The 72089-nt window shown below is 33.4% G+C and overlaps 2 protein-coding genes, 1 long non-coding RNA gene and 1 other non-coding gene across 11 annotated transcripts; 2 read left to right on the top strand and 2 right to left on the bottom strand.

Annotated features, from left to right (window-relative positions):
* Window positions 1–1220: 1220 nt before the first annotated feature.
* Window positions 1221–2069, bottom strand: LOC104879864 (uncharacterized). The gene has a single exon (XM_010654269.1). It carries the CDS (start codon window positions 2067–2069, stop codon window positions 1221–1223), a length of 849 nt encoding a protein of 282 aa, XP_010652571.1.
* Window positions 2070–20002: 17933 nt separating this feature from the next.
* LOC132254038 (uncharacterized) lies at window positions 20003–20857 on the top strand. The gene is made up of 3 exons (XR_009465959.1): window positions 20003–20223; window positions 20307–20427; window positions 20611–20857. It is a non-coding gene; the product is annotated as an uncharacterized LOC132254038 (long non-coding RNA).
* A 23974-nt stretch (window positions 20858–44831) lies between these two features.
* Window positions 44832–44915, top strand: TRNAM-CAU (transfer RNA methionine (anticodon CAU)). Its single transcript is given in 2 exon segments — window positions 44832–44869; window positions 44880–44915. It is a non-coding gene; the product is annotated as a tRNA-Met (tRNA).
* A 392-nt stretch (window positions 44916–45307) lies between these two features.
* On the bottom strand, window positions 45308–60775 carry LOC100855158 (uncharacterized). 8 transcript variants are annotated; one of them, XR_786253.3, is made up of 13 exons: window positions 60563–60734; window positions 57877–57996; window positions 57737–57797; window positions 57211–57281; window positions 52942–53006; window positions 52638–52682; window positions 52474–52554; window positions 51753–51820; window positions 47433–47484; window positions 46052–46212; window positions 45802–45864; window positions 45554–45637; window positions 45308–45468 (listed from the first exon to the last, which is right to left on the bottom strand). XR_786253.3 is itself a non-coding variant. In XM_010654183.3 (12 exons), the coding sequence occupies exons 2-12, from the start codon at window positions 57983–57985 to the stop codon at window positions 45616–45618; spliced, it is 798 nt and encodes a 265-aa protein (XP_010652485.1). In that variant the 5' UTR covers window positions 57986–57996; window positions 60563–60775; the 3' UTR covers window positions 45308–45615. The 8 variants fall into 8 exon arrangements, 5 of the variants coding, with proteins under 5 accessions (XP_010652485.1, XP_010652486.1, XP_010652489.1 ...); XR_002030542.2 differs by having other exon boundaries at window positions 45798–45864; window positions 60563–60733; XR_009466031.1 differs by having other exon boundaries at window positions 47433–47481; window positions 60563–60733.
* Between the last annotated feature and the right edge of the window lie 11314 nt (window positions 60776–72089).

Below are 72089 nucleotides of genomic sequence, written 5' to 3'. Positions count from 1 at the left end.
GATATGAATGACATAAGAGAAGAAAATATTAAAAAAAATGTATTAAAAACCAAAAAAAACTATGTTAGAGACAATGTATGGAGTAAAATCAAGGTATAGATGATGACAATGTCCAAAGGAAACATGATTTCAATGATAAGTCAATGATTCTCACGGAGTTTTTGAAAATTTCACACAAGTGTGCAAACTAGACAAGAAGGTGAAGTGCGTTGCAACTACTTTCTTCTTTTGAAATAATTTGGCACAATCATGCGAAAATTCGCAAGTACATGCGAATTGGTGAAGAGAGCTTTATCTTATTGATGCAAAAATTCACATCCTGATGCGAAATGGTCTAGGGGCATCAAATTGTTGTAGTCATCCACATCAGTTTCGCACAGTCATGCGAAATTTTCGCATGATCATGCAAATTGGGACAAAGACTTATTTTTCACATTTGCAAAGCTATGAAAACTCCCCTGTTTTTTGGCATGATTCCCCTATTTTTGCATGAACGTGCAAAATGGTGATGGACCATTAAAACTCCTTTTTCCTTGCTTCATGCATTCCATCCATCTGAAAAGTCCTTCAAAACACAAATCAAAGAATTGAGATGGATTTATTTAATGGATACTAAAAAAAATCAAAATCAAAAAATCAAAATTCAAATGAAACTAAAGAATTGAGAAATCATTGGGCTAGCTAGCCATTGACATGACTAAGCCCATTAACTTTTGCATCAATACTCAATTTGGATATGACTTGCAAACAATGAATGAACCAACTCCTTGGTACTTAAGCTTTCCCGGAAAAATATGTGGCTTGAAATAGCCTTCTTTGAACTTGTTCTTTTGAATAAGTTGGTCATGTCATTCCTTGAGCTTCTTTTTCATGGTCTTTGGATTATTGTGCACACCATGCTTCATGGATTTCACTTTCTTGAAGTTGAAAGACCATTTCATTAACTTCAAAGGTTGAATTTCTTCATTGATCCTCCAAACTTCAATCCGTTCATTGGAAATTACTTCACCAAGTTTTGAAAAATTATCTTCAACATTTTCTTTCACTAGCTCTTCCATAGGCAATTCAATCAAATAAGCCTCCTTAAGTTCCTCTTCCTCTTTGGTACCATGCTTCTTACATGAAGGGAAAATGTTCAACTCAATTGTCATGTTACCAAAGGTAAGTTGCATCACCCCATTTCGACAATTAATCAATGCATTTGTTGTGGCAAGGAAAGGTCAGCCAAGTATAATAGGAACATGGTTGAGTCCACTAGTTCCTTGATGTGTATCAAGCACCACAAAATCAACCAGATAATAGAAGTTATCGATTTGGATCAACACATCTTCAGTAATTCCTCTTGGAAACTTAACCGATCTATCCACCAATGAAAGTGTGATGGAAGTAGACTTTAGTTTTCCAAGCCCCAATTGCTTATATACCGAGTAAGGAAGAAGATTCACACTTGCCCCCAAGTCTAAAAGTGCTCTTTTCACAAAAGTGTTTCCAATCTTCACCGAGATAGTTAGACATCCCGAATCCTTATACTTGATTGGGGTTTTGCATTGGATGATTGCACTAATTTGTTCCATCAAGAAAGCTTTCTTTTTCAAATGAATCCCTCTCTTTATGGTACACAAATCCTTAAGAAACTTGGCATAGGCTGGAACTTGTCTAATCATGTCAAGGAGTGCTATATTGACTTTGACTTGCTTGAGAACTTCAAAAATTTTTGGAGCATTATTTACCACTTTCTTGGATTGAAGAGCCATGGGAAAAGGTGGAGCTAAGAGCATATCTTTCTTCTTAACCTCTTCTTTAACAATCTCATCTTCCTTTGATCTATCATCCTCATTCACCTCTTTCCCTTTTTCTTGTTCTTTCACATTTTCCTTTTGTTCCCCATCTTTATTCTCTCTTGGTTTTGGCATAGGTTGATCAACTTGCTTACCACCTCTTAAGGTAATGATTGCTTTGACTTCATCCTCCTTAGTAGAACTTTCACTTGTCTCTCCAATTTCATGGGCTCCACTTGGATTTTGTTGGGGTTGTGAAGAGAATTTTCCTTTTTCTTGCACCGTATGCATGCTTGTGAGTTTAGAAATAGCAAGCTACATATTATCAATCTTTTGTGTGAGATTAGTTTGCAAGCTATCAAATTTATGATTGAAAGATTTCGCCACATGATCTATTCTTTGATTTATTTGAGTATGGATATTCTTTTGATCACCAATAAAATCACCCAAAATTTTACTCAAGTTTACAATAGCTTGCTCAACCAAAGGAACTTGTTGTGGAAAGTCTTCCATGAATTGTTGGCTTTGTGAGTATTGGCTTGAAGAAAATTGCTCTTGTCCACAATTCCATGACATTTTCGGATGATTCTCAACAAGTGTTTCCCCCATAGTTGGTATTGTAGGACAATCACTCACTTCATGTTCTATAGATTGACAACTAGAACATTGCTCCATGTAAATTGGATTATCATATATTGCATTCACCTCATGAAATCCCTTAGCTTCAAGTTCCTCTAGCCTTTTTGTCAAAACTATCATTTTAGCTTGTAGATCAACATTTTCATTCAACATATACATTCCTCCTTTTGAATTGCTTTGAGACTTGGACCTATGTAAATCCCTTTCATGTGGCTCATCCCAAGACCTTGATATTTCAGCCACATAATTTAAAAATTCAAAGGCTTCATCGGGACTTTTGCTCATAAAGTCACCTCCACACATGGTTTCTAGCAATTGCTTCATAGTTGGCGACATGCCCTCATAGAAGTAACTCACCAACATCCATGTGTCAAAACCATGATGAGGACAAGCATTGACTACTTCCATATATCTTTCCCAACAAGCATAAAATTTTTCATCGTCCAATGCCACAAAGTTGGCAATTTTACCTTTTCAAGCCACTTGTGCGATGTGTGGGAAAAAAATTTCTTTAAGAAGGTTGTTTGTAGTTCCAACCATGACCTTATGCTTTGGGGCCTCAATGAGTTGAACCATAACTTAGCCTTATCCTTCAATGTGAATGGAAAAAGCTTTAATTTCATAAACTCAATGGATGTGTTTCCCTCATGAAATGTATGACAAACTTAATATAAATTTTTATTCGTATTATTTTTCCTTCAAATTTTACTCATTTTGTAGGACTTTACAAAATTTGTGTGCACAAATTTATGGCACGCCTAATGGGATATCTTTACCTCTCATCTCTTTCACTAAAAAAAATTATCACTAATAAGACAATGGTATCCAAAAAAATTCAAGGTACGCATGTCAACAAGGCAATGATAAGATTGTCATTTCTCAATCAACACACAACATCCCTATAGGCCCAATGACTCATAGAAAAGCAAAATCAACTACTGCACTTTCATTAAAACAAGCAAGCAAGCATACTTGTTTTCTAAAACCAATAAGAACGCATGATGAGTACCAACAATTCATCACCTTGGCCTCTTTAGGAGCAAAGGGTCAAAATCCTCATAGTAAGGAAAACACTTTTCAACACTAAAAGACTTTGAGGATAAGTCCCCTTACTTTATTACCAATACCAACTCTAGCACCAACTCATATTTTGGATCACCAACTCAGATGTCAAAGAAGGACATCTCCTCCGATCATTCCAACTCTTTTACTTCTTCCTTCTTAAACAGACACTACATTCGTAAAAAAAATAATTAGCTAAGATGGCTTATGTTATCACCAAATTCACCAAGATCGCGGAGGATAAAAATCTTTAAATAACCCCCTGCATGAACAAGGTCAAGGCACAAGCACAAAATATGGATAAGTGAAGTCAATGACTCAATCACCCTCCAAAAGTTACATTTCTTGATGATACACCACATGTGTCTAAGATGATGCAGCTCAAGAGGCAAATGGTGAAATCCACTTTGGTGGTGTCACTATCTATCCAACAACTTTAAGACATGATAACTAACACCATTAGATCTCAATATGGTGGACTTTCACAAATACACTCATGTACTCTAAGCCTTACACTGAGAGGATTGATAACCTATGTATGCTTGTAGGGTATCAACCTCTAAAGCTTCAATCATTTGATAGAAAGGGAAATCAAAAGCAAAATGTTGCCTATTTTGTCAAAACTTGCAATAATGCAAGAACAAAGGGTGACTTGTTAATCAAACAATTTGTTTGTTCCCTTCGAAGGAATCCTTTTGATTAGTACACAAACCTTGCGCCCAAGTGCATTGATAATTAGGACCAAATAAAGTCTGAATTCCTTAATCACTTCTATAGTACCCAATGAATTGTAAGAATGATTGAGCTTACCCATACCAAGCAATGGAAAGACGAGTCACTCATTGACTACATCAATCACTAGCATTCCATAAGCCTTGATTGCAAGGATAAATTATTCGAGATATCAAGTATGTGCATATAGGGAATGCATTAGTTCAACTATACATCTTCTAAGAGATACAACCCCACACCTTCAAAGAGTTGGCTACTTGAGCTTAGGACATGGAACTCAAAATAGCAAAACATGGGGCAAATAAAGACCTTATCATTGACCAATGAAAGAAAAGAGATGATGGGAAGAAAGGTAATAATACATTAAAGAAACCCATCGAAGAGTCAATGACATTGAATACAACTCCTATAAAAAAAATCAACACAAGATAAAAAGAAAAAGGTGAGACAAACTAGACCAACCTACGAAAAAGAGAGGAGATGTTTCATCTTGAAGGAACTGAAAAAGAAGTATCATTTTCTTGACTCTAATGTGCCTATCATGTTAGAAGACCTCCAAAAAAAAGTCATTGAATTACCCAAGAGTAAGCACCTAGAAGAAGTGGGTCATGATCCAAAGTACTACCATTACCATCGAATTTTAAGTCAATTAGTGAAGAAATGTTTCATCTTAAAAGAACTCATGATGAATCTTGCAAAACAAGGAAAGACTCATTCAAATCTCGATGACCTAGTAGAGTCAAATCATGCTACTATCACATTTGGGTCATTTGATCCCTTTTAGTTACATGGTCCACCTAAGATATCAAGGGCATGTATTAGGACTATTTGATACAAATGAACTAAGCTAAGGCAAATACAAGTTCCATACCAAGGCTACCTTCTTTACCCTAACTCTAACAATTAATCAATATTAGATAGTAAAGAAGGTTGAACATTGGTGACTCGAAGAAAACCTTGCAAAAAAAAAAAAAAAAATCCCTTATCCACAACCTAACTTTCCTAAGAGAGAATGATGTGAGCAAAATACCTATCAACATCCTAAGAAGAAAGGAAAAAAAGGAACCGCAAAAGAAAACAAATGATTATACAAATTGATGACCTCTTGTTACAAAAACTCATCACTCACTCCTATCACCTAAGGGGAATACTTCCCTCCAGAGTTCTTCAATAAAGATATGACAACTGCAACTCACATGGTCTCTTGTTTGAAACTCAATAAGAGGATAAGTTAAATGAAGATGAAAAATGGACTTTTGTTACAAATCCAAGTAAAATAGGGGGGGGGGGGGGGGAAGGGGTAGTAGCAAGCCTGTAGTGTTTACCTTTTGTTTTCAATCGCCATGAAATGCCACAACTTCTTGACAAGATGTGTGTTAAGATAGAGTCCTTAAAAGCATGACAAGATGTAACAGATTTGGAATTCATTATTCATTTAATAATATTTCATTTTTACTTTTATCTATCATTATTCTATACATTATATTTTATGAGCATTCTCACCTAGTATCTCTTGCATTATATATAACTTGGGTGCATTACAAGTTGCACACAAGATCCAATTCATGAGTTCTTTGCAAGTAGAGGATTTGATCACAATTGGTTCATGGACTTAGACAATCCATTTGAGACTGTAGTGGTAACCTTTTAATTGAAGGAATGGATGGTCTTGGCTATCGGGATGAGATTCATATGGTGAGTGAACTAGTGTGTATGGTTACACATTGGATATGACCTACAGTGAGTCATGACTGTTGAGATTGAGCCCCTAAAAGCATGACATGATGTGACATAGTTAGACTTAATTGTCCTCTTACAATCCTTTTGGAGTATTGACATTGATTTGAGCATTCAGTTCATGTCTCTTACATTATACATGACTTGTATGCATTAGGAGTTGCATAGAAGATACAAGTCATTGGTTTCTTGTAATTAGATAAGTTGTCCACAGTTAGTTCATGGATTTAGGCAATCCAATCTAAACTGTAGTGTACCATTTACTAATTTAAGGGATGACTTATCATGGCAATTAGGATAGGTTTCCTATGGTAAGTACACTAGTGTATGTGATGCACACTAGACAGGACTTGTGGTGAATCATGAAGTAAGGTTATCAATTTTCATGATTCATCAAGCTACTATTTTGCATGAACTCTTAACCTTGAAAGGATATTAAGCTTATGTCAAAATCAACAAGAGGCTTTGACATATGGGTGAGACCCTAAAGTGGTCATATATCCCTATGATTGGGTAACTATTGGTAGAGGTTGGTGGCAATAGGTATTCTTAATAAAGGCTCCATGATATCACAAGGGATTAAGACAGTGTGTCCCCTTGGGTGATCCAAAGGACATGTGATCATGAAATCTTTGGCCATAATAATTCCTTTAGTGGAATTTGATATTTGCTCCTTGGAGCTAGAGTATGTTGGTTGATCACATAATAAGTGAGATTTGTAACTTAAGGATTTGAAAGGAAATCTTGATAGGTGATAGCACTACCATGTTAGATTACAAACACCAGTTCATGAGGAGTCTGCATGTAGTAAATAGTAGGTCACGGACCTGAACTTCATCTTGTTGTTATTTACATAGGGTACTGGAGTGCAATTGATTCTCTTCAGTGGAATGTCAAATCAACTTCAGAATTGGATTCTAAGGCGGCCAATACTTCTATGGGTCCTAGTGGTCCCCACTCTAAGTTCATATAGCATGATGACACAGTTTATAAGGATTAGATTAGCTTTAAGTTCATTCTTGTACATAAAAGCATTTTAGTAATTTTGCAAGGTCGCATAATGGATAATGAATAAGGTCTCTAAATTGGGTTAATTGATTAATTAGATGGCCCTATGTGGTTAATTAATTAATTAAGACTCGTTTTAGGCTAGATTAAGTGACCCAAGCCTTGATGGGCTCAAGTCTCTTAATTCCAATGGGAAACCCTATAAATACCCTCTTATGAGTTAGAGTTTCCTAATGACTTTCAGATAGTCATCTTCCCCTTCTAGAAAGAGAGAGAAAGAAAGAGAGAGAACCAAAACTTCCATTCTTCCATTATTCACACTTTGGAGTACAAAGATCATGGTTTAAGTGATCGGATGAAAGATCTTATGTGTACAAGACCTTCATATTTTTCAAGCATGTTCTTCATTTGATGGATTTTGATATGGGAACATCTAGATCATAGGTATGATTTTCAAATCTCTAGATCTTATTCTAAAATGGTTTTAAAACTATTTTTATTCTGTTGCGATAGATTTAGAGATGTCTAGGGATAGATGTATGCACTCTACGAGTCCAAGGCTTGGGAACAGTGTAATCCAGGTTTTCCAACAACTAGTATTAGAGCCCTATGATAGGTTTTAGCATGTTAGATTTGTTCCAAGGTGTACTAACACTATTTGCAGGGTTATTTTATTCATCCCATAACCCCTATGGATGAATGAATGAAATGTTTTTATTGATTCAATTAAATGAATGAATATGAATGAATATGATCTATGTTTTTTTATTCTCTAGATTAGGTTCTACACCACATAAGGGGTATAGGATTTTTATTTGGTTGTAAAAATCTTTTCTTTTCAATAGATGGGTTGTAAACTCCATAAGAAGAGCATAGGAATTTTTATTATTGTAAAAATTTAGTTTTTTATATTCATATATGGTGACCCAAGAAAAAAAAATCTTGAAGTTTCTTTTTGAGATCCTATGGTGATTAAAGAAAAAAAATTCTTAGAAGTTCTTGTTTCGAGATCTATGGCAACATAATAATGTCAATTTTAACTCAAAATTGGGACTATCTCCCATGGTTTTCTTAGAGCAAGCCTCATATGGTTTTGAAGCTTAGGAAGTCAAGAATCCAATGCTTCAAATGAATTATAATTTGGAGTTGAAACAAGGGAGATATGGTCAATTGATGCATGGCTACGCAAAAAACATGTTACGAGATTGCATATGGGTCCAATTCTTTTTTGTTGTTTGGGCTGAATTTTAGGCCTCTTCTTGGGCTCATTTTTTTTTTTTTAATGGCAATTGGGTCTTTTAGGGTTTTTCAATTTTTACTAACCCGAATCTTTGATTACAGAGCTATTTTGGTAATTTGGATTTTATCCATTTTTAATTACCAAATATGCAACAGGATCCCTAAAGGCGATAGGAAATATTCTTTTTTATTATTCTCTTATTTTTATTATATGTTATCTTAATTAATTGCATATGTGGCCTTAAGATATTTTGGTATTCTTAATTGGAAATAAATTTTCATGCATTTTTCAAAATTTGAAAACTTATTTATGTTGGAATGTGCATGGTTAGGAAATTTTATTTTAAGAAAAGATAAGTTGGAGAAGGATTAAGAGATTTATTTTCTTTTTAAAATGAATTCTTAGAGATTTAAATTTTATTTAAAATCTTCTTAAATCTTTGAGATCTCTAAGAATAAAATCTTTATTTTAAGAAAAAAAAAAACTCTTGTTTTTCCAAATCTTTATAAAATAATATTTTTCCAATTTAGCATAAGATTCCAATTTAAAGAAAAAAAGTTCATTTTGGAAATTTATAAAAAATAATTTATAATTAAGAAAGCTACCAAAAATAAGTGTTAAAACCTATTAAAAAAAAAAGTATTTTGGTATTCTTAGTAAATTTTTATGAGAAGATTTTTCTAAGATTATTTATTTAAACTAGTTATTGCTAATAAGAATAATATTCTTTTTGGAATTGTCCTCTTGGTTTTGGGATAGATGGTTCTTCAGGCTCCCTTCCCTCTCGAGGAGAAAACCGTTCTATTAGGATATGGATAGTTCAAGGATAAGGAATAAAGGGCAATTCTTTTAGCATAGGAGTCTCGATTTAAAATATAAATGATGTATTTGAAAAATCTCATGATAGAGAATTTATGATAAGAAAGATTGTCAAAATATTTTTGGAAAATTTTAGTAATTTAATGGAGATATAAAATATTTTTAAAATACTTTCCAAAATGAATTGTTTAATTTCTTTTTAAGGAAATAAACATTTTTGGGAGTTTTTTCATAGAGAATATTTTATTCATTAAGGAATTATTAAAAGGTTTTGTTTTTGGTAGTATTTAATGGGATAAATTATTATGAAGTTTCCATAGAAATATTTATTAAGTGGGAAAGGTGTAGGGATAAGGAAAGTAAATTTAGAAGGAATTTTGAATATGAAAAGTAAAAGTTCCATTATTGAATAAAATGCACTCAAGATTTTCAAAACCTTATTACACTAAAGTTTCCAATTCGGAAAATAAATATTTTGGAAATATTCATTAGAGATAATTTACCCTTAAAAGATTATTACCAAAAGGCTTAGTAATTTAATAGAAATAAATTTCTTTAAAACATTTCCTTAATAAAATATTTATTAATTGGAATTGTGTATAAAGGGAGAATTTTCTAAAATTAGGTTTTAAAATTTTGAGAGTGGATATTTTATCAAAATTCTTTTTGAAATTACTCTCATGGAAATTTTAAATTTTTCATGTTCATATTCTCCTATTACACTAGGTATCCAATTAGGAAATAAATGTTTGTGAAATAATAATTTTGTTATCAAGGAAATTACTAATGATTGTAAAATGCTCTTATTTATCTCAAAAGATTAAGTAGGAAAGGGCTTTAGGCAAACCCACGACCTCCATTTTCAAGCCCACGACCTCCATTGTCAAGCCCATCTTGATTTAGGTTCATCACCACTTCATTGGCAGGTTGGGCCCTAAGAATCAAGGGATATGGTCTCTCCATTAAGACGAAACTAGACATGTCAATAGTGGAACAACCACCCTACTGGTGGGGTTCCTTACTTGGTGACATTGGTAGTTCAAGGACAATGTTTATACACTTATCATTGGATATGAAATGGTCGAATCGCCCATCGTAACACCACTTGCATAGTCCTTGGGCCAAATAAAAGGTATGTTGATCTTGTTTTTATAAATCTTTCATGGTTAAGGAAGGGAGTGTTGGGATTGAGCCCCTAAAAGTAAGACATGATGTAACAAAGTTAGACTTAACTATCCCCTTATTTATCCCTTTGGTGTATTGACATTTATTTGAGCATTTAGTCCATGTCTTTTATATTGTACATGACTTAGGTGCATTAGGAGTTGCACAAAAGATACAAGTCATGGGTTCCTTGTAAGTAAATAAATTGTCCACAGTTGGTTCATGAATTTGGGCAATCTAATAGAGACTGTAGTGCACCACCTCTTATTTAGAAGGATAGGTTGTCTTGGCTGTCGAGATGGATTTCCCATGGTGAGTACACCAACGTATGTGATGCAAACTGGATAGAACCTATGATGAATCATGATACAAGGCTATCAATTTTCATGATTCACCAAGCTACCATACTGCATGGACTCTATACCTTGAGAGGATATTGAGTCAATTCCAAAATCAACAGAAGGCTTTGATCTATGAGTGAGACCCTAAAGTAGTCATATATTCCTATGGATTGGGTCACTGTTGATGGAGGCTAGTGGCAACAGGTATTCTCAATATAGGCACCATGATATCTCATGGGATTAAGACAGCGTGTCCCCTTGGGTGATCCAAAGGACATGTGATCGTGAAATCTATGGCCATAGTAATTCCTTTAGTGGAATTTGACATATGCTCCTTGGAGCTACAGTATGTCAGTTGATCACATAATAAGTGGGATCTGTAACTCAAGGATTTAAAAGGTAATCTTGATAAGTGATAACACTACCTTGTTAGATTTCAAACACCAGTTCATTAGGAGTCTACATGCAATGGATAGTAGATCACAAACCTTATCCCTTGGTGTCTCGTTGTAATATACATAAGGTATTGGAGTACAATTGACTCTCCATAGTGAGATGTTGAGTCAATTTCAGAATTTGATTCTGAGACAGCTAGTACTCCTATGAGTCCTAATGGTCCCCGCTTTTAGCTTATATTCCTTTATGGCATGGTTTATGAGGGTTGAATGGGTTTTTTAGTTCACTTTTGTTCATAAGTGCATTTTGGTAATTACATAATGTTACATAAGGATAAGTGAGTGGTATGTCTAGACTGGGTTAATTGACTAATTAGGGCCTCATATGGTTAATTAATCAATTAGCAACCTTTTTAGGTTAGATTAAGTGACCTAAGCCCATGGTAGGCTTAAGTCACCTAAGCCCATGATAGGCTTAAGTCACTTAAGCTAAGTAGGAAGCCTATAAATACCCCTTTAGAGGTTAGAGTTTCTATGTCTTATCATTCTTCTTTTTTAGTCCAAAGAGAAAACCTTAGCCTCCACCTTTGAGATCTCCATCATCTCAGTGCCTAGACAAGAGGAAGAGTCATCCTACAGAAGATCTTGGGTGTATGAGAGCGCACTAGAATCACACAAAATGCACGCATGAGAACTGCACGGGATGCACATAGGCCACATGCATGGGAATTGCATGCAATGTGCATGAGAATTGCATAGGACATGCATGTTGCTAGCAACATGAAGAGCGATTATTTAGTTTTTCTAAGATGTTCTTCACCACAAGGAATTGATCTAAGAACATCCAGATCCAAGTATGAGCATTTTTTCTCTAAATCTTTATTTTATAGTGGTTTTTGAAGCCTTTATTGTCTGTTGTGTTAGATCTAGAGAGCCCTAAGGATATATTCATGCACCTTATGAGATCCAGGACATGGGAATGAAGTAATCCAGGGTTCCTAACAGGGAGATCAATCTGAGAGGATCTCTAACTAGTAATAAGGTAATGAACTGCCCACTATAGGCTTGATTCTTATGATACTAGAATGTCTTGCAAAAGGACATGTAGTTTGAGAGCACTACATTTTTGCTAACTTAATTACCAATTGCCTTGAATGTTCAATTATGTCATATGCTTGGTTATATTCTTTGACATAGATATGATGTTGGTTTTATTATCACTCTCTTTCTCACAATAGACCAAGCCTAACTAATCAATTAGAGTAATTTTATTCTAGATATAGTAACTAATTTCATAAAAGCTAGTTTAGGTAGAGCTAGCTATTCCTTATGAACTAACATAGAAAAAGGAAAAAGTGGTATATCAAGGCGGTATTGGATAGATTAGAAGACCAAGTATCTAATACTTGGATATTTGGATAATGTGTTGCAATAGAAACACATGTCTATTACTAGAGACTTTGATATTCTCTTTCTAGTTTGTAATGATTATTTGGTGATAAGGATAGGTCAGCTTTGACAAGCTACTCTTAAGACTTTTATGAACACCAATATTCATATGATCTTAGAGACCTTATCATATTCCTTCAAGGTGGCTAAGGGGATTCTCAAAGATTATAGGGTGTTCATATGGAAGTCAAAGGTTCTTCTACCAAGAAGAAAAACAAGAACACCAAATAAGGAAAGTTCAAGATAATCAATAAGAGAGCAAGCTCAGGGGCAAGTGATTCCTTTGTGACCTTTTAGAACACTAGAAAAGGAATGACTAGTTTACTTAAAGAAAAAAGGAAAGTATACATCATTTTCTCGTTGTTGAATATTTAGTGGTGGATTTCACCATTTATGGTGGATAGATTCCAAGCCTAATGTTTATAAGTCCTTATAGGATATTCAACAAGTGAGAAGGTTAAATGATGGGATTATATTTACCTTAACTTCAAATGCAAGGTTAGTTTTGTCGGATAGTGGGAGGTAATATCTTCTTCTTGTATATGTATTCCATTATCACGTTGCCAAGTGATAAAAATATATAGTCAGATATCAAGATTGAACCTAGCACTAATTAAATATTTGGTATCTAGACCTAGGTCATATTAATTTAAATAGGATCCAAATACCGGTAAAGTCTGGACTCTTTGATTCTAAAAAATCTTCCAGTCAACGAATATTGTATAAATGGTAAAATGACCAAGAAGACTAGGGCCAAAAAATGTTTGGAGTTAGTGCATATTGACATGTTGGAACTTTTAGTATCTATATATGGGGAGGGTATGGGTATTTTGTCACTTTTAGTAATGATTACTCTAGGTTTGGATATGTACATAGGAAATCTGATGCCTTGGATACATTCATTGAATTTAAGGTAGGATCGGATAACCTATTGGGTACATACCAAGTCACTTTGATTATATTAAGGTGATATGTCTAATTAGTTTGATTCTTTCCGTTGGAGCATGAGATTATTTCCCAATTAGGGTCTCCATTGCAAAATGGAGAGGTAGAAAGAATATATCAAACTTGGATGGACATAGTGAGATTATGGATAGGTTTCTCATCTTTTCCCAGATTCTTTTGGAGATATGTCTTATAGAACATGCAATACCTCTTTTTCTTAATATGTATATCAGTTTATGAGATATCCAAAAGGATTTCAAGGGTTATTACCTTTATATTCAGGATCCTCAAAAAGTGTTTGTTGATATAAATGTCAGGCTGCTTATGAATACTATATGATAAGGAATTAAACAAAGAATGATATAAATTGGAGGAAATATTAGAAGATAGCCTCTTTTTTGCACAAGATACAATGGATCCAGAAGGTAAGAAACATATCATTCCTATGATTACTCGTACATCAATACCTCATTATAGTGGGAGGTTTATATTCCATATATGATGATGAAGCAGTGAGTAGTATCTGTGCACACTTAAGATAATGAACTATGAAAAGGTAGTTAGAATCTTTGTATTCTAACATAGTTTAAGTTCCTATAGAAGCACCTAAAGGAATAAAACCTATAAGTGTGATTCGCTTTTGACTTCCCAGCCAGGTCTTTTAATCAAAAACATTTATAAAACCTATGACCTTATACTGGCGTAGCAAAGCTACTATAGTATAGCAGTTCTAGGGTCGAACTCAGGGATGGGTTTTCACTCTACCAGTGATATACTCATGATTATGAATTGAATTTAATGATTTCCTTTATCAAAAACTTAGAGTTTAAAAGAAAATAAAATTGTTTTGAAAGTGGTGATTTAAACTAAACTCACATAGAACTAAGTAAAAAGTGGAAGAAAGAAAGTCTCCCGGAGCTAAAGGTTGCTAGGTTCAAGTACCAGATGCAAAGTGGAAAATTCCGGATTTTTCTCCTCGCATTGGGGATTTAACCTATAGTTATTTCCCGAACCGGTATAGGTTTGACAATGAAGTTTTAATCCATAAAAAGTCACTAGAGATGGTAGTCAAGGTCCATTAATGGCTTAAGACACTATGGACTATCACCTTGAATCACTTTCCAATGGCTCGTATATGATAACTAATGGACTGATATGGATCTAGCAATAAGCATCCACAGAGACCTTAAGCTTACCATGTATTGGCCAGTCAAAGTGATTCGAAGGGATTTAAGGCAAAACCTTGGCTTTAAAAACCATTTATGGACTCCAACTACCTGAATTTAATGCACGGAAATTTTCCACCTTTTAATCTGGACTTTTCACCTAGCTTCCTTTAATCCAAGAAACTATTGTTTAGCCTCTCATCCTCTGGGAAAACATCCTCAGAGGGTGTTTGGCTTGCAAGAAAATAGAAAATAGAAGAGAGAAAATAAACAAAAGAGATCTCTGTATAACAAAGTTACATAAGTTGGTCTCCTGGAGAAAGCTCCCCGACGAAGATACATTTTCAGTGATTACAAGAGAATTTATATAAGAAGGTAATTTTACCCTTCCTTGGATACTTCCTAGCTAAGGAATTACATGAGTGGTTGAATACAAGGAGAAAATGGAAATTTAGACACAAAAATATCAGAAGAAAAAGAGTCGGCAAAAATATCCAATTTTCGCACGCTGGAGTTCCCATTTCGCACCTTGATTTGAGGTGTGCGAAATTCTCGCACAGTGGACTGAGGAATTCGCACCTTGCACAGTGGTGTGCGAAATTGTCCCTCAGCTTGATGCAGTTGTCTTCCGAAGGCCATATCTTTCTCATTTCAGCTCCAAATCGTACATGGTTTGAACCTTTGGATTCTTGACTTTCTGAGCTTTGAAATGGTATGTAGAACGTAAAAAATGGACTTCGGAAAGTGCTCCAAAAGTGCACTAAAAGACTGAAGCTGTGTCCCCTGTTTTCATCCCCTGTTTTCTTCTTCTCCATTGTTTCTCCCTTGTAAACTTTGAACGATTAAGGCAAAGGATTATGAGGCTCCATAGCTTGATTTCTTCAAAAATAAAAGCTTCCAAAAGCTTTGCCATGAACTATAAATAGCTCTCCCTCATTCTTAAATTGCTTTGGTGGGCATAAAGCTATCAAAAAGCACCAAAACTTAACACAATTGTTAGAAACGATTTCAAGGGCTCCTAACATGCTAATTGGGTTAAAAGGTAATAGTTACTACTCAATGGTGTTTAAAAGAGCTAATTACAAGCTACAAAATAGCATGTTTTGAGTAGTAATCAAAGTGTAAGTTGGTCTAAATGAGGAACACATGAGTAGATGGAAAGCTTGAGTTTTATGTGGCTAAGACTGTAGCTAAAGGTTATAGTTTGAAACATTGTTTCAACTATGAAAAAACTTTTCAATAGTGGTCATACTCAAATCCATCAAATTACTCCTATCTATTGCAACGTGTCTCATTTATGCAATATAGCAACCAAACATTTTTATAGAAAAGGGCCTTGTCATTACAAAAAGGCATAGGGAAGCATGGTGATGCTTTAAGATCTTGTAGGTAGATGATAATCTACTCATTAGATGTGATGTAAGGATATTGCAATCAGTCAAGATCTAGTTGCTTACTTAGTTCTAGATAAAAATCTTAAGGCACAATATATTCTTGGGGTTAAGGTATTTTAAGATTGCAAGAATAGGAAATTGTGTCCTGTCACATACACTGATGAGCATTTAATCAAGTACATGATGTGAAACTCCAAGAAGGGTTTTTTATTCTTTGGGTTTGGAGTTGCATTTCTCAATATCAATGTCCTTAGACATCTGTGGAGAAAGATCGCATTAAAGCGATATCTTATGTCTCTACAATGAATAGCCTTAAGTATGCGATGCTATGTGCTAGACTAGATATTTGCTTTGTTGTAGGAATAATGAGTGGATATTCGTCCAGTTCCTAATTAAAGCTTTGGGCGGATGTCAAACATATACTCAAGTATCTTTAGAGAATGAAGGATTATATGACTGTGGGTCTTTACGATGATTTGGTACTCCCTTTGTATCGGGAAATTGGAATTTCAATCTGATAAGGACTATCACAGGTTTACATTTGGGTTTGTGTACACTCTAAGTGGTTTTTGTTACTTCTATAGCAACAAAGGAAGCCTTTTACCCTATGGGTAGTTCTCTTGGCTATATCGTCTAAGATCCTGTTACGTAATAACAGTAAGACGATGACATAGTCTAAAGAGCTGAAGTACCACTAGAAGAGGGAGTCCTACCTTATTATGAGATAGAATAGAGAGGTGATATGGTTGTGGAGCAAATTGTTTCTACGATACCGAGTCTATTTTTTGTGCTAGTGGGAGTTTGTTGGGATTGAGTCCCTAAAAGAATGACATGATGTAACAAAGTTAGACTAAACTATCTCATGTCTATCCTTGTGGTGTATTGAATTCATTTGAGCATTCAACTCATATCTCTTACATTGTGTATGGCTTGTGTGCATTAGGAGTTACATAGAAGATACAAGTCATGGGTTCCTTGTAAGTGGATAAGTTGTCCACAATCGATTCATGATTTGGGCAATCTAGTAGAGACTGTAGTGCATCATCTCCTAATTGGGGGAATGACTTATCTTGGTAGTCAAGATGGGTTTCTTATGGTGAGTACACTAATGTATGTGATGCACACTGGACATGACCTATAGTGGATCATGACGCAAGGCTATCAATTGTCATGATTCACCAAGCTACTATACTGCATGAACTCTTAACCTTAAAAGGATATTGAGTTTGTGCCAAAATCAACAAAAGGCTTTAACTTATAGGTGAGACCCTAAGGTGGTCATATATCCCTATAGATTGGGTCACTGTTGATGGAGGTTGGTGGCAATAGAGATTCTCAATAAAGGCACCAAGATATCTCAAGGGATTGAGACAGTGTCTCCTTAGGTGATCTAAAAGACTTGTGATCATAAAATCTATTACCATAGCAATTCCTTTACTGGAATTTGACATATGCTCCTTGGAGCTAAAGTATGTTAGTTGATCACATAATAAGTGGGATCTATAACTCAAGGATCTGAGAGGTAATCTTGATAGGTAATAGCACTACCTTGTTAGATTATGGACACTAGTTTATGGGGAGTCTACATGCAGTGGATAATAAGTCATGGACCCAAACTTCGTCTCATTGTTATTTACATAGGGTACTAGAGTGCAATGGATTCTCTTTAGTGAAATGTTGAATCAACTTCAGAATTAGATTCTAAGGACTCCTATGGGTGTCAGTGGTCCTCGCTCTGAGCTCATATACCATGATGACATGATATATGAGGGTTGGATTGGCTCTAAGTCCATTCTTATTCATAAGGGTGTTTTGGTAATTTTGTAAGGTTGTACAAGGAATAATGAACAAAGTCTCTAGATTGGAGTAATTGATTAATTAGATGACCTTATGTAGTTAATTAATCAATTAGGACCCATTTTGGGCTAGATTAAGTGACTCAGGCCTTGATGGCCTCCTATCACTTAAGCTCAATGGGCAACTTTATAAATACCCCTTTTATGAGTTAAGGTTTCCTAATGACTTTTAGTTAGTCGCCTTCAACCTCTAAAAAGAGAGAGAGAGAGCCAAAGTTTCCTCCCTTCCATTGCCCACACTTTGGAGTGTCAAGTTCATGATTCAAGTCATCAGGTAGAAGATCTTAGGTATACGAGACCTTCAGATTTTTTAAGCATATTCTTCATCAGATGAATTTTATCTAGGAACATGCCTTCTTATGTTTAGTACTTGGTTCATGTCCATCCTTATCTAAGATCATATGGTCATTGAAAGATGACTTACCTACTGATACCACTACTACAAAAATAGTTTATGGTGTCACTATTTACGGTGTCACTTTTAAAATAATGACACCATAGGGTTTATAATTAATAAAGGTGACACATCATATAAAAATCTTCAATTGAGGTAGTTAGATGATATTAATTTTATATTTATAGTGTCATTTTTTGGGAAGTGACATCATATAAAATAAATTTTTTTAAGTATTATAACTTAATGAGCCCACTTTTAGAATTAATAATGATGGATACTATATAAAAATCCCATTGTTTCCATATCTCACCCACAATCCAAAAAATCTCAATATATAAATCCTATATATAAAATCATGATCTTCTTCAACCTTTTCTCTCACCCATCCATAGTCAACACGCTCAAAACCGACATTCTTCACTTTGTGGACTCCCAGGTAACCCAAAATCTCTTGGATCTATCATTTTTTTTTCTTTTATTAATGCCATTATGTTAATTGTTTCAACATCTTTGTATTATGGTTTTTGTGAATTGTGTTTTCTTGAGTTGTAGGGAAGAAAAATTTAGGTTTAATCTTCTAGCATGGAAGAAAAAACTATAGATTAATTGATTTTTTTAATCTAAACCAAACACATGATCAAGTCTTTAAAAAAAAGTGAAAAACAGGAAAAAATGAATGATTTTTAATATGTATTTGTGTGAGAATGACAGGTACAGAATTTTTTTAAGATATACTATCACATAATCTTCATCCTTTCTAAAAAACGAGAGAGGAAAAAAAAAGAATGATTTTTCTGTTTGTATCTAAGTGGGAATGAGATATAGAATTTCGTTGAGAGTATCCAACCCTAAAAGGACCAATCCGAGAAGGCATTTGTGGTATTGACGGGAGATGATAAGATGGAAATCATAACCATACCCATTCTCTCTCTGTGTCTTTCTATCCTCTTCAATTAATTCATGGGCATAGAAATTTTATTTAGTTTTTATATTTAGTTTATTTATAGTTTATTAAGTTTCTAAAATCCAATTAGTTAGATATTTTATTTGATTTTGTTTTTATATTTAAGTATTTGAGTTTTGGAAAGTTTTTATATTTTGTTAATAGAAATAGAAATTTTTATATTTTTTATTATTAGGAATTTCTATTTTGTTAAATTGTAAGTATCTATCTCAATAAGAGATTATTAATATTCAAATGAAAGTGATGAAAGAGAGTAAATATTTTAATGTTCAATTATATTTTAATGTTATTTTTTTTACATAAGGGTTTATTTATGTTTTCAATTTTGAAGTTCCCTTTCCAAGTCCAGCAACAAAAGTAGTGTCCAACCTTAAAATGGGCATGTGTGGTATTGACGGGAGATGATAAGATGGAAATCATAACCATAGCCATGTTCTCTTTGTGTCTTTCTATCATCTTCAATTAATTCATGGGCATAGATATTTTATTTAGTTTTTATATTTAGTTTATTTATAGTTTATTTAGTTTATAAAATCCAATTAGCTAGATATTTTATTTGATTTTGTTTTTATATTTAAGTAGTTGAGTTTTGGAAAGTTTTTATATTTTGTTAATAGAAATAGATATGAGGACTTAAAGGGTTTATATTTAGGTAGTGCTTGAGCCAAGGAAAATGATAGTCCACTATCTTGACCCTATGCATCACAAACCATGTGAGGACTTAAAGGATATCGTAAACATGTAAGTTCTTCCTATTATTTTTCATAGTATTATTTTTAAATAAAAAAAAATACATTCACCTCAAACACATTTTTTTTATTATTTATATATATTAAAACATATAACATTTACCTATTTTAAAAATGTACCCATTGAACTTATTTACATAGGGCTCTTCGAATATCTGCAAGAAAACATCTAAGAGGGAGCCATCTTAGCAACTAGTGCAGGTGACATCCAAAAATTTTTCTTTACACATTAGCTTATGCATTTGCACCATTTATATATGTGAGTACTAATGTTATTTTATAATTGATCGATTAGTGTCCAAGACAAGAAGGAGGGTTCGAATGTGGCTACTTTGTTATGAGATTCATTAAAGAGATAATTTTTTATCCTACAATTATTGCTTCAAAGGTATTGCTTATTTAATGAATTGTACATAGTTTTAGGCTTCCAAATGTTATGCATTTTAATGTTATTTTCTTATTTGATTTCAGTTTGGTAATAAAAAAAAAAACATATTCTCAAGTAGAATTCGATGAAATTAGAGGAGAATGAGCTACTTTTGTGCTACAACTAATCATGAATCATGTTGATGCATCATGATCACCATGCATGGTGAGTCCCTTAGCTACTACATGAATTTTTCCATAGGTATTGTATAGTAATGCTTATTCTTTGAATAATGTTTCTATTTGAAAAAAAAAAATAATTCTTAGATTTGTTCATTTATGATAACATAGATCCATGTTTATTTTCTTCAATAAAAATCTCTAAAACTCATTAAATTTTGAAATGCAGGTATACACTCTTGGGAGGGTGAAATGGAGAATAAAAAGAAAGAAGAAGGCAACAAGATTTTGGGTTTTTAAATGCAACTCTTATGTCATACGTTGTAGGACATAAACATTACTTTAATTGCAACTGAGAAATTTAGATTTTTAGATGGGACTTCTATGTCATTTTATGGTTAGCCGGTTTTATGCTTATGAAATGGAGGTATACATGAATCTTGGGATCTTTAACATTTCTAAATCATGTTTTGGTATGTATTCACTCTTCTTTTTTAGTTTTGATGGGTTTGATATGTTGGACGTACTATCCTTTTATGAACATTTGATATACAAATATTATTAGATGATCAATGTATTATGAGTTATTCCAGAAACATTACAGAAAAATGAGTTAAATATAATATGATTGTTATATTTATAGACAAAATATAAACAGGCTAATCTTATTAATTCATAAGCATTACAAAAATCAACAACTAAAACCAATCATATATTCCACAATAATTTACAATGATGTGATACCATAACTCAAAGGTGATGCATTTAATGTGACATCATAACTCAAAGATGATGTATTTAATGTGACACCCTATCATCACTAGAAATATATGGTGTCACTTCTGAATGGGTCACCATTTATCTACTTTGGTGTCACTTCCAAATACGTCACCAATTGGTACCCTCTATGGTGTTAGTGGAGAAGGTGACGCTATGTTGTAGTGACACCTTATGTTTATGGTGACTCATTATAAATGTCACCATATACCTTTTTCCTTGTAGTGTACAAAGCTCCAAACTAACACAAAAGCCCATAAAAACAACAATGAAACCCTCACATTCTCACAACCAATTGCACCATTGCCATTGCCAGTGAGTATGGGGTTAAGGGTTAGGTTTTCAAAAAAAGAAATAGGTAAAGTTGAAGAGTTATGGTCCAAACTACCACAAAAGCCCACATAAGAAACAATGAAACCCTCACATTCTCACATCCAACTACATCATTGTCATTGCCAATAAGTATGGGCTAGGGGTGAGGATTGTAAAAAAAGAAAATGGGACCTGAGGGTTGCAAAAAAGAAAATAGGACCTAAGGGTTCAAAAAAGAAAATAAGACTTGAAATAGAGAGGTGTATTACATATGGGGTGAAGAGTGAGGGTTGTAGGAAAAAAAATGGAACCTAAAATCAAGAAGCAAGAGAAAAATGAAAAGTTAAAGAAAAAAAATGGTGGAGAAGGGGGGACATAATTCATAACTATGTTTTTGTTTTTGTTTTTTTTTTTAAATACTGCTTCTACCAAGCAGGTGTCCACATGGTCAAAAGGTATTATATTGGATATTATTTTCAAATCCAATCTATTTGTGGGGGTTGTTTTTTTTTTAAATGGTAGTATTTTGTTCCAAAACTCTCAATATCTCCATGTGAATGTAGTTAAATTTAGCACTCTTTGGCTCAAGTTTCTATGTTGTTTAAATGATTTCAAGATCATGAAATGACCATAATGCTTTTAGATTTACTCAATCTTGCTATATGAAATGTCCACGATTTGATGGGGCTTGTAATGGATCTTTTCGTGTAAATAGTGAAATGGGTATCATGATACAACCCATTTAACCCATTTATTAAATGGGTTAAGTTCATTTGTGTATGAATTGACATGATTATAATCGGTTACCACCATTCCAACTCACCAATACAAATGTAACCCCTTTAACCTCTAAACAAAATTTTAATACATTTAACCTATTTAAAATTTAAAATTTATAAATATATTATTTTAAAAAAAAAAAGTTGTTATTTTAACATTTAAATTTTAATTTTTTTTAAATCTTAATTAATTTAATTATATAATTTTATTTATAATATAGAACTAAATTAAAATTTTAATTGTACATTTGTTTATTTTAATTTCTTGTATGGGATAATAGAGGTGGTATTATCTAAACTATCTTGAAGGCAACTAGTTGTGGTTTTCTAGAGAACATTATTTCTTTCTATTTTTCTCTAATCTACCAATATTCTTGCACATTTTCTATTATTAATTAGAAATGGAAAAATCATATGTTTGGGATGAATCAATATTAGCAAAACCTTCATAGTTTTCGTTTATCCCTTTCTAAACTCATAGCAAAAGCCCACATAAGCAACAATGAAACTAAAAATGAATAATAGATGGGAAAAATAAGGCATATCATTCTCATCAATGATGATGAATATTTATATACAAATACAATTGAGTTCTATTATAATTCAAACTATATCTTCTACTCTAATTCATACTAGTAGACTTCTACTATGATTCAAACTCTATATTTTACTCTAATTTAAACTAATAATAAATAGATAAATACTAATAGTTAAATTAAGGATAAATATATTTTCTTTATTATGCCACCCAAAATGGAGCTCCGGGAAAGGGTCCAATCTTGGTCTTGAGATTAAGTAAATGAGCTCGCGGAAGAGGCTTTGTGAGAGTATCTGATAATTGGTCCTCCAATCAGACATAGGTAACATGAAGAGTACCACGCTGAACTTGTTCATGAATGAAGTGTTAATCCAAAGCAATATTCTTCATCAGAGAATAGAATACTAGATTTGCACAAAAATTTGTAACACCAACATTGTCGTAGTAGATTATAAGAGGAATAGACAAAAAAAAACTCTAAGTTCAATGAGAAGTAAGCAAATCCAACTAAGTTTTGCAATAATAGTAGCAACCAATCTATATTCGGCATTTGTTGAGGAGCCAGCAACCGTTCATTGTTTCTTTGAACTCTAAAAAATAGGATTGTGACTCAAGTAAACATGATAAGCACTTGCAGAAGTATAGTCATCTTTAGTACTGCCCAATCAGCATCGAAAAAAGCATTGAGTGATAAAGGAGATTGTTGATAGAGGAGAAGACCATCAATAAGGGTCCCACAAAGATATCATAATAGTCACTTCAAAATATTCCAATGGTCACAAATGGGGCGGTACCTAAATTAAGATAGTTTGTTCACCACATATGCAATGTCAGGCTATGTGAGCAACATGTATTGCAGACTACCAACTATGGTCAGATATTCAAATGGATCTAAAAGATCAGTGTTGGAGTAAAGATCAAGAGTTAGAGTAATAGCAAGTTGTGTAGTAACTGGATTTGCATCAATCATGCATGTACAAGCTAAAAAAATCCTTAATGTAATGACATTGAGAAAGAAGCAAGTCATGTGGATGGGAAGTAACTTCAACTCTAGGAAAATAAGTGAGAAAACCAAGATCCTTGATAGATAAGCATTGAGCAAGAAGTGTAATGAATTTTTGCACACCCCATTATTGTCACATGTAATAATAACATCATCAACATAAACAAGAAAATATATCATGGCACCACTGGTGTTGAAGACAAAAAGTGAGGAATCTACATGAGAGTTGACAAAACCAAAGGTAACAAAAAATTGACGCAACTCATGATACCAAGCACATGGTGCTTGCTTGAAACCATAGATAGCTCGACATAATTTGTAGGCATGATGAGGATGATCATGATCAATGAATCCTTGCGGCTAAGCCATAAATGCATCCTTAATAAAATAGCCCTGAAAAAAAAAAAACATTGTTCACATCAAGTTGATGAAGCGACCAACCATAAGTAACCATAATATTGACAATAAGACAAATGGTGGTAGGCTTAACAACTAAACTAAACGTGTAATGACAATCAACTCTAGGATGTTAATGAAACTTTTTGGCAACTAAGCATGCCTTATACCTATTAATAGAACCATCAGGGAAACATTTAATATGAAAAATCTACTCACAACCAACTAAATTCTAAATTGGATCTGAGAGAACAAGTTCCCATGTTCCATTCCGAACAAGCACATCATGTTATTCTAATATAGCATGATGCCACTTAGGATCTTTAATGGCTTGGGTGACTATGGTGGGTTCAAGATTAGTGTTGGTTACAAGTTGGGTGTTAAGATTAAGTTTATGAATTGGCTTGTGAATATATTGTTCTTTGATTGGGTAATAATAACATGTGTAGTTGGGTCAACAGGCGTAGGAGGTGGAATGTGAGATGATGGAAGGAAGTGAGGAAGTTAGGGTTAAGTTAGGCTAGGCATTGATTATAAGATGGGTGGGTTAGGGGGCGTTGGGCTTAGATGTGATGATGGGAGTGGTTGTGGGTTCGGCATAGAAGTAGGTGGGTTTTGGGTTTGGTCGAGAAGTAAAGAAGTTATGGGTAGCAATTAGGTTAGGCTAGGAATAATAAGAGTGAGCAGCATGGTAGAGTCAAGATCTGCATAGGAGCGTAATTCAGTTGTAGGTGTAGAGGGTGTCAACAGGTGAGAAGATGATAGGGGCAAGGGCTTAGACAGATATGCAAGTTAAAACCAGTGAGAGAGAGTGACATTCGAGGAACAAGGAAGATAAGAGTGGAGAAAAGAAAAAGAGAAGATGTTTTCAACAAATTTAATATGACAAAATGTATAAACTTTAGAAGAAGGTTTAAGACACAAGTAAACAATTTGAGTAAGAGAGTAACCAAGAAAAACACATAAAGTGGAGTGAGGAACAAGTTTATGGGAAGAATATGGATGTAACCAAGGATAACATAAACACCCAAAAACACAAAGTTTTGAATAATTAGGTAAGGATTGAAAAAGTTTTAGATAGGAAGAGGAAAGTTGGAGTGTGGGAGATGGCATACAATTAATAAGATAGACTACAGTGGAAAAAGCATAAAACCAATATGACAAAGGCATGGAGGCATTAGAGAGAAAAGATAAATCGATTTCAATAATATGATGATGATGACGTTCAGAATACCCATTGTGTTCCAAAGTATGTGAGGATGAAGTGAGATGTGAGATTCCCTAAGATGCAAAATAGGATGAAAGTGCTTGATATTCCCCCAAATTATTAGAATATAGTGTGACAATTTTTTTATTAAAGAATTTTTCGATAATTGATTGAAATCATATGAAAACATCATGAACCTAAGATTTATGTTCAAGAGAATAAAACTAAATATATCTAGTAAAGTGGTCTAAAAAACAACATAATATTTAAAATTATCAATGGAATAAATTGGTAATGTCCGTGCATTAAAGAAAATAATTTGGATAAGAGAAAAATGTGTAAGAGTATAAATTGAAAAGGGTAATTTATGGCTTTTATTGCATTGACATGCATTACAATTGAAAGATAAAGATAATAGACTCGATCATTCTAAATTGAAATTAGAAACGAGATACTGAAGTATAGACGATAAAGGATGTCCTAATCTATGATGCTACTCAGATAAAGTGGTCTTGACACTAGAAAACGCAACTAAAAGAGATGACTTAGAGGATACCAAACACTCATATACACCATCTTTAGTCCATCCCTACAAAAGGATTGCCCCCCTACATAGATCCTCCACAAAATAGAAGAGGGTAAGAATTCAACAAAGGTATTATTCGATTTAAAAAACTGAGAGATAGAGATAAGATCCATATGCATGTTAAGGAGAAAGTATGTTTTGTAAAACAAAAGTATGAAAAATAGTAGAGGGAAAAGTGGAATTGGTGTGGGTGATAGGAAAACTTGAGTCATAGCTAATCATAATGTCATTAGAATCGTTATACAGAGTATGAATGGACAAATTATTCAAGTCAATGGTGACATGGTGTGATGTCTCACTATTAAGAAGCCAACTAAAGTTTTCAGAAAAAAATAGTAAAGGCAAGATTTGCCTATGGTTGCCAATGTTATTGGGGTTAAGGCTACTGTTATTGGGGATGACAAGGTTGTCACGGTTGTTGTAGTCAAGAAGACGAAATTGAATTTAGAGTTAATGGCAATAACTAATAAAGAAGACATTGTTGAGTTTTATGTCCTTATGCTCTGCAACCCTAACATTTACCCAAATAAGGACCACGAGGAAGGTGATGGCCTTAAGGGGTGGTAGAGGGGTCATTAGGACACAGAAGCGGGCGACAAAATGGATGACGCCCACTACAATCGATAAGGACCTAATTGGTTGTTTTTGAAATTATGGTGGGTGTGTATCGGGTTTGTAGAAGCAAGTAATGCTAAAGAAGTGGATTGATTGGCACATAGCAAAAGCTCCTTATTAATCAATTTTTCATGAAGTTCATCAAAGGAGATTAAATTCTCACATCCTTTAATAGCATTAACAATAGATTTGTATTCATTATCAAGTCCCCGAGAATCTTTTCAACAAGGTCTTCTGTTAGGATAGAGCTCTTAAAAGCATGACATGTTGTAATAAAATTGGAATTCATTATTTATTTAATGATGTTCCAGTTTCACTTTTATCTATCCTCATTCTATGTATTATAGTTTATGAGTATTGTTTCCAACATCTTTTGCATTATACGTGACTTAGGTTTATTAGGAGTTGCACAGAAGATTTAAGTCATGGACTCTTTGCAAATAGATGACTTGTTCAAAACTGGTTCATGGGTCTAGGCAACCCATTAAAGATTGTAGTGCACCACGTCCTAATTTGAGGGATGGTTGGTCTTAGCTATCAGGTTGGACAGGACCTACGGTGAGTCATGACTTAAGGTTATCAAGTAGTCATGACCTCACCAAGCTATTTCATTGTGTTGTCTCTCAACCTTGATAGAATATTGAGTTTGTGCTAAAGTTAGCAATGACTTTGACCTACGAGTGAGTGTGGACCCCACATTTCGCTCAATGCGTTCCCACTCAATTGGCGAGACTCGTTTTTAATTTATTTGGTAAAAAATATGATTTTCTTGAAAAAGACTTGGAGCCGCCACTTATTTTTGTTTTATTTTTTTTTTAAGGGAAAACAAAATAAGAAAGAAAACCCTAAGTATGACTCCTTATTTGAAAAAACAGTCTGTGGAAAACCAAAGTTGAGTATGGGGGTTAGGTTACTTATTGGAAAGATACGGTAAAGACCGTAGCACCCCTCTAAGCCCCTAAAAATAGGTTTTTACTAAATAAGGTGAAGCAAACATGACAATTAACTAGGAAATCAATGGATACCAAAATGATCATAGATCAAAAGCAAGTCATGATAGCGAATAAATAAACAAGGTGAGAGTGAGAGCGTGCCTTGGCAACAGGTAATAAAGCGTTATCATGAAATAAAGTTAGTGCATAGTAATGAATACAAAATATATCACATGCATATCAAAGAGCAAGACAAAGATTAGGCAATATTCATTAAGTATAACAGTTGACAATCAGAAGAGAAAACTCATATGTAGGGCCCCCATCAAAGCCCAATTGATTTTTGCATGAATTAATCCCACAAATTTCATTATTTTGGAATTATGAAAATCATATTCATGCTTATTTAAAATCAAGAGAAACAAAAGATTATTTGAAAATCAAAGAAAATTTGTGAAAATGTTTACTTGAAAGGAAAGGTAGCAAGTTTATTAAAAACGATATATATATATATATATATATATATATATATATATATATATATATTTTACCTAAAACCCTAATAAAGGATGAAAAGTTATAGAATTAAAAATATTTGAAAATTTGAGTGGAATTAAAATTATTTGAAAGAAAACTAGAGTTTTGAGAATTATTTGAAAATTGAAATTTCGAAAAATTATGTGAAAATGGGAGTTTTGAAAATTAAATTTGAGAAATTGGAATTTTGGAAAATTTTTTGAAAATAGAATTTTTATTTTTTTTAAAAAAAAAACTTAAATTTGGGGATTGCACTTTTGAAAAATTATTTGAAAATGGATGTTTAAAAATTGAAATTTTGAAGAATTATTTGAGAATGGGATTTCTTAAAAATTAAATTAAAAAATTGTTTGAAAATGGAAGTTTAAAAAAATAAATAAATAAATTTAGAAATTGGAATTTTGGAAAATTATTTAAAGATTAAAGTTTTGAAAATTAAATTTAAAATTAGAATTTTGAAGAATTATTCGAAAATGGAAGCTTTGAAAATTAAATTTGAGAATTAGAATTTTGAAAAATTATTTGAAAATGAAAATTTTGAAAATTGGAATTTTGGAGAGTTATTTGAGAATGGAATTTCTTAAAAATAAAATTTGAAAATTGTTTGAAAATGGAAGTGTTAAAAAATTAAATTTGGAAATTGGAATTTTGGAAAATTATTTAAAGATTAACATTTTGAAAATTAAATTTAAAATTGGAATTTTGAAGAATTATTCGAAAATGGAAGCTTTGAAAATTAAATTTGAGAATTGGAATTTTGAAGAATTATTCGAAAATGGAAGCTTTGAAAATTAAATTTGAGAATTGGAATTTTGAAAAATTATTTGAAAATGGAAATCTTGGAGAATTATTTGAGAATTGAATTTCTTAAAAATTAAATTTGAAACTTTTTTAAAAATAGAAGTTTTTTTAAAAATTAAATTTGGAAATTGTAATTTTGGAAAATTATTCAAAGATTAAAGTTTTGAAAATTCATTTTAAAATTAGAATTTTGAAGAATTATTCAAAAATGGAAGCTTTGAAAATTAAATTTGAAAATATTGGAATTTTGAAAAATTATTTGAAAACAAAATTTTTGATAATTAAATTTGAAAATTATAATTTTGAAGAATTGTTCGAAAATGGAAGTTTTAAATATTAAATTTGAGAATTGGGATTTTGAAAAATTATTTAAAAATGGAAGTTTTGTAAATTAAATTTGAAAATTGAAATTTTGAAAAATTAAACTAGGATATCAAAATACGAAGAAATAATAAATATTGACCACTGGTTCTCAAGTGCTTACTTTGATCATATGCACTTAAATCTACTACTATTCCCCTTTTAACAAAAGGGTTCTTTGCCATTTCGGTGTGCAAATTGACTTTGACTTTACATCAAAAACCATTTCCTTAAATTGTGTAACATCGATAAGGTTTACCATAAGCCAAAGGGTCTTCATTTCATGGGGTGATGGAAGCCACCAGAATCCTCACCAAACTCACTCATATCAATTATGATCAGCATAAGTGAGACTGTACACATTAGCCGCATCCATCTGAAAACTGTGGTAAGCTCATTTCATGTTTTTCTTCTTGTCCAAAACTGAGTTTCATTCTCTTAAATCCTCTTTCTAATTTCTTATGCCCTAGAATGAACTCACAAGCAGTCATGCTAAGAAAACCTTACTTCGGAACACTCTTATGATAAAAAACTAGAAGCATGCATCAACCCCCAAGCCACCAGTTCGCAAAGGACACCTTGGTGGGTTTCCAATTTTCATGGATGATTGAAGGCTTGTTGGAGTGGAGATAGATAAGGGCAAAATATATCTCTACAGCCAAGTATTGTTCAACACCAAAGGAGCTTGTATGGAGCTTTAAAGAAGCTGAATCCATATTGGGCAGAATGTTCTCTTTCTAGTCATCACGAACAAGTGCCTTATTTTCTTTCACCACCTTGTGGAACTCAATCCCACAAAGAAATGAATCAATCTTAGATTTAGCTAGCAGGGGAGGAGAGATGGCCATCTCATATCCTCCATCTATAGCATCAACTATATTTCCACCCTTTTATTTGATACAGGATCACGAATTTCACCATTGAACTGAGGGAGAGCATTCGACAATCTCCTTATTTCAAAATATGCAGTCTCAGATTACAAATCGGAATCCCAAATCCACCCAGAAGTCACTCTGACATCATCAACTATTGAGGCACATACTCATGCACGCCATAAAAATTACCAATAACAGGGGCAGACAAAAGAATGGGAAAGAAAACATGAAGATAAAATATAGAAAAAAGTACAAAAAACACCAAATGAAGCTCTCTTTCATGGGTCATTAGTGAGCTTGCTAACAGGTGGGAGTAACCGAAATGAACTTTAAATATAAATAAAAAAACAAGGTCGTAGCCGTTTTATAGAGAAAACCAAAACAGAGCAAAACAAAAAAAAAAAAAAAACAAAACGTGATTTGAGATTCTATAGAAACAAAGAAACCAAACAGAAAGTGTTTGCAAATGATCTCATATATGCATGTTTTCTAATGTTCACACTCAATCATTAGAAACGAACCCAAATATCAGCAAGAAATAGAGCAAAATGATGCAAAAATGGGATAACAGAGCATGCAGTGACTCTACCTAAACGACTCCCTTTGAGCAAGGATTTCTTGGCTTCAAGCACTTGATTCGGTAGGTTCTCCAAACTCAGAAAAAGCCTCCCTCTATTTTTCGGTCTTCACTCCTCCAGACTCTTCCATAGCTTTTCCTTCCTTCCAAACCCCACTCCCCCTTCCTACAGCTATTCCTACCAGAACTTGTCTCTCCGCTCCTCATCTTCTGAATACTTCCCTCTCTAAAAATAGCCCATCCACTATTTTTTCCAAAATCCCCTATCTTTTCCCCATGCAGAAACCCTTTGAAAAACCCCCCATTTTCATCATTCCCAAACTTCTTAATACTTTCCCAAATTTTCCTTTTCAAAGCGCTTGAATTTTTATTTTATTTTTAAATAAATAAACTTGGTAGATAAAAATAAAAAAATCAGTATGCCTATGTGTATAATTTACAAAATTATTAGACTCAATAAAATCATTTCAGAAGAATATTAATTTTAAAAAAATATATTTTATGAAATTGTTAAATTAAATAAGAGAATTTTTCAACAATTATTGAATAGAAGCATTTTTCAAAAGTATTAGTTTAAATAAAAGTATCTTTCAAAAGTATTAAATTAAAATAAAGTTTTTCAAAAAAAATATTAAACTAAATAAAAGAATTCTATAAAATTATTTAGATTAAATAGGAGCATTTTACTAAATTATTAAATTAAATACATGAATAAGATAAAATTGTCATAAATGTGTATCTAGTATCCAGAATGACTCCAAGGGGTAAGATATGTGAGTAACAATAGGCTACCAAGAACTGCTATAAAGTATTGAAAGAGTACTTATTCAAGGTATGTGCCAAGGGGACAAAATGGAGGGTCTATAGTGAGATCGTAAGTTGATCATATATTCCCTATGGATTGGGTCATCGTTGATGGAAGCCAATAGCAATAGGTATTCTCAATAGAGAAACCATGATATATCTTGAAATTGAGACAGTGTGTCCCCTTGGGTGATCCTAAGGAGGTGTGTTCATGGAAACTATGGCCATAGTAGTTCCTTAAGTGGAACTTGACATGAGCTCTTTTGATAGCTAAAATATGTCAATTAAACACACAATAGGAGGATTTGTAACTTAAGGATGGTAGAGGTAGTCTTGAAAGACTGATAGCTTTCACCTTGGTAGACTACGGACATCAAATCATAAGGAGACTGAACACAATGGATAGTAGGTCACGGACCTAAGCACTTAGTGTCTCGTTGTTATTTACATAGGATATTGGAGTTTAGTTGATTCTCTGTAGTGGAATGTTGAATCGACTTTAGAATCGGATTCTAAGGGACCTAATATTCCTATGGGTTCCAATGGTCCCCACTCTAAGCTCATATACCTTGTTGGCATGGGTTATGAGGGTCGGATTGGCTCTAGGTTCAATTTTATGTATAAGGGCGTTTTGGTAATTATGCAAGGTTGCATAAGGGTAAATGAATAAGGTCTTTGGATTAAGCTAATTGATTAATTAGTAGGCCCTATTAGGTTAATTAATCAATTAGAACCCATTTTGAGCTAGATTAAGTGACCCAAGCCCATGTGGGCTCAAGTCACTTAAGCCCACTTAGGAACCCTATAAATACCCCTTAGGGGTTAGGGTTTCCATAGATTTTGTCTTCCACCATCCAAAGAGATTGAAAGTCATAGCATCCACCCTCTTTTCCTCCCCACCAAAAGTGTGTCAAGATCAAGGTTCGAGTCATTGGGTGGAAGACTTAGGTTTCAGATTTCTGGGATTTCGATTTTCATCTTCACCATGTGGATTTGATTTGGGAACATCTGAATCTGAGGTATGGTTTTCATTAGAACTTTTTGAATCCTTTTAAATTATAAAAATGTTATTTTTCCATTGTGTATAGGATTTAGAAAAAGCCTAGGATAGTTATTCATGTTCCTAACATGATCCGAACTTGGGAAACGGAGAGATCCAAGTTTTTCTCTTAACTGGTATCAGAGCCATAGGTTAGTAATCGTGCTAGAACCATTCTAGGGTGTGCTAACTTGTTTTTGCAAGGTTTTTGTTTATCCCATGGCCTTAGGGATAATTAATGAGTTTTCTTTATTATGATCTTGTTATAATATGATGGTTATAATTGTGATTGCTTTTTATTAGGGATATAATAATTACTTGGATTGGTTTTTACTTTTCCTAGATGGGTTGTAAGCCTCATAAGAGGTATAGGATTTTTGTTCTTTTGTAAAAAACCATTTTTTATCTTAGAATGATATGTAAACTCCAAATCTTTGGATTTGTTGTAAAAAAAAAACCATTTTTTTTTATCATTCTTTGTAACCTATGGAGAGTATGGAAGCAATCTGAAGCATCACAAAGTGTTTGTGTACATTCCCTTGCTGGAAAAGAGAAAATAAGGCTTCTTAAAGTTTCTTTCATGAGTTTATATGGTGATTTAAGGGAAAAGAAAGAATCTTGGAAGTTCTTGACTTGAGATCCTTGGCAGCACAGTTTTGCCATCTTTAACTTAAAATCAGGATGACTTCTTCTGAATTTCTTGGATCAAGCCACCTATCTTTTTTAATCTTAGGAAGTCATGAATCCAACGCTTCAAACGGATCATAATTCGGAGTTGAAATGAGGGAGTTATAGCTTATTGAAGCTAGGCTGCGCAAATAGCATGGCAGCACAGTGACGCTGACTTCAACTCAAAATCGGGACTCCCTCCTATGAGATTTTTGGGGCAAACCACATAATTTTTTAATCTTAGGAAGTAAAAAATCCAAGACTTCAAACATATCACAATTCGGAGTTGAAACGAGGGAGATATGACTGATTAAAGCAAGGCTGTGCAAAGAGCATGGCAGTACAATAATGCTGACTTCAACTCAAAATAGGGGCTACCTCCCATGAGCTTTTTGAGAGAAACCACATATGGTTTTGAAGCTCAAGAAGTTAAGAATCCAGTGCTTCAAACGGATTGCAATTCAGAGTTGAAACAAGAGAGATATGGTTGATTGAATCAAGGTTGCGCAAAGGGCATGCAATTATTGGATTGAGCTCGAGCCAATTTGTTTTTTATTGTTTGGGCTCAATTTTTGGGCCTCTTTTTGGGCTTTTTTGTGGCAATTGGGCCCATTGGGTTTTTCTTTTTTCACTAACCCTATCTTTGGTTGTAGGGCTATTTTGGTAATTTGAAGTTTATCCAAGTTTTAGTTACCTTTGCAATAGGATCCCTAAGGCCATGAGAATTATTTATTTAATTTCCTTTCATGTCTTTTATACTTTTTTATTTTTGACATAGAATATATTTTGGTACTCTTAAGTTAATGAATTTTCATTTTTTTTTCTCTTTTTTAGATAATTTATTAAATTGGAATGTGCTAGGAGTTATGACATTTTTATTTTAGGTAAAGACAAGTTGGAAAAAAAATAAGGAACTTACTTCCTTTTCAAAATTAAACTCTTAGAGATTTTTTTTTTTTAAATAAATCTTTTTATATTTTAGATCTCTAAGAATCTTTTTATTTTAAGGAAAAAGTTTTATTTTTCCAAATCTTTACGAAATAAAATCTTTCATATTTAGCACAAGATTCTAATTTAAAGAAATAAATTATTTTTGGAAAATATATGATAGATAATTCATTATTAAGATAGCTTACCAAGATATTGTTTCAATTAAAATGGTAATTTTGGATTTTCTTAAAAGAAAAAAATTTCATGAGTTTTATTTCCACCATTATTTATTTAAGAAATTGGTTGTTGTCATTTGGAATTTCAAATTCCTTTTGGGACTTTCCTTTATTTGGGTTAGGTGGTTCTCCAAGCTCTCTCCCCTAGAAAGAAGGAGAATGACACCTAAATTGGTTCTCCAGGCTCTCCCTCCATGAGAGAATGAGGAAACCATCTAATTTGAAAACGAAAGTTCAAGGATAAGGAATATGAAAGATATCTCTATTTGGTACAGGAGTCCCAATTCAAGTAATAAATAAAAGTTTTGGAAATTCTCATGATAGATAATCTATTTTAAGATAGTTACCAAAATTATCTTAAAGTCTCTCTTCGAAAATATTAAGTGGGAATGGGTCATAGGCAAGCCCATATCCTCCAAGACCGAGCCCATCTTGATTTTGGGCCCATCACCATCCTAAAGATGGGGTGGCCTAAGGAATCAAGGGATATGGACTATCCTTTATGGACAAGGCTATATATGTTTGTAGTGGGAGTGGCCAATCCTAAAGATGGAACTCTTCACTTGGTAACATTGATGTCAAGGATCTTGGTTACACACTTAACTTAGACATGAAGTGGTAGAATCACCTAAAGTGGTCCCACTTGCATGTTCTAAGGGCTAAATATAAAGGTATGTTGATCAATGCCTTATGATAACCTTTAGAGGTTTAAGGTAGGTTGATTAATTAGAGAGGCTTTCTCCCTAGTAATAAGAGTCATGACCTGCCTAAAGTAGGTATGATTCTTATGGTACTAAGATACCTTGCATGAATATATGCAGTTTGAGAGCACTACATTTTTGCTAAATGTATTACCAACTTACCTTGAATGCTCAGTTTCTTTTTATTAATGCATGGAATTATTATATTTATTACAGATATCATGTCTTTAACCTATCACCTATTATCTTTTGTTTAAATTGGACCTAATTATATTTTGAAAATAATCTGGATATAATATTAATTGCATAGAAGTTGATTTTGGTAGGGTTTGTTATTTCTTTTGAACAAACATATCATAAAGTAAGAGAAACATATCAAAGGTGGCATAAGACAAATCAAAAGACTAAGTCTATCATACTTGCGTCTTTAGATAATGTGTTTCAAAAGCAACACATGTCTATTGTCATAGTCTATGATATTCTCTTTAAAGTTGCAAGGGTTATTTGGTGATAAGAACAAGTCAACTAGACAAGTTACCCTTAAGACTATTATGAACACCAGGATTCAAGTTATCTTAGAGATCTTACCAAATTCTTTTGGGATGGGTAAGAAGATTCTTAAAGAGTAAAAGGGTGTACATATGGAAGTCAAGGTTCTTCAGGCTTTTCTACCAAGAAAAATTAAAAAAAACACCAAATAAGGGAAGTTCAAGAAAGGAATGAGATGACAAACTCATGTGCATTGATTCCTTTGTGACCTTTTAGGATACTAGAAAATGAATGCTCATAATGCCTAAGGATAGGCAAGTACACATCATATTCTCATTATTAAATAAATAGTGGTGGATTTCACCAATTGTGGTAGATAGATTCTAGCCCCACTATCTATAGTTCTTTACAGGGTTTTCAACAAGTGAGAAGGTTACATGATAGGATTATATTTACCTTAACTTCAGTTGCAAGGTTAATTGTGCAAGCTAGTGGGAAGTATTACCTTTTTTATGTGAGACTCTATTATCATTTTTCCATGTAATGAGAATAGTTAGATCTCACTAAAAGAAAGAACCTAGCACTAATCAAACATTTGGCTTCTAATGCCTAGGTCATATTAATCTATATAGGATCCAAAGACTAATTAAGTCTAGACCTTCTTAATCCAGAAGATCTTTTAGTCTATGAATCCTATATAGATGGTAAAATGACCAAGAGGCCCCTTTATTTTTTAAGGACTTGGAACCAAGGAATGTTTGGAGTTAGTGCATACTCTCATATATGAACCTTTTTTTCTTTTGTTATATATGGAAAGTATGGGTATTTGATCATTTTATTGATAAATACTCTAGTTTTGGATATATATATATATATATAGGAAATTTGATGCCTTTGATAAATTCATTGAATTTAAGGTGGAATCAAATAACCTATTGGGTAAACATATGAAGACACTTCCATTAGATCGAGGTAATGTGTCTAGTAGATTCGATCCTTTCTATATGGAGCATGAGATGATATCTTAGTTGTGTGCACAAAGACTCCACTGCAAAATGGAGTAATGACAAGAAGATATTAAACTATAAAAGACAGTGAGATTGATAATTGATTTCTCATTACTTCCCATATTCTTTAGGGATAAATCTTAAAGGATGTATAATACATTTTTTTCTAAAGAGGTATATCACTTTATAAGATATCCAAGAGAATTCAGGGATTATTACTTTATAGTCAGGATTATCAAAAGGTGTTTGTTGTTATAAATACCAGATTTCTTATGAAGACTATATGATATGTAATAAACCAAAAAATGATATAGATTGGAGAATACTAGAAGATAGTCCCACTATACACAACATACTACAGATCTAGTACCAACCTTTCACATTTCTCATACATCGACGCCTTGTCATAGTAGAAGGGTTGTTAAACAACCAGACTAATTCATGTATTTGGGAAAGTCTTTCGATGCCATTCTAAAGGAACATGAGATCGATCCCATAGATTAAGATAAAGCAATGAGTGATGTGGATGCACATTTTTGGCAAAAAGATATGGAGGCAGAGTTAGAATCCTTGTGATTCTAATGTAGTCTGGGTTCCTACAGAAGCACCTAAATGGATAAAACCCATAGATGTAAGTTGGTCTACAAAAGGAACAAAGGAGTATATGGAAAAATTTATTTTTATGTGGCTAGGTTGTAGGTAAAGGTTATAGTTCGAGACATTATTTCAAATATAGGAAACCTTTTCACTAGTGCCCATAGTCAGATCCATCAGAGTACTCCTACCCATTACAGTGTATCTTGTTTATGAGATAGTTCAATAGGAAGTCAAGATAGTGTTCTTAAATGATTATCTTGATATTAGCATCTATATGATGTAATAAGATATTTTCATAGAAAAGGGCCTTGTGTGTACAAGAAGATGCAGGGAAGCATGGTGGTTTTTATGATCTTGTATGTTAATGACATTCTACTCATTAATAATGATTTAAGGTTATTATCATCGATTAAGATCTAGTTGTCTACTCAATTCTAGATGAAAGATTTAGGAAAAGTGCAATATATTCTTAGGATTAAGGTCCTTAGGGATCACAAGAATAGGAAACTTGTGTCATCTCAAGCTACCTACATAGATAAGCTTTTGGTCAAGTATGTGATGTAGGATTGCAAGAAAGGTTTGTTACCTTTTAGGCATGGAATTCTTCTTTCTCGGGATCAATATCCTAAAACACCTGAGGAGAAAGAGCGCATGTAGTCAGTACCCTATGCCTTTATATTGGGTAGTCATTTGTATGTGATGTTATGTACGAGGCCAGATATTTGCTTTGAAGTGGGTATGGTGAGTAGCTATCAGTTTAATCCAAGTCCAAAATATTGGACAACTGTCAAGCATCTACTCAAGCATCTTAGGAGAACAAGGTATTATGTGCTTGTGCTCCAAAGTGTTGAGATATTTTAAAGGGCGACATGATGGTTAATAAGATACCTTCTGTGGAGAACCTGGTAGATCCCTTCACCAAGACATTGACAAGGAGAGTCTTTGTTGGTCATAGGGATAACATAGGTTCCAGATGAGTATCTAACATGCTTTATAGGCATGATGCTTTGAGAGTTGGTGGGAAAATGTTGGGATAAAGCCCTTAAAAGCATGACATGATGTAATAAAATTAGAATTCATTATTTATTTAATGATGTTCCAATTTCACTTGTATCTATCCTCATTCCATATATTATACTTTATAAGCATTGTTGCCTACATCTTTTGCATTATACGTGACGTAGTACATTAGCAGTTACATAGAAGATCTAGGTCATGGGTTCCTTGCAAATAAATGACTTGTTCACAATTGGTTCATGGGTCTAGGCAACCCATTAGAGGTTGTAGTGCACCACCTCCTAATTAGAGGAATGGTTGGTCTTGGCTATCGGGATGGGTTTCCCATGGTGAGTGCACTAGTGTGTATGGTTACATACTGCTTCATTGTGTTGTCTCTCAACATTGAGAGAATATTGAGTTTGTGCTAAAGCTAGCAATGACTTTGACCTACGAGTGAAATCGTAAGTTGATCATATATTCCCTATGGATTGAGTCATCAATGATGGAAGTCAGTAGCAATAGGTATTTTCAATAGAGGCATCATGATATCTCTTGGGATTGAGACAGTGTGTCCCCTTGGGTGATCTTAAGGAGGTGTGTTCATGAAAACTATGTCATAGTAGTTCCTTAAGTGGAACTTGACATAAGAAGCTCTTTTGAGACCTAAGATATATCAATTAAACACAAAATAGGAGGATTTGTAACTCAAGGATGGTAGAGGTAGTCTTGAAAGACTGATAGCTTTCACCTTGGTAGACTACAGACACCAATTCATGGGGAGACTGAACACAATGGATAGCAGGTCACGGACCTAAGCACTTAGTGTCTCGTTGTTATTTACATAGGATACTGAAGTTTGATTGATTCTTTGTAGTGGGATGTTGAATCAACTTTAAAATTGGATTCTAAGGGAGTCAATATTCCCATGGGTCCTAGTAGTCTCCACTTTGAGCTCATATACCTTGTTAGCATGGGTTATAAGAATCGGATTGGCTTTAGGTTCACTTTTGTGCACAAAGGCGTTTTGGTAATTACGCAAGGTTACATAGGGGTAAGTAAACAAGGTCTTTAGATTGGGCTAATTGATTAATTAGTAGGGTCTATTGGGTTAATTAATCAATTAGAACTCATTTTGAGCTAGATTAAGTGACCCAAGCCCATGTGGGCTCAAATCACATAAGCCCATTTAGGAACCCTATAAATACCCTCTAGGGGTTACGGTTTCCATAACTCTTGTCTTCCATCATCCAAAGAGATTGACAGCCATAGCATCCACCCTCTCTTCCTTACCACCGGAAGTATGCCAAGATCAAGGTTTGAGTCATCGGGCGAAAGACTTCGGGTTTACAAGACTTTTGCGATTTCGATCTTCATATTCACCATATGGATTTGATTCGAGAGTATCCAAATATGAGGTATGGTTTTCATTAGCACTTTTTGAATCCTTTTAAAGTATAAAAATGTTATTTTTCCATTGTGTATAGGATTTAGAAAAAGCCTCGGATAGTTATGCATGTTCCTAACCTGATCCGGACTTAGGAAATGGAGATATCCGGGTTTTTCCCTTCATCTTCGTCATCCATGGGTTTTCCTAGAAGAGCAAGTTCATCAACACGTGTCTTTATAAATTACATGTGTTCGGTGATCGTCTGAGAACCTTTGGTAACATGCTTGAGTTGTTCCTTAATCGGCTTAATGTGGCCTCAAGAAGGATGTGCTTAGGTATTGGCAAGAGTGGTCCAAGCTTCATGTGACGTTTTGGCCTATTGAATGAGTGGAATAATAGACAAAATGGAGAGCTAACTAAGGTACCAAAAATTAATTTATCCTAACGTGTCCAAGTATGGTATTCCAAATTAGGTGCAATTGTATTAGTTTTTTTTATAGTAGATAGGGACCATGGATGAGATCCATCAATAAATTTTTAAAGATCATAACCAGTGAGAAGTACTTCAATTTAGAGTTTCCATAAAAGATAATTGGTGGAGATAAGTTTGATGGTGTTTTGATTGGAGATATGAATAAGGGTGAAAGGTTTATTAGGTTCTTTGGGCATTCAATATGGCAATTTAAACATTTCCAACCATGATGTGGTTGGGAAAGAGAGAAGAAGAAGAGATAGGCCTAAAAAAAAATGAAGCTCTGATACCATAAAGAGGAATAATAGATGACAAAAATATGGTATATCATTCTCATCAATGATTATGAATATTTATAGACAAATACAATTGAGTTCTATTATAATTCAAACTTTATTTCATACTTTAATTCAAACTAATAGTAGACTTCTACTCTTGTTCAAATTCCATATTCTACTATAATTCGAATAATAATAAATAAATAAACACTAATAGTTAAATTAAGAATGACCATTTAAATTATATATTTTCTTTATTAAAAACCCGCACATCCAACTGCACCATTGTCATTACTGGTGAGTATGGGTTAGGGGTAAGGATTGCAACAACAAAAAAAAAAGGACGTAAGGATTGCAAAAAAGAAAATAGGACCAAAAGGCTATAAAAAGAAAATGGGACCTAAAATAGAGAAGTGTCCTACGTATGGGGTTGAGAGTGAGGATTGCAAAAAAATTAAAAAATAGGACCTGAAATGGAGAAACAAGAGGGAAACAAAAGGTTTAAAAAATGAGGGAACAAGAGTAAAAGGGTGTCCACGTGGGTAAAAAGTGTTAAATTGGATATTATTTTTGTGAAACCAAGGTTTGGTTAATCTCAGTTTTGATGATAATAAAACAAGGTTTGGAACTAATGATTATATTTCAAATGTGATTAGGAAAGAAGATTTCCAAAGTGGTAATCACAAAGACAAAATCAAGTTAAAGGAAAATCAATAAGAAGAATAATACCTCAAAGAGAAATGTTTTTTAAGACCTAAGCTTCATAGGATCTCTTTATAAGGTTGGTGCACTAGGTTTTTCATGTATTACATTTTTTATTTATGCACCAAAATCATCCAAGAGTTATTTTGTTTTAAATCTTTTAAAATTGGATGATTTCATGTTTTCAACTAAAACCTTGTGTCAAATGCTTTCCAAGCTTGTTTAAAAGGTTTTTAAGTTGAAAAATATGGTTGTTGAGCCAAAAATGGCTCAACCGGTTGAACCAGATAAGGAATCGATCGATCTGTTTAACTCAACCGATCGAGGGGTGCAAAAACCTTCTCTTTTTTCCAAAATGCTTGTTCAAGCAGTCGAGGCGATCAAGGGGCGGCCGAGGTCCAACAGTCATCTACCACACATTGAATGCTAACGGCTAGTGAACCGGTCAAATCGGATCTCGATCGAACAAACCCTCAACGGATGGTTTGATTTTTTTTTTCCTCTATAAAAATGCTCAAATCTTCATTATTTTGAGAGCTTAACCTTCCTAAACATTTCTTGAATATATTTGAGCCTTAGGAGAGTGTTTTTTAGTGCACCATTGTTCTTAAACTTGCATATCATTAGTGCACCTTTCAATCCTAATTTTTCTTATATATTTAAGCCTAAAGTTTTGTATTACGATATTATGAAATTGTTTCTTATCTTCATTTATAAACCTTTATGATGAAGAATCTAAGTGTGAGGTATCACTTAGGGATTCTTAAGTGGGGGGTATCACTTAAGGAGTTATTCAAGAGTGAGGTATATGTTGAAGACTGTAAAGAGTGTTTGGAGCCTAAAGTCCAAGAGGGTGGATTAGAACCATAATCCAATTGTATTGTTTGAAGGGTTGGTTTGGAAGTTTTGAATTAGTGGAACCTCAAGCTTGGAATTGAAGTTAGAGGAGAGTGGATGTAAGTTACGTTGTGTTGAACTGATTCGTCCCCAATTGGTGTACCTATTTGATTCAGTCGTCAGACGGGAGTTATCAACAAAATTTATAAACCTAATTCACCATATACTAGGGTAGCATAGCTAGCATAGCATAGTGGTTCTAGGATCGTCCATAGGAGTGGGTTTTCATATCACACATGATATTATTTAAAGAATTGAATTGGTGCTTTTTCTTTATGAGTTAGCTTTAAAAGAAAACATAATTTTGGTTGAAAAAAGTTTAGTTTTAAGTTAACCAAAAATAGTAACTGAGATTAATTACAAAAAAAAGGTTTCTTGGAGTCTTAGGTCACTAGGTTCAAGTTCCTTATACAAAAGGGGAGATTCCGAATCTTTTCCTTTGCCATGGACTACACAAAGTTCTCCCTCATTCTTGGCTTGTTTTAATGATCAAAAAGCTATCAAAACTTGCCAAAAACTGATTAGTAACCCTTGCAATGGTCCTTAATGTGTCAATTGAGTTAAAAGGTAATAAATGTTACTCAAAAGTGTTTAAAAGAGTTTATAACAAGCTATAAAAGAGCACTTTTTTAGTAGTAATCATAAACAACTATAAAAATTCTATGTTTTCATTATCTCTTCCTTACTTTTTTACTTTATATGCAATTATTTTTATATTATTTGATTATATATTTGCATATAATTGTTTCTTGTAGTCACATAATTTAAATTTACAAAAAGAGACCATTACCCTATTAACCTCCCTTGTAGGGTGATTAGCTTAAGTTAGATTAGCTCAATTTTTCTAACAATTTTCAAATCCAATCTATTTATGAGAAAAAAAATTTCAAAATAGCAATATTTTGGTCCAAAACTCTCGATATCTCCATGTGAACGTAGTTAAATTTAAAACTCTTTGGCTCAAGTTTCTATGTTTTTTAAATGCTAATGCTTTTATATTTACTCAATTTTGCTATTTGAAATGTCCACAGCTTAACGGGCTTTGTAACGAATCTTTCCATGTAAATAGTGAAATGGGTAGCGTGATACTACCAGCTAACCCATTTAATAAATGGGTTAAGTATTGACATGATTATAATTCGTTGCCTACATTTAACCTATTTAAAATTTTTCTAAAAAAAAAAAATAGTTACTTTAACTTTAAATTTTTAATTTTTTTAAAATCTTAATTAATTTAATTATAATATGTTTATAATATAGAACTAAATTAAAATTTTAATTTTACACTTATTTATAGTTTTATTTAATTTTTAATTATAAAATCTTTTTAATTTATATAATGAAATATATAAAATTTTATTTAGTTAATTATTTAATTTTTTTTAACTATATGATATTTATAATTAGAAAAAGTATTTTAAATGTTTTCTAATTTTTAAATATATAAAATTAATAACTTTATATGGGTTAAATAGGACATAAATGGGTTAGATCATAAATGACTCATTTTGATATCATTAACTAAGTAGAACAATTTGACAAGAATAAATAAATAGATTAGATAGTTAATCTCGAACACGATTTATTTATTAATAAAACAAAATTCCTATTTTTTTTTATTAATTGTTGACTTAAAATAAATCAAATAATCATATTTCATATAATTGGAGTAAAAATAAATGTTCCATGAATTAGGAAAGTTGACTTCAAGAAAAATTGAATATAACTAATACACGTTCAATTTTTTATCCTTTTCCCTCTTATTTATTAAGCAAACTTATATTTAAAATTTTTTTGAAGAATCCTTATTCAAAAACCAAACCAATAAGAATCAATTAATTTGGATTAAAAAAAATGGGTCAAAAATAAAACCATAGATTTATAAATCCATTATTTTCGTATCATAATTCATCCCATTATCAACTAATTAAATTTTGTAAATTTCTCAATATTCCTTGTTTGGAAAATAAAAACACTAAAATCATATAATTTGGATCACAAATAAATTTTTCTACAATTTTCTTAAATTCAGGCCCTTAAAATATAAAAAAACCAAATTTAATTAACTCTCATCAATGGAAATAAAATTTATTTTAATAAACCTCTAAAACATAACTCTCACTTGTATAAATATTAATTCATTAAAATCAACATTTTCCATTAGCTTTGAAAATAAAATTTTAAAATTTGATGTTCTTAAATTCCCCAAATTGAAGTTCTAAAAAATAATGAATTAATCCCAACAATTGAATCTAAATATGCACCATTTACAAATAAGTGAATAATTATGACCATTTGTTTACTTAGCAACTTAATTTCTAATTTCCTAAGTAATTTTATAATTTACCATTTTAAACTTGTTTCCTTTGTAATCTCTTTTCCATTTTGGTATAATTAGAAATATATCATATTACCATTTTTTTTTCAAATATTTTATTTTAATTATATAAAATTTAATATATTTTTTTTATATTTTGGTATATAATTTGAACATAATCTCCAAAGTATTATAATGCTCTTTAAAATGTCATCCAAATGTAACTTCATAAAATTTTCTCAACTGCTCTTTCTTTTTGTTGCCTCGAGGTGCATTACAAGTAATGTGTATAATTTAGTATTAGAAAATCGATTGTTTCATCTCCCCAAAAGACAAAAAGACCCTATTACCAAGACTCTTTCAATTTAAAAGGAATAGAATAATTAATATGTTATATAAAATGCTAGTAAAACTAAATTATCTCATTATTGAACTTTATTGATTGTTAGTAATATAATTTGATGAGACTCAACACTTAAATTAGTTTCAAAATGAACTATTACATAAAAATTACACACATTTTATGTTTGAACATGCAAGAAAAAAAATAATTAAAAAATATGGAACAAATAGGAAAAGTATGATTGATATTATGTAAACAAGGAAAATATTTGTGTCAAGCTTACCGGATGGGGTGGTGGCGCAGTTGGCTAGCGCGTAGGTCTCATAGCTAAGAGTAATCCTGAGGTCGAGAGTTCGAGCCTCTCTCACCCCACCAACCTTTTTATTTCGTTCAATTTATTTTACTAGTGTCATTATTATTATTTTTTTTTTAATAATTTTGAAAGGACTTAGTAGGTTATTTTATTTTATAAATAAGGATTGCCCATCACTTTATTATTTTATTTCATGAATCAGGATGATAAAGACATTTTACTGATTTATTTTATTAAATAAATATTAAAAGGAAAAAGAAAAAAATATAAGTTTTTCCTCACATTTGATTGCTAATGAAAATATCGCTCTTATCCAAGGAAATGAAGATGTCTCAACTATGAGCTAGGAGCTATGCAAGGCATGTTTGGAAGACCCTTCCTAAACATTAAAGCATTAAGAGAACATAGATTTTAAGGGTAGATGGAATTCTCAAAACATGGATCAAAGAAGGAAGCAATTTTTTTTTAATTATTATTTTTTAAAAATATCAAGATGATCCTTATTTTGAATAAAAATGTTTATAAAATACAACTGTTCAAACATAAAATTCAATCACATCAACAAGAACTAATTGCTCTCTTCAACGCCTTGTATTGTCCTGCACTTGATCCCTATACAAATCCCAAGCAAGGAGCAATCCAGTGGGAAAAAGCTTTTTGCTGCAAAAATACAATGCAGTCAGGATATGTGTAATACCTTGTTTGCTTGCAAGTTATTTGATGTGACCAGTAGGTGGACAAATTGTGGTCTTCAAGCTCTCATAACACCGGATTGTGAGCTCTGCCAGTCAAGTTGCCAAACAAATAATAAGTTAAGAAAGGTGAAAGGCAAATATGCCAATTCCTAAGTCGAAGTGATGAAACTAGTGGGTGGATCATCAGTTGACAAAAACAGGAGATTAGTAGTAACTATTCATTATTGATTGTGAAGGCTCACACACCTACTTGATCTTTCTAAGTCTGTTCACGTAAGTATAACTGGAAAATGATACAAAAAGCTTCCGGAACCTGCACAATTAAAATCGATATCACTACCAAAGGAAGAAAAATAACCGAGTCAGCCATTTATGTTTAGATCCATCTCGTTGAAGTAGTGAAACCTATCATAAATTTACTAACATTGACAGATAAGGAATTGTACAAGGATTCCATCCCATCATAAAGTTAACTCGGGCATGTGGGGAAGCATACATACCAGACCCATTGGCTCTGGTGTTGGGCCATTGCTAGAAAGCTTTTATGAGGATTCTTGTTAAGCAAGCAATGCATATTTTCACTTGGGTAACACATGGAAGATAAGATGGACAACCAGATATCAATTGGTCCACTATACTTGCGTAATATGTTTGTACTGACCTGAAAAACAATGAGATCAATAAATATGGTAACTGGAAACTCCTGTGGAATAAAATGTCAAAAAGAAGCCCCAGAAAACCTTTGGGAAAAACTCCAAGAAATTATTCAATCCCACAATAAAAATAAATTAAATGAACCATGTTGGATTCCTTGTCTCCTGAGTTTTTTACTAAGCTAGACTGGATCAAAGCCAGGCAGGGGCTAAGGATTACAGTCCAGGCTGGGCCCAGTGTACATCACCTGCCTGGCAGTTTTACGCCCCTAGGCATACTCATACTGGCCATCTAATCAGCATGAAATGCAGCATGCTTGTTTTAAAGGTTGGATTCATGATTTGACATTGCCTTATTTAGGAGAATTACTATAATAACAGATTGCATTAGTAAATAACTTTAGTAATTCAATTTTTTCAATTTCTTTGAACAATTGAAAAGATTTTAAGAGTAATCTCACCAAAGAAGCCAGTATTCAAATCAAATGGTGAGATATCAATCTTTTATAGTTATGCTATTAACTTGAGGCCACCAAGTAGTGGAAATACCTAGAGCAAGTATGCAAATAAATGCTAGATGTTTATCCCAAATGGCTGCATGCTCTGGCTGCATACTCCCTCACAGCACCAAAGCAAATCCACTCAAATGGATTTAGGAAAAAGGGGTGTTTTAACACACACACACAAAAAAAAAAAATGGAAAAAATATTTTACACATTTCTTGTGGATCGATAACTATTTCCATGGCTTCCAGGATTGAATAGTTTTAAAGGGGTGTAATCCAACCTTCAATTTGTTCAGCACATTCTTTCCCTTTCAGTTGGTATAGAGTATAACCATGCAAGAATTTTACAGCTATACCTTCTTCACCTAATCTATGAAAATTATGAGAGGGAGAGACACTAAGGTGGTGTTTGTTTTTTACTTAATTCTAAATAGAATTTTAATGCTTAATAATATTAAGTATTAGATTGTTCGTTTTTTTAATATTCTATTTCTATTAAACATTAAAAAGTAAAGAAAAACCAACACAGCATTTTTTCTATTCAGCAAAACGTTTATAATAAGTTACGAAAAAATAGAAAAACAAACAACTTAAAGTCTGAAAACAAATTGTTTTCAACAAAAAGTTGAAAAAACAAACGCCCTCTAAGTTGATGAAATGCCAACAAAATAGCAAGTGAATAAAAACATGAGGAGAAAAACAAACAAACAAATAAAAACATACAAGTTCCCATGCTTCAATATTTCTCTCTGAAGTATCATGTAAGAGCATCCTGCTTACAGTACAAGAAATGGGAAAAAAAATTAATTTCAGAAAATATTGTAGTGAATACCATCTGCTGACTTTGCAGATCAGTTCAACCAATGTAAGAAACCAATATAGCCCACAGGTTGCAGTTTTGCATCATTAGATTTTAGATTTTTGATTATATAAGAGTTTTTTCCTTTTTAACTTTCAATTTTCACTTAAAAAGAAAGAAAAGGAAAAGAATAAGAAGAAAAAAAAAATTATTCAACAAAAAGGATGGCACTAGGAAGTGTGTCATCACATATTACAGTAAGTTAAGGAACATTAAAAAATCATCAGAACTCAAACAATCATAATGGAAACCACAAAACTGATCATTTGATCAAATGATACTAGGTAGCATAGAAATTATACAAACTACTACCATACCCATGTTAGCAAAAATTTGGTGAATCACTACAACTCAACTACTTAAAACCAACCAATATGGCTTGAAACAGTTAATCTTGCATCGCCCATGGATTAGGTTCAAAGTATACCATGGAACTTTATCCAAGAGAAGTTTGCACAGGTTTAAAATACTAGAACAGTTATAGAACCAGGGAACTTTATCCTAAAACTTGAGATCGGCTTTAAGAATCAAAGTATGATCCATCAAGGTTTGAGATTATACCCACAAGCTGTGCAAATTAAGTTATTGATAACCCAAAGGTAACCAAGGATGAAAATGTAGATTTCAATGGAAACATCAGTGGTTCGATTTTATGGAAATATTGATATCAATATTGGTTAAAATGTTTAAATCATGAAATTGAGGTCAAAACATGGAAATTTTAGACAAAATTTTGAGAAATGATAACATAATCAATAATGCACAAATTAAATTGGTTTTTTTTTTTTTAATAAAATAAGATATGTATAATAAAATTAGTATCATTTGTTAATAATATAATGTGTGTTGATAACAAAAAAGACTTTGAGAGTGAATAGCTGATACTGAAGTAAGATAAAAAAAAAAATTTCAATAAATTTCAATATTTGAAAACACATTACATTTAATACTGAAATGATAACCTATGTGCCTAGAAGATAATTGACGACAATCAAATACTATCTTGGTCTAAACAATATTAGTACCATGTGATGGAGTTTGCATAATTTTGCATGTAGTTATGAACATGCCAAACATAGGTCTTGATTCCTTTCCACTACTTCTCCATGAATAGGAAATTGTGAGTCCACTCAAATGTTTATTTGAATTTCTCCTTGTGCCATATTAGGAACTCTATATGACATTTCTCGAGAAGAAGAATCAAAGATCCCCTGACTACCATATGTTAATCATTGTCTATGACTATAAGGATGATAACCTTGAGGTTGAGCCCCATTAAATGAGTCACTACAATGAGTCCCTACACTCATGAATACAAAACTCAGGGAAAGGAACTCCTCAACATATGATGGTAGCCTTACATGCTTAGCACCATGTCTCCTCATATATTGCTTCCCAACAACTCCTATGTCTAGACCTACTCCTCCACACCCATGGTCTTAGTGTTGTGTGCAACATATATGGTCAGCTTCACCAATAAATGGGCTCAATTGTTGTTGACTTATGTCCTATTGCCCACAATCCCCTCCATAATTTCCTCTATCATCTCCTTTCCATGTTGATATTTTCCCAAAAATATTAGGAAATATCAATAATATTTTGGCACATGTAGTGTTCTATCATTCTCATATTAGCAATATGGAGATTGTGACAAAATTTTGACAATTTATTGGCACTATTTTAAAGAGATTTTGCAGATTTCAATTTTAATCCACCTCCCATGATGGCCCTTTCATATAGGCAATAATATCAATTTCTTCATCCTTAGTGGCAATGGATTAACCAAACACTTTAGTCATCCTTAGTGGCAATGAATTAACCAAACACTTTAATGGCTCAGGTCAAATTCCACATTCGTGGCGCAAACTTTTTTTGGAGGGAGTTGATCTAAGCCTTATATGGCACGATCCCTCATTCCAAGTTGAGTAAGGCAGATTTGATGGATGGAGTCATTGAATCTCTTACAAGAACCAATCTATTGTTTACCTTCCACAAAAATTTCAAAAGCAGAAGGGTAGTGAAGCTCCTTCAAGGCCCAATTGTTTGCCATTAGGAATATGACTTTGAATCAATACCATGGCAATGGCAATGCTAGGATGTGATTATGTTTGTATACTAGGATGTGTTACGCTTTGTGAGTAAGAATGGTGTTATTACCTGTTTTATTATAGGTATTTTTATGTTTACATTTTTTTTTTACATAAGCTTTTGTGGATCTATCAACTACTATTACTTCATTATTATTATTATTAATCGAATACAAAATCTCATTGCCATTAAATGATTAAGTACAAAGAAGGATGGGAAGTCCTTCCCCTATAACAACCTTACAACACTAGATCAAAAATTAGGAAGGGCTATAAAATGATACCCTCTTGGAGTTAGAAAATCACACAGAAAAGAGATCAAATATTTTAGTCCCCTCTTTATTAATGAATCCATTTCTTGATCAACTAAGCAAGGAATTCAACAAAAGGAGCACCCCACTTTGAGGCAAAATCAAAATTAGTGACAACCCCCATCTAGCTTCCATGAACCTCTTCTGTTTCACTTGTTATTTTGTGAAAGATGATACAAAAATCCGCTTTTGGGGGGACTTAGATTAGGTGATAAATCCCTTACTGAGCAGTTCCCAAACATCTATAGAATAGTGAGGTTGAGAAACTCTATTATTCCCTCAGTGCCGGCTTTCTCCTCCCTCTCTATACCTCAGAACTTCAATTTTTTTCATAACCTCTTAGAGCAAGAAGTTGAGGAGCTAGCTTGTCTAATGTCTGCTTTAGCACATAGTCTATTTGCCACCCACTTTTCCTAACACAAAAGCTTGGTCCTTGACATCCTTGGGATTGTCCTCAATTAGTACCATTTTTAATGCCATCTCTGCTTCGACCAATTTAAATCCTTTTATTCCTACAAATTTTATTTAGAAATCCAAAGCTCTAACAAAAGTGAAGGCCTTTGCATGGCTTGTGGAAAATAAGAAAGTTAATACTAATGACTTGCTTTGATAGAAAAGACCATACAAAGTGCTTAGTCCAGATTGGTGTGTTATATGCAAGGGGAGTAGGGAGTCTACAAATCATGCTTTTTTACATTGCTCTATTGCAATGACGTTATGGCGTAGATTGTTCCAAGTTGCAGGAATTGATTGAGTTTGACCTACAAAGGTGGAGGACATGTTGATTATATCGTTTAAAGTTTTTGGGGGACTTCCTCAAGGTAGAACACTTTGGCACATTACTAGCCTCACTTTGATTGGACCATTGTGTGGGAAAGGAACGCAAGGATTTTTGAGGATAAATAGAGGACCTTAGAATCAATTTGGGACTTTTTCTATTTCTATTATTTACAATGGGCTTCTATCAATGAAGCTTTTGCAGACATCCAATTGAGCCTTATTATGCTAGATTGGAACCTAGTTTGCAAGACCATGGGATATAACTATAGGTAAATCTCCCTCTACCAAAAGATTAAAAAGACCTTCAACTTTGGCTATCTTCAAGCCTTCCAAAAAAGCTAGTCTCTTCCTTAATGGCTAGGTCCTCTGCAGCATGTTCAAGAACACTCATACCAGTATTCCAAGATGACCTGTTAGCCAATTCCTATTTGTCCTAAATCACCCAGAGTACATCCGCCAAAATTCAGTTTAACAACACCCACGGGAAGAGGTATCCAAATAGGTAGTGTCTCCTTTGACAACCTAGTACATTTGCACATTAGGTTCTAATCTAGATAATGCTTACAGGACTGCCCTCAGATGTTACAAAAGTCAATACCTAGAGGGATGAAGAGAAATAGAATTGATCCCACTGTCTTAAAGGCTCTCCATCTATTTGCAAAAATCCTTGCTTTCCTTTCCCATAAAATTTCTTCTGCATGACCATGTGATTACATTAGGCATGGTCATAAAAATGAATAGAAAAGCACTTACATACCACTCATAACCAATAATGGTTATGCTAGAATTATTCAGCTACATCAACTACCATTTTGTCATAAATAGTAGCTACTCTCTGTTTTGGGGAAATTTCTTCTATATAACCATGGGATTATAGTAGCCATTGATTTTGCATAGTAAACTCATCCATAGATTTGAAATCATTATCGCATGTACCATGATTGAAGTGGTTCTTTGAACATAACAAGTTTATAAATGGAATTTAAAAGTAAAAAAATCAATTTACCATAACCCTCGATGCACGTCAATATGATTGCAATGGCCTGAAACACCATAATCATCGAAAGTAATTATCTGAAAGAACAATATGAAAACAGAAGTTTAGAAACATAAAACAAAATTAGTGTAGAAGATAGAGATAAATGTCGTAATGGAATGAAGTAAAACATCTAGCCAATCAATAATACCAAGTAGCATTATTTAAAATCTAAATCTTTGCATTAGGATAAATTGAATTTAATTAGAGGTTATCATGAATTCAACCTAGTTTAATACCAATCACTTAAAATTATAGGTTAAACCCAGTTTAATGCTAATTACATTTAGTTAGTGCCTCATGGCTAGGGAAACATAAGAGTTGCTAGACAATTAATTTTCCTAATATATATAATCAAATAAATTGACATTTTTGTAAGCTATCATTTGCATATTTTTTATGTTCTTACTTTATCATAAACAATTATAAGATCTTAGGCCTAGGAAATCACATAATTGTCCTTTTACACCATCTCAAGTTTCAAAAGTTCGAGTTAGATCCTTGTGATTTTGGATTAATTTATGAATTTGAGATTCAGGGTTTGACACACTCCTTGTTGCAACACCATCAAAAGCTAAAAGGTTGAAGACCCTTTAACAATGCAAGAATTCATGTCCATATGATAGATAGTGAATAAACTCACTGTGGGCTAAGGAATAACCTAACTAGCAAATGGAAAGCAAGATCTTACTGTGTCAATGGCATGAGAAATAACTTCCTCTTCAATGATCTTTGCCAGTAAAGCATGATTCCACACTTTCCCAAAACCATCCTAATAATGGCACTCAAGTCAGATTATATCCAAACTTATACCTCAAGATGTATTTCAAACCATACTACCAGTTAAGGTGGAACCTGGAAATCTGGGTGGTCCAGGATCTTCACTTGTTGAAGTGGAACCTGCATATAGAAGTTAAAATGAAACAAAATAATAGGGTAATTACTGGATGATTTTTTTTTCAAAGCTTACAGCTGAACTACTCTATGTCCTGTGAGCACCTATCTTTGGTATGAATGCAAAGCCGGATAAATAAACTCAGGAGCAATGAAAACATAAAAAACTAGGTGAAGATGCATATAGAGAAGCTTGGATTTTTAGCTGCCAGAATGGTGCTGGGAAAATACAAAACATGCATTGTTCTTTTGACCTATTATGCACCTTCAGAATTGCACTAGCCTGGTAGAGCTCTTCTTTTCTAATATTTCCCATGCCATCTGCATTGCCTACATAACAAATAAAACTGATGGAAAAAAAAATCCATAAAACAATATATCAAACATATCATAGAATGGAAGATGTTATTCAATGTGCCCCTGTTTTAACTTCCTCAAAAAAAGATGCATTAGAAAGTAAATGTATAGCTAATATAGGTGTACACTTTTCTTTGGATGGGCGTGACTACTAACACTTCAAATACCCCAAGAAAGAAAAAAGAGTGAAACAAATAGCAAAAAGAACCACTCAACAGGAAATCCTTCCCCCCGGTTAGCACTTTACTAAATTAGGCCAGAATTGTGGGATCAAAATCCTCTAAAACAGTAAACTGCATGTTTTCCACCAGTTGCAATTCAAATCGCAATCCCCATATAAAGTGCCACTGAGACAATAATTGGAAATAAAATATCTCGTACATAAGTGAAAACCACGAATTTTACAGTTTCTCTTATCATGAATGACCTACAAACTATCAAAGGAAAAATAGCTGAAATAACTAGTAGGTTCCTGTTGTGTGATAATGGATTTCACATTATTATTGTACAATCCAAAGTAAGAGGATAATCTTTTTATAGGCAAACAACAGATAATAAAAGTGCCAACAAAAGACAGCGCACCCTCTATACACAGGAAGTACGCAAGAGGCACTAGAGGGGGAAAAATAAAAAATAAAATATAAATAAAAATAAAAACAAACAAACAAGAACAAACATGCTAGCCAAAAAACAGCAAGCTAAATGTCATAGACTGTTTGTCTGGTGTTCATGACTATAGCGAAAGTATTGATCAAGACTAGTATGTTGACTGATTTGAGCATAATAAAATGGGAATTGCTCCAGGGAAAGGGCATGAAAGTGGTGTTGGAAGCTTTTTCAAAGTTCAGGCAGGCCAACCTGGTTAAGTTTGGGGAGCTTGTCGCTAGTCAAGGACTTGACAATAAAGAGGAGCTTGGCCACTCCTACATAAATTGATCGAGAGCTAGAGTCGTTCCCCTGATGAGTCCATGGCAGGACAAAACCAATCAGCATAGAGCATTTGAAATGGATGGCATGCAGACTAAGCCCCTTGATTCATGCCCACAAGGGTTGCTACATGGGCCGTGCCGCTATCAGAACGAGACAGAAGGTCAAGCATAGCAGTGTTCCCTTCTAACAATCTTTGGCCAAAGAGTTATCTCCCTGATGGCAATACAAGTAGCCTATGAAGCCTCATGTTTCAACAGTGGAAAGATTGGCATTGTGGCGTGTAGCGAAGCTACACTTATGAGGACCTATGAGGGAATATGGGTGCCTCTAGATTGCAAGGTGTCGCTGGTTATTCTAGTAACACATAGGGGTGTCGCCTACTAAGGGTGGAAGTTCGTGTCTAGGTGCACACTTCCGGGGAGTTACTGGGTTAACAGTTCCGAGGTGTTACTAGGTTAACACTTTCGGGGTGTTACTGGGTTAATACAACGAGTGGATGTCGCATCCTGGGTGAGTGGATGTCCCCTTCGGCCCATTTGGTATAAACAGCGGACCTTTGGTGATTGATGGCTCATGGGAAGCAGCAACGTTTGAGGGCATCATTTGGCAAAGACATAAACCCCTGCACGAGGGCGTGCAAGAGATTGGGTGGGGGAGAGTGTCACGAACTGTTTGTTTGGTGTCCATGACCGTAGCGAAGGTGCTAATCAAGACTAGTATGTTGACTGATTTGAGCGTAATGAAATGGGAATTGCTTCAAGGAAAGGGCGTGTAAGTGGTGTTGGAAGCTTCTTCAAAGTTCAAGCACGCCGACAGGTTAAGTTTGGAGAGCTTGTTACTAGTCAAGGACTTGATAATGGAGAGGAGTTTGGCCACTCCTACACAAATTGGTCAGGAGCTGGAGTCGTTCCATTAATGAGTCCATGGCAAGACAAAACCAATCAACATAGGGCAATTGGAATGCATGACGTGCAGACTAAGCCCCTTGATTCATGCCCACAGGGGTCACCACAAGGGTCGTGCTACTGCATTGGAACTTTAGGCCCGTGACATAAAGCTAACTATTCCTACTTGAGATTATCTAAGAAATTCAACAATCTAAAATTCTCAATCCCCAATAAAGCTCTAGACCACTCCAACAAGGTTCTAACAAAGCTCTCCTAATTTTTAATCAAGAAACTTTGTCATTCAATATTTGATCATTATGCTGTCTCTAAAAGCATCAAAACAAGCAAAAGGAAGCCATATGTTACACTTTCTGCTACTTATCCAAACCTTGAACCTTCTATCCCATCAGGAGATCTTTAACTGAATCTAGAAACATCCATTGCAATCCAAAATTGCCAATTAGAATGCGATTTTCTGATTCTTCATTAGTTTAACATTAGACTACATCCGTTCATCATCATCCACACCTCATAAGGAGTTCAATGGTTGAGATCTTCCTCCATGTCATTCCTAGACAACAAAACATGTTGTCAATGGAGCATAGGTACCTCAAACTTTTGGGCCAAGGGACAAACAATGTTTTCAAAACTGAACTAGTCATTGAATCAAAAAAGTTATTGACCACAGTTCATTAGTCAAATCGGTGGTTCAACCACAGTCAAACCATGATATCCACATGACTTCATAAATATATAATTTATACTGTTATTAAAACTAATAATAACTATAATAAATTAAGAATATATGCAAATACATAAACAATTTAAAAGCTTAGTAATATTTTATTGTTTCATCTTTAGTATTAAATTAAATCATGAACAAATAAATATAAATGTATTAATAGTTTAATTTTATTAAATAAAACAATGTATAGTATGTAAGCTTGAACATATATTCAAGATAGATGAAAATTTCCATTATTTAATTTTATCTACATATCAAAGTTATACATCCTATTATTTTATAATTTTAAAAATTATTACATTGTTTAACTTATATTATTTTCATACTTATCATTACAAAAATAAATGTGGAATTAAATATTCATGTTTATTTGAGCAAAAATTTAAAACATCCAATTATATATATATATATATATACAACATTATTTTACAAAAGTGGCTCACTGGCCAACCCTTGGCCTGCAATAACATCCTTTTGCATAAATTAAATCGAGAAACATAGAATTGGACTCATGTGGGCATAATGGGGAGTGGCCTAATGCCATCCATTTTTGCATAATGGAAACTAGAGAGTGACCTAATGGGCTTTAGGTTTGAAACGGGTCACCCCAGTGTCCCACACCGGAAACTAATAGAGTTGATAAGGGCTTTAAATTAATTCTTGAAAGATGAGGTTACAGCACATGTGAGCCACAGTGAAGAATTGATTAGATAGTTGGTTAGTGGACCTTGGTCTTAATCTTGTTTCAGTGCAATTTCCATTTTAGCTCAAAGCTACTCCACCCTTTTTGGTAAAAAATTCTCTATCCCATCCCACATCGAAAACAAATAGGCTTGATGTGATCTTTAAATTAAATCTAAAAACAAGCATCTATAACACGCATGAGGCGTATGGAGAGTGGCCTTTTGAGTTCAAATTTGCTCTACTGCTTGCGAACTCATAACATAAATGAGCTCCATTAATAGATCCACCTCCCATATCTCTCAATTCTAAAAATATCTTCCAAAATGAGGGGAACAATGGCCCCCATCCTCCCATAAACTATCATTCTAGCATATCTAGCAGAGGCTATACTTAAAAGCAAAGGGAAAGCCTTTTATAAAGAGCACTACACTCATCTGTCTAACCCGAACCTAGTCCCGAGCCTATTCTTGACCAGAATAGAAATTCTAAGGTAGAATTCTCCTCATTCTCCTATAATATCTTTCCACAATCCCACATGAAGGTCTCAAGTTCATAATGGAGACAGGACTCAAGTTCATAGAATCATTAACAGAAATTTAAACCAATCAATCTGACATGATCCAATAAAGACACTCAAACATTTGATGAGAGCTTCAACTTTCTCTATGTTCAGTAGCAAGATGCATAGCATGCTAAGTGTGAAACAAAAGTTCATAATGGAGACAGGACTCAAGTTCATAGAATCATTAACAGAAAAGTGTATTCCAGTGGAATTTGATGCATCGCAGATAGGTACCTTTTTTTTATGAGAAAATGGCAGATGGGTACTTCAAATAATACAATACAACTAAAGATAAGAGATTCACATAAAACCATATCTAAATGGCCAAAAATTCAAAGATTGAATCACAAGTCAACAACAGTGCATTACCAGTTGACATGCATAATAAATGAAGATTATGCCCCCTTGAATTCAGGAAAGTTATTGTTGGAGAAAAGAACCTGCAGTAATGATAAATAAGTTCTCAAACAAACACAGGATCACACAACATATAAAAATTGATTAACTCCCATAATAACAAACACAACAAATATGCATGTCATACCAGAAATAAATCAAATAAGTACAAGTGGAACATGAAAAACTGACCTTACTCTTAAAAAGAGAAAAAATCCTAGCATTTCAGTCGGAGTTTATAAGCTACTGAAGCCAACTAGTATTAACATCACATAGTGTAGTGTTTATTTAAAAACATAATCATACTACACCATTATAAGACTTATAGGACTGAGTATGGATACATTACTGATGTTCCAGAAACCTAATTGTAGTAGATAGGATAAGATTACAAAAAGTTGCAAACTAGACTGTCAAGCAATAAAAAAAAAAATTCATGCAATTATTAAAGAAAAAAAAAAGAGAGAATTTGTCTGTGTATATGGATTTTAAAGCTTACATAGACTCATCATCAGGATGGGCAATAACCAGCAAGACATTTCTCTTTTGAAGAACCTCTCCTGATTTTGGTAAGTAAAATTTATTAAAACAAACAATAAAAACCAACAATAAGGAAAATCTTATAAGGATTTTTCCCACCATTATTCAAGAAGACAGTCTTGGATGGCGAGAATGATGCTTGGCGAGTTTTACATAGAGAAGCTACCCAAACTAAAACAACTGATATGATAATCAAGAGCCACGCCATCTATCCCACACCTGAAAACTATGAAAAATTAAAATTAAAAGATAAAAAATTAACAAAAAAATAACATAAATTCAGATTAATATTTTACATTGTTGTATCTTATTATAATATTACTTATAATCAAATTGAAAACATTGAGCTTGTCTGGTAGTGGAAATGAGAATAGTTTTTTGTATGTCAAAACAAAAGAAAATGAAAATTACACAAAAAACACATTTCATAGCATGTTATCCACATAATTTTCTACAAACATTTCTTCAAAAAAGGTTCACATAAAATGAAATTAGGAAAAAAAATCCAAATAGAAGGAGAATGAGAAAAGAGGGGGAAAAATAAAAAAAATAAAAAAATAATCATCATATTCGTATTCATTATAAAAACAACTGAAATGATTAATGATTATCAATTCCAATTTCTTAAAGGAACTTGAAAGAAAAAATTGTTAAGCTATCATATTCATATCTACAGGTCAAAGGATTTAGATCATTGAATATGCATGAGGAGCTAAGTCATTGAATAAAGAGTTAAAAATGGGATCAAAATACAAATAATAGGATCCAAAAACATATACATGATACTATTAATACCATTAATTGATAATGTCTTTTTAATAGATTCGGAAAAAAAAAAAAAAGGTAGACTTGGGTGCTCAAACTAGACCCAAACAATTAATCCTCTTGTATTGTTGACAAGTTGCTGCATCAGTCATTGATCCATGAATTGGGGGTAGGCAGTTACGTCACCATTATCCTGTGATTGAGAATGGCTCTTCACTGTGACCAGCCACAAAGGTACTTGATGAATATATAGCTGGCACAAATAGAATATAGCAAGACACTCACTTGTCGTATGTGAAGGACACCTAGCACCTGCTTATTCTGCTATGCTTTACTACCATTTTGTGGTTATAAATTTTCCATATGTCCTTATTGTAAACCAGCATACATAGGAGTGTGCAGGTATATAGCTTGATGGATGACTAAAGAGGGACACTTAGGGCTACATATGGAAGCACCTGGCAACTATTTAAGGCAAATTACAACTTGTTATGCATAATAATACTACCTTAAGCTAGTTTATAAAAGATAGGGATTAATCCTCAGTATGGGGGACTGATCTCCTCTTTATGGACTTGTGGACTGTTGCATTTTTATTTTTTTTTTTGATAGGTAAATAAAAGAAATATATTAGGAGCGCAAAAGGTGCACTTATAGAAAGGCCTCAATGGAGACCCTATATATTGGTCTAAACCATGAAAAGAGCCACCCACTACCGCACAGACCAGCAGGTTTACCATGCCTTAACAATTAACAATTAAAACTAGAGAGCCTGATGGACAAGATGTTGTAATTTTTTACCAGAAACTAAGGCGATTGGACCAACTTTTATCTATAAGGGTATGAAGTATTGGGCAGATATAAGATTGGTTTGTTCAGCTAATTTTGAACAAGAACTGGAATACCTGCAGGATTGGTTGCAGAAGATTGACACAGGTTTCAATAGCAATCAGCATTCTAAGACAGACCCGACATTTTTTGGTATACCTAACTGGGCTTCATTAAATTGAAAGAACACGGCCAGTTTATTAAACCTTGGTTCATGTTGGGACTTGATTCCAGCAACAACTGGAAATGGTGGTAGTTGATCTTTAGCTATTGGTCCATCCAAACTCTGGGTTCAACTGAAACTAGAAATGAGGATGAATAACTTCCATATATGTCTGCAGTGTTGCACCACCGCATAAAATCTTCAAAAGTATTCTCTGATTTTCATGGCCGAAGAATTTGATTCCGTTCAACTGTGCTGGAATTTTAACCCAGCCCACAATGCAAGTAGCCATTAATTAGTTTATCTTTAATGCTATATCTTCCTCCATTAAACTGAAATTTATTGGGGTTTCCAGGCAGTTTTGTTGAAAAGTTGGGTTTGAAAAAGAACAAATTGAATGTTGACTTAAGCAGTCTTACATTACAAGTTCATTAATCAGTCATTCTTTACTTTCAGCAATCTGCAAAACATTACCAAGTCTAGCCAACAGAGAGATCGTAATAACAATAACAATAAAAATAAATATACAAAACACCAAGACAATGGGTGAACAATTCAGCTGATAAGCATTGAGTTCACACAAGGATGCAGCTGAAACAACAATTTACAAATTTGATTCACTGATCAAGCCCAGAGTCGACCAAAATAGAAAATCCCCCAAATCAAATAGGTTCGGAAATTAACCCAACTGCTGAAAATCAAGCATTTTGACCAAATAAAATAACAAAATACTTTCAATCAAACCAAGACATGCAATCTCTTTGACAAAAATAGCATCTAAAGAACCAAAAACCCATCTCACATCTTACTTAAAAATCAAAGGAACTTTCCATCAAAGTCTCAAAAATCAGATTCCTCTAACATTGCAAACAAAAATACACAAATCAAATGCAAAAAAGAAGAAGAAAAACCTAGAAAATCAAAAAAGAGAAAAACCTCAAAGTCAGACGAAATCTCCACGAAGAAGACGAAAAAATGGGACAGAAATAATAAAAGATGGGAAGAAAAACATGATAGAAAAACCCTAACCTGAGAGACGGGTCTCTTCTTTGTCAAGTCTCTACGTTCCGAACACTAGGAACCCCTTCTCTCTGTTGTCCACAGGCTCGCAGAGCAAGGAACCTTCTCTATCGTCGACGGTTCTTTTCATTTTTTTAAATTTTCTTTGGTTTTGAAAAACTATAGGGAACAGGTGAATGTTCCCTAAATGATGTGTTTTTATTAAATCTTGTTTTTAAAAGCTATTTACCAAACATGTAAAACAATTTAAAACCTAGGGCCGGTGTTTTTAAAAATTGTTTTCAAAATAGATAACAAAAAAAACAGTTTTTAAAAATTTTTAAAAAACAATAGTGTTTCACAAGATGTTTTAAAAAATAATTTTTAAAATAAAAATCAAAAAATCAAAAAGCTTGTTTGGATGAAAAAAATTGTATTATTTTTAAAAAATTGTATTATTTTAAAAAAATAATATCTTACTTTTATTTTATAAAAAAATTATAAATTTAATTTATAATAATATGAAATCAAATTGAAGTTAAGTCTATTGAAAAAATAAAAATTAAATCTACAATTTTGTATGAGTTAAAGATAAATAATTTTTTAAAATTATAAAATGATTTTTTTTTTATTTTAGTGAAACAAAAATTTCTTTAAAAATAATTTTAATCCTCATTTTTAATACAAGTTAAATAAGAATTTTAATTATTTTTTTGTTTGAACATGGTTTTTTATGTTTTTTTTAAGTATTACAAGATAAAAATAATTTTAATATTCATTTTTAACACAAGTCAAATAAGTATTTTAATTAATTTTTTTATTTCTTATTTGACCATGATTGCATATGCTTGTTTTTTGAAATTGTTTTTAAGTTAAAAAACAAAAAAAAAATGTTTTATAAAAGGATATTTAGCAAGTTGTTTTTATAAAAGGATTTTAAAAATAAAAAAATAAAAAACAAAAACAAAAAATAAAAAGACTTGTTTGCATAAATTGTTTTTTCTAAAAAAAAATTGTTTTGATTTTATAAAAACATTTTTAATTCAATTTAAATAATATTAATTAATTAAATTTAACTAGAGTCATATTGAAAATGAATATATTTTTTAATTACAAATTTTATTTAAAATAAATAGTTTTTAATAAAACATAAATAGAAATATTATAATAAAATCATAAAATTATATTTTTAGTAGAAAATATACTATTTTATTATATGTTAGAAACATATTAACATCTTTGCATTTTTTTTGTTAAAAATAAATAATACTAATTATCATTTATCAATAGTGTTTTATTTAAAATGAATAATGAATAAAGTTTTGTTTTTTAATATATAAATGAGCTAAGTTTTTTATTACACATGCACACATTTAATACTTAATTTTGAACATAATATGTTATAATGTTTTGATTTAGTTTACAATTAATTGAATCGGTATTTTTTATTATAAATTATTCTTAAAAATTAAAGGATTTATTAAAGAATTTAAATTATTGATTATGTGTTAATTTATAATCTATTCACCTAGTGAGAAAATTTTAAAAAGAAATAGTATTTATTTTTTGCTCTTTAACACCCTATAAAAAAATTAAATATATTATATTGGAAGATAAAATGCCATATAAAGAAAATATCTCATCATGATAAAAATAAAAATATTAAATAACTACATTTAAAAAAAAATTATTAGTGAAGAATTTTTATATGATATTTTCATAAATAGAGTAGAATACAATTATTTACAATAATTAGGACATTAGAAATTATATAAATATTGTAAAATTGGTGTGAAGTAGGAAAATAAAATTGCTCTTTATAATTGTGAAATTATGTACATGTTTGGTAACTGTTTTTGAAAATAGCTATAAAAAATAATTTTTGAAAACTATTTTTATAATGTTTTGTAAAACACAAATTTGTTTGGAAACCTAAAATATTTTTAACATATTTTTAATATTTTAAAATACTTTTAAAAATTATTTGTATGTTTAATATTTTATTTTTAATCATTTTACATGTTTTTATAATTATGTTTTAAAATAACCCATAAAAAACAAGTAAAAATAATAGAAAACAACTAAAAGTTATTTCTCTAAAAACACCATGTTTTATGTTCTTAATAACATAGACATAAAACATTTTTTGGTTATTAAACGTATTTTTCTATTTTTTATTTTAAAGAATAGAAAACTATTTTTGAAATAGTTACCAAATAAAACCTATTTGATTATTTTTAATGGTAGGAACAATGTGGAGTAGGCTTTGGCTCCATCTCAAAATTTTCAAAGATTATTAAGAACATATAAGAGAAACAAATAGAAATTTTGACTCTTTAAAAAAATTAAATTTTAAAAGCTAAAAAATATTTTTAATTAAACAAATAATACTTATCCTTAATTATTAATGATAGTTAATTGGGAGAATTATGATTTCAGGTGTGAAAAGTGGTGTAATTGTGGTAAAAGACAAAAATTTGTAAAAAGTGATAAAAAAAAAAAAGTCCATAACAAGTAAAATTATAATATGCTAAATCATGATTCTCCTTATTTTAAATTGTTTGATTGATTGAATTATTAAAAATCTATTATTTTCATATTTATTTGAGTTTCTTTCACCATATTTTCATGCACATTAAATATTGAAAATTATTGGAAAATATAAAATATTCTATAAAAATTAAAGGGCTTATTAGTAATATTTCAAAAGGAAATAGAAATTTAAAAAGGAAAATAAAATAAAATAAAATATTTTATGCAAAGATTTGAAGTTAATTTTACTATTATGGTATCAAATATTTTTTATTTTTAAAAAAATTTGACATGTAATATGGTTACCATAATTAATTTCTTTTATTAAAAATAAAACAATGATTAAATGGCTTTCTCTTCAAATTTATATATGGAATAAAATTAAATAATAATTATATTAATGTGGTATTTACTTAATATTTTACGACATTATACATAGGATTTAGAAGTAATAGAAAAATGAATGATTTGAAAATGAAAAAAGAAATTAAATTAATAAAGTTAAATATCTATAGTGCTTACATAAATTAAAATATTTGAAATTAATATTATCGTCATAGTAAAAAAGTTTTGAATAACATTTTCCCCAAATGCCTAAAAGACAAAGTAAAATTCGACCTTCGAACTATAGTTGCCATGGCATTTGTAAGAACAATTTCACCATTGAAGCCCACTTCAATTTGGCAGTTACCCACCTTACAAAACATTGATCCTAACAGAAAACCAAAACATTTTGGAGAAGCAAATTACATTATGCATTACTTTAGGCGAACTCCGCATCCTGATCAGCTATGGACTTACTAGAGCTACTACGCATCTTAGAATTGGGGGAAGGCATCTAGACACCTAAAAGAAGGCATAAATTAATGTATGGATCTTCTTCGTAAAGTAACAGAAGACATGAAAATCACTAAACCTTGGTTTGTGAGGTTTGTTTTCCTTTGTTTGATGATACAGGGCTATATGATACAGGGCATGGTTGATGGTGGCCTTGAGAGCCCAATCGTGTCACTAGAGTTAGGATAGGTAAGGTGACCTTTAATGAAAAACCTGACATCGTAGCAAGAATAACATCAAATTTGCACCAGGAAGAATATAGTTGTTCTACTGTTATACTTTTATTATTACTTAATCATACAAGTACAGGCAATTTGGTAAAAAATTGGAATCACAAAACATGCCACTTCTCGTCTATGTTTACAAAATTTACCCAAGTGATGGTGGTAGGAATCAATAATATACATCTTAAGTTACATATACCAAACTAAGATTCTCAAAAGCGGGTCCAATTGTAGATTTTCACTTTAAATTCTAAACCGCATTCTTCTAAATAAGGATCCTTTTGTAGCAAGTACCTCAGTTTCTTGGTAGAGTCGACATTCACAAACTTATATTTGCACCAAAATCAGTTTTGCTTGCTAACAATATCAAGACCCAACCATTCCCAAAAGACAAGATTATTGATAATGGGTGTCTCCACTCGAGGATAACTTGGAGGGGTGTAGACCCTTCTTTTTAGAGGATAGTTTTTTTGTTTTACTATTATTTTATTATTTTTTAAAGGGAATGTTGTTCTTGGCTTTGCACGGTGGGGATCACCATTTTTTTCTTTTCCGACCTGGAGACCCACCAAGCTCCCAAACATAGTGCCGGAACCCAGCCCACACTAGTAGGTGGCTCTATCTCAACACCCAACACGTATGCACCCACGACCCTCAACTCCATCATCTCCATCACCTCTATAGCAACCTTTGCACCCATCTTAATCATCACCGTCTTGCTGCTACCCACATTGTGGTCACTTCCACGACCTTCCATACCCATTCCATATGGAACCAGCCTTTACGCCACGCCTATAGCACCACCGCGCCTCAGCCCATGCAGTACCACACACCTCTATCTGCATGGAAGATGCCACCAACATCATAGCCACCACTTTCATCCACATTGACATGGCTACCCTCAGGAAGAGCAAGCCAAGGAGAAAAAAAAAGATAAACGAGCTGCAAAAGGGGAATGAGTATACCATAGATAGGGAACAACTCTAGATAAGTTTGTTATGAAACCTATTTTGAATTACATACTTCTCTTCTCTCATTCCTTGTGTTTGTCTGGTATCGCTTTGTTGATTTAGGTGTGGATAATATGGATTACATGTTGAACTTTATTTATTTTTGGATATTTCTTTTTATATAATTCGTTGTTTTTTATTCATCTTCTATTCTCGTGGGTTGATTTCGGGTTACCGTGGCTTTGTTTTATATACACTGCATAGCAATCTGGAAGTATCTTTATTCGTGTTTTGAATCTTCTTTAGGTTTTCCCCACCTGCTTCAAGCTCACGAAAGACATATGAAATGAGACTTCATGCATTTAATCTTTACTTGATTTTCTATTTGTTTTTCTCTATTTTTCTTTCTTTCTTTTTTTCATTTTTTTTACTCTGCTCGTCTTTGCTCTATTTCTTCGTATACCTTCTTGTGAGTCTCTTATTAGGTTGTACGAAGTTAGAGATGGAGTATATGAGATTGTTGAATGTCAGTGTGAAGCTCCCTTTTGAGTTGGGTAAGTGAAACCAACAGATTTCTAGGCTTTTTGGGTTAATGCACAAGGATGGATGGAAACCTGATGCTCCAGAGTTTTAGGTGATTGTGATGGGTTATGCAGTTTAGTCCTCAAGTGGCTGCAAGAGCTTCAACCTCATAAGGGTCTTACAGATGAAAGAGTTTTTGTTGAATCAGTGGCCAATTCTTGATGAAAGTGAAAGTGACTGGAAGAATCATGTTGCCTACTCAGTCTATTCATTTGATTAAGAAGCTCCTGCAATGGAAGAAACTAGTATTACTTACTTAGTTGAATAAGTCATACCTTGGGACTAGCTTACCATCATCAACCCTACATCACCAAACCCATCATACCCCTATCCCTCACTAGCTTACCCCCATACACCTATCACAGCCCACACAATCACCCATCATCCTTCCTAGCCTGAGACAACCCAAATAGTCACCAAGCAGCCTTCCTAGCTTGTCACAGCCCACACAGTCACCAAGCAGCCTTTCTAGCCTATCACAACCCGCACAGTCTCCAGGTAGCCACTTTGCACCCCGGCCCCCCACTTCTACATGGCCATGCATGGCCACCCTTCTAGTGCACCATCCAACGACCACATGTCGTTATCTTAATTCTTCATCTTTTGGTGTCAAAATTCCAATTTTTTTTTTTTTAAATGGTTTCAAATAATTTTCCAAACTCTAATTTTCAAATAATTTTAAAAAATCCAATTTTCAAAACTTCAATTTCCAGATTTAATTTTCAAAACTCAAATGTTCAAATAAATTTCAAAAACTTCAATTTCTAAATTTAATTTTCAAAATTCCATTTTTTTTAAAACTTCAATTTTCAAATTTAATTGTCAAATTCAAATAATTTTCCAAAATTTAAATTTTCAAATTTAATTTTTAAAAATTCCATTCTCAAACAATTCTTCAAAATTCCAATTTTCAAAACTTCTATTTTCGAATAATTTTCCAGAATTTCAATTTTCAAATAATTTTCAAAACTCTAGTTTTCTTTCAAATAATTTTAATTCCACTCTAGTTTTCAAATATTTTTTTTAATTATACCACTTTTCATCTTTCATTAATGCTTTTTAAGTCACTAAAAATCCCGTTTTTAAATAAACTTGCTACATTTCCTTTCAGGTAAGCACTTTCACTAATTTTCTTTGACTTTAAAATAATTTTCCGCTTTTCTTGATTTTTAATAAGCATGAATATGATTTTCATAATTCCAAAACAATGGAATTTGTGGGATTAATTCATGCAAAATCAATTGGGTTTTGGTGGGAGCCCTACATATGAGTCTTCTCTTTTGATTGTCGATTGCTATACTTAATGAATATTGTCTAATCTTTGTCTTGCTCTTTGATATGCATGTGATATATTTTGTATTCATTATTGTATACTAACTCTATTTCATGATAGCACTTTATTACCTGTTGCCAAGGTACGCTCTCACTCTCACTTTGTTTATTTATTCGTTATCATGACTTGCTTTTGATCTATGATCATTTTAGTATCCATTGATCTCTTAGTTAATTGTTATGCTTGCTTCACCTTATTTAGTAGAGACCTTATTATAGGGCTTAGAGGGGTGCTACGACTTACCACCGTACCTTTCCAATAGGTAACTTGACCCTCGGACCCGATTTAGGTTTTCCATAGACTGTCTTTTCCAAATAAGGAGTCACACTTAGGGTTTTCTTTCTTATTTTGTTTTTCCTTAAAAATAAAACAAAAATAAGCGGTGACTCCAAGTCTCTTCTAAAAATCATATTTTTCACCAAATAAATAAAAAAACAAGTTTCGCCTTTGAGTGGGAATGCTTCGAGCGAAATATGGGGTCCACAAAATGGTGACTTTGCTAGGGAAGTTTGAAGGTCAAGCTTGAACTTAAGTTGAAGGAAATGTGGCGTTTGATTAGTCAGTTGATGGATACCTTCCCTTTGTGCTTCTCTATGCTTGAGTGATTATAACACATTGAGGATTTTGATGTGGTGATTTTCTATACTTGATTGTTATATCCATTTGCGACATTGACGTGGTGATGATATTGATTGATCCGCTTACTTGTCTTAGCATACTGGTTCTACTCTTGCCATAATTATCCTGCTCACTTTGGCATGTATGTTCACATTGTTGTATATATTATTTATCTTAGTGTTGATTCCTTTGCTTGTATATTATCTCAATCATCTTTGAGCATGCTATCCTTGTTGCTATTCATCTTGATTGTCATGTTCTCGTTTAGCTTGTGTGTGGACATGGATGATATACTTGCGCTCTGCTTGATTCCTTGTTGCATGACTGCTATTTTCCTGTGTGATTGCATGTTGCTTATCTATGTGGGTCACACATCTATCCTCTTACCTCCAACCCTCTGGTTTTAGTCATCCTCTTCATTTCGGTTCTTACATTTGCAAGTGTAAGGCCTTGTGTGTGTTCATTTCTCTGACTAAGCTAGTGGTTAGGAGTAGGGTTTAGTGACGGGCTATATCGATGTTTGGGAGCATTCTGGAGAAGGCCGACACATTGATGTTGATTGGAGTCCAATCTTTGAAGACCTATATGGCCCAGAGCTAAGTGTCATGGATAATTGTGCGACCAATATGTTTCCTCTTCTACTTTAGCTTCACAGGGTTTTTGGATGCACCCATACCACTCACTGCGCACTCTAGTTGACTATTGAGTGTTGAGAGTTACGAGAGTTTTCACCATAAGAAATCTCTTGGGATGTCGAGGTAGTGCATGTGTGGAGGTGATGACCACCTTACATGGAAGTGTCCCCTCTCTTCGAAGGCTTGTAGAGGGTTGTATATCGTCGGAGGGTATGATTGCTTTTACTAGGGATCTTTTAAAGTCCATCCATTTCCTTTTAGAGCCACCTTGACCTTGTAGGTTGAGCATTAGATCCTTTGACTAGGACTCCCTCCCTACAAGTGGGTGCGTTTAAGGGCCTTCAGAGCCTCTTTGGTTATAGTTTGGGTCCAGTACTTCCTCTTTTGGTCTCCAGTTAAGAGTGCATAGAGATCAATACGAGTTTGAGTTACAGTCAAATAGTTCTTCTACACTTTGATGCTTTGCTCATTTCAGTTCATATTAGCATAACTTCCATGTTTTCCCCATGTCGTACCTTTAGTCTGTTCTCCATGCTTTGTAGGATCGACTCTTTGTTATCAGTTTGGATTTACCATATTAGGTTAGAGTAAAGAGGAGATTAGTTCGCTTTTCCGAGAGATCAGACATGGATCAATAGGTTGTCATAGTTGACCAGTTCATGACCACCATGACTTCTATTCAGGAAGCCTTAGCCAGTCTCAAGCAAGAGATATGCAGTCAGTAGAGTAGACAACCTGTAGTTCAAGATGAGATGCCTTATGATTCATTGCCACCTCCACTATTACCACCTATTCTGACAATGCCACAAGCCTCACCCTATATATTACATGGTCATTCTGAGGTTGCCCTACCTGTAGTAGTATAGGCCACAGTCATTGAGGATACTCATGCACACATGGACTGTATCGAGTAGCGTATCAGACAATAGAGGGTGTCTAATAGTTCAGTTGTTTGGGATGATCTTGAGGGTATACCAGTGGCCAGTTTACCGGCCAAGTTTAGAATGCCCGACATTGAGAGATACACAGACGTTGGTTGTCCTCGCATTCATCTTCGACTTTACAGTACATTGACGAGGGCCCATGGGTTACATGAGTCACAAATGATTACCCTATTCCCATTATCTCTTAGTGGAGCGGCCTAACGTTGGTTTGCATCTTTGGAGTCCTCACGACACAGGACATGGGACGACTTAACCCAAGAGTTTCTGCGACAGTTTTCATTTAATATTGTCGTGGATGTGTCTAGGAGAGAGCTTAAGGCTTTGAGGTAGAGATCAGATGAGTCAGTTTCTTCCTTTATTTCCCGCTAGCGCGGGAAGATAGTAGAGATTTGTTGATAGATCATTAAAGAGAGATAAAATATAGATGGTTTTGAGGAGTCTGCAGCCTAGGATTGCTAGACATGTGGTCAGAGTACCTTTTATAGATTTTGGTTCTCTGGTTTTAGCTTTGTATGATGTTGAGGATGGTATATCGAGAGGATTGTAGACAAATTCTTCCCCTACTGATGCTAAGAGGAAGAAAACATCCGGATGACAAAGATCAGCTGATATGGGCACTATCACTTCTACTAGTCAAAGGCCTCCCAGGCAACATCAGTCAGTTCCACAGCCTACTAGGACTCATCCTTCTTATCCTCCTTAGTAGTGTAGGCCATGAGCACCTCCTTAGCTGTATGATCAAGCTTACTTGCCTCCCACACTAACACTACCTTACTATGCTGCACAAGGCACAGAGAGACCTCCTGTTTCATATCCTATCCTGGTACAACCATACTACGCAGCACAACTTGCAACGAGACCCCCAACTTCCTATGCTAGACCCAGAGATCCGCAGACTTCTGTTCCTTTTGTTTTGAGGGCGTAGAGACAATTCTCACAGTTGGGTATGTCATTGAGCCAGACTCTTTAGAAGCTCACAGAGGCTAGATTATTGACAACTCTTGTTCCTAGACTGTTGCCTTAGCCTGTCCCGCCACAGTTTAGGATGGATTTACATTGCACATATCATCAGGGACGAAGACATGAGATAGATCGCTGTACCGCTTTGAGACATGTCATCCAAGACCTGATTGATCAAGGTTTGGTTCACTTGGGTCAACTGAGTGTAACCACAAACCCCTTACCAGCCCACATACTACACATGCAGTTTCCCCTCCGGCCGATGACATACATTTCATTGACTTTGCTGAGTTTGATGATCATATCCACATGTTGAGTTGGGATAAGTTAGAGTCGGAGCCTATAGTAGTAGATGGGATTTATGAGGTAGGTGGAGTGACCTTGGGCCCACGGATGCCCACACCATTCAGATTGGTTGTCGATGTGACATAAGTATACTCGACCATAGTTGAGCCCTTAACTTTCCCATGTTATAGTGTTTAGACTCCGTTCGTTTTGATTCTGGATGTTGATGAGGCCCATACTCCATATGTTGATGATGTTCATACTCTAGATATACAATATGTTATTTGCGAAGGTAGGGTAGTACAACAACAACCTCCACAGCCACTAGACCCTTGGAAGGGAGATCCTCTCATGAAGAGGTTAGGAGAGATGATGATGAGATTCTAAGACAATTGTAGAGCACCTAGGCTCGTATATCTATTTGGAGCTTACTGGCATCTTCTAGCACTCATAGAGATGCATTGATTCGGGCCTTGAGTCAGATTAGGGTCAAGACTACCACTACTCTAGAGGGGTTGATCCACATGATGAGAACTAGCAGAGCCACTTGCATTGTATTCTCTAATGATGACTTGCCACCAGAGGGTTCGGACCATACACGTCCTCTATATATCTCAGTTGGTTGTTCAGACCATTGAGTCCCATCTGTCATTTTGGACAATGGCTTGGCCCTGAACGTCTGCTTGTTAGCTACTGCCATTGATCTCGGTTATGCACCCTCAAACTTTAGTCCCTCTACTCAAACAATCAGAGCATATGATAATACTAAGAGGAAGGTCATAGGCACTTTGGAGATTGAGTTATTGATAGGTTCGACCACATTTCCTACTCTATTCCAGGTTTTGAGGATTCTTACATCCTTTAATCTGCTATTGGGCTGACCTTAGATTCATAAAACTGGAGCCATTCCTTCTTCCCTTCATCAGAAGGTGAAGTTCATTCATGATGGGTAGGTCGTCACAGTGTAGTCTATTGGAGATATGTTTGCTTTTTCCGAGCTAGTGCTTTATATCAATCATAGTGATGATGACCTATTTTTGACCTGGTTCACATTTGATGAGATGCAAACTCTTGAGATTGAGGACATTTGCAGAGACTTTGTGGCTATGTCATTTGATCAGCACAACAACATAGTGGTACTTGACATGATGAGGAGCATGTCTTATCTGTCTGGCATGGGATTGGGTCAACGTCAGCATGGCCCAGTGAGTTTATAGTTATCCCTGATCATGATGTACCATTTGGACTCGGGTTCATTCCTACTAAGGCCAATTATCGATATATGGCGCGATTGCGCAAGGAGATAGTGAAAACCCGATTAACTCACACACCATTTGACTATCCTATTCGCCTATACAACATGAGCTTGGCAGACTACTTTGTAAGGGCACCAAAGATATAAACGCATTCAGATGGGATCATTGGGGGATTCAATACTGTTTAGGAGACCGAGCTTCAACGTTTTGTCCATCAGTTGTAGTTGAGTGATTGGGCTCTTGGCACTTCCACGTCTGCATTGGCCACCCCATCATCTCCAGATCATATGAGCCTCATGACACTCTATTTTCCAGATAAGGTCGATGAGGATGGGACATTTGCCGAGATTAGGGACATGGTAGATGGAACTATTCCACACGACGAGTACATTGATAAGATG

This window comes from Vitis vinifera, chromosome 7 (assembly GCF_030704535.1).
Source record: "Vitis vinifera cultivar Pinot Noir 40024 chromosome 7, ASM3070453v1".
Lineage (NCBI taxonomy): Eukaryota > Viridiplantae > Streptophyta > Magnoliopsida > Vitales > Vitaceae > Vitis > Vitis vinifera.
Note: the sequence above shows the minus strand (reverse complement) of the source record. Positions and strands in the feature narration are given on the sequence as shown.

Coding starts and splice junctions, on each gene's coding strand:
- LOC104879864 (XM_010654269.1), bottom strand. CDS start 2,069: ATGCATACGGTGCAAGAAAAAGGAAAATTCTCTTCACAACCCCAACAA.
- LOC100855158 (XM_010654183.3), bottom strand. CDS start 57,985: ATGGCGTGGCTCTTGATTATCATATCAGTTGTTTTAGTTTGGGTAGCT. Junction 57,798..57,876: donor GACTGTCTTCTTGAATAATG/GTGGGAAAAATC, acceptor TACCAAAATCAG/GAGAGGTTCTTCAAAAGAGA. Junction 53,007..57,210: donor TTTATTATGCATGTCAACTG/GTAATGCACTGT, acceptor TTTGTTATGTAG/GCAATGCAGATGGCATGGGA.